General features: G+C 44.2%; 1 pseudogene; it reads right to left on the bottom strand.

Annotated features, from left to right (window-relative positions):
• Positions 1-28,650: 28,650 nt before the first annotated feature.
• LOC129540037 (thioredoxin-dependent peroxide reductase, mitochondrial pseudogene) lies at positions 28,651-32,057 on the bottom strand (annotated as a pseudogene).
• Between the last annotated feature and the right edge of the window lie 40,032 nt (positions 32,058-72,089).

Raw genomic sequence — 72,089 nt, 5'->3', positions numbered from 1 at the left:
GGGAAGGCAAAGTGAGGACAGAGGCCGAGATTGGAGTGATGCCACCACCAGCCAAGGGAATTGGGACTGCCAAGAACCACCAGAATCCTGAAGAGACAACGAATGATTTGTCCATAGAGTTTTTGGAGGGAGTATAGCTCTGCCACCATCTTGATTTCAGACTTCTGGTCCCCAGAGCTGTGAGAGAATAAAATTCTGTTGTTTGCAGCTTCCAAATTGAAGTGTTTTTCTGTAGCAACTCCAGAAAACTAGTCCAGTCACCATGTTATTTAATCAGAGCTGTGGTGACTGGAATAAGGACTGGTCTGGCAAACAGGATGGAGGTCTTTAAGAGAGTGGAGAGAGGAGAGGGGGAAAAAAGGACATTGATGGAGCCCTGCTCTGAGCCAAGCGCCAGTGGGTTCAATCTATCCCCTCATCAGTCTCACAGTGTAACTCCCAGTTACTGCTTTCTTCTTTCTTCTCCTCAGACAATCTCTCCTGAGCATGAACTGGGTGCCCAGCCCTCCTCTGAGGCACTTGGGATAAACCAGAGGGACATGGGTAACACCTCTGCCTTCATGGAGTCCATGTTCCAGTGGGGAGGAGGGAGAAGTTCACTGAAAGCAGAAAACTAGAATATGAAACAAAAACCAGAGTGTTTGTTGTTGTTGTTTCAAAAATAATTTTCAGATTTTTGAAAATTTATTTTATTCATTTATTTCTGACTGTGCTGGGTCTTTGTTTCTGCATGGGCTTTCATTAGTTACGGCAAGCAGGTGGCTACTGTCTAGTTGCAATGCATGGGTGTCTCATTACAGTGGCTTCTCTTGTTGCAGAGCATGGGCTCTAGAGTGTTTGGGCTTCAGTAGTTATGGCACATGGGCTCAGTGGTTGCAGCTCCTGGGCTCTAGAACACAGGCCCAATAGTTATGATGCACAGGCTTAGTTGCTCCGCAGCAAGTAGGATCATCCTGGACCAAGGATCAAACCCATGTCTTTTGCCTTGGCAGGTGGATTTTTACCACTGAGCCACCAAGGAAGCCCCTAGATATTTGTCTTTAATGCCCGGCTTGGATGAAGACATCAGTCACCACAAACAGTCATAGAAAAGGGTTTGACTTAAGCAAGCGTTAATGTCAAGGGTGAGTTAAGAGACCCTTACTCCACCTTAGAGGAAAACAAAAGTCAGAATTTGCTTCAATATTGGTTAATAGCAAAAAGAATTTGGAGAAAACTTCCAAATTTTACCTAGACTTACTTTTCTTACTAACCTCTTTGGGACTGTTGCCTAGTCATCACAATCAATGTTTTAGTTTTTACTAGCAAAGGCACATTTAAAGGAAAAATATGAGTTTTTTCCTGGAGCAAGGACCCTGCAAGAAACCTAGGTGGTTGAATCATGAAGCATGACTATCCTACTGGTAGTAATTTACTCTCAGTTCAGTTCAGTTCAGTTCAGTCACTCAGTCGTGTCCGACTCTTAGCGACCCCATGAACCACAGCACGCCAGGCCTCCCTGTCCATCACCAATCCCGGAGTTCACTCAAACTCATGTCCATCGAGTCGGTGATGCCATCCAGCCACCTCATTCTCTGTTGTCCTCGTCTCCTCCTACCCCCAATCGCTCCCAGCATCAGAGTCTTTTCCAGTGAGTCAACTCGTTGCATGAGGTGGCCAAAGTATTGCAGTTTCAGCTTTAGCATCAGTCCTTCCAATGAACACCCAGGATTGATCTCCTCTAGAATGGACTGGTTGGATTTCCTTGCAGTCCAAGGGACTCTCAAGAGTCTTCTCCAGCACCACAGTTCAAAAGCATCAATTCTTCGGCGATCAGCTTTCTTCACAGTCCAACTCTCACATCCATACATGACCACGGGAAAAACCATAGCCTTGACTAGACGGACCTTGGTTGGCAAAGTAATGGCTCTGCTTTTTAATATGCTATCTAGGCTGGTCATAACTTTCCTTCCAAGGAGTAAGCGTCTTTTAATTTCATGGCTGCAATCAGCATCCGCAGTGATTTTGGAGCCCAAAAAAATAAAGTCTGACACTGTTTCGACTGTTTCCCTATCTATTTCCCAAGAAGTGATGGGACCAGATGCCATGATCTTCGTTTTCTGAATGTTAAGCTTCAAGCCAACCTTTTCACTCTCCTCTTTCACTTTCATCAAGAGGCCTTTGAGTTCCTCTTCACTTTCTGCCATAAGGGTGGTGTCATCTGCATATCTGAGGTTATTGATATTTCTCCCAGCAATCTTGATTCCAGCTTGTGCTTCTTCCAACCCAGCGTTCCTCATGATGTACTCTGCATATAAGTTAAATAAGCAGGGTGACAATATACAACCTTGACGTACTCCTTTTCCAGTTTGGAACCAGTCTGTTGTTCCATGTCCAGTTCTAACTGTTGCTTCCTGACCTGCATACAGGTTTCTCAAGAGGCAGGTCAGGTGGTCTGGGATTCCCTACTCTTTTAGAATTTTCCAGTTTATTGTGATCCACACAGTCAAAGGCCTTGGCATAGTCAATGAAGCAGAAATAGATGTTTTTCTGGAACTCTCTTGCTTTCTCCGTGATCCAGCGGATGTTGGCAATTTGATCTCTGGTGCCTCTGCCTTTTCTAAAACCTGCTTGAACATCTGGAAGTTCACGATTCACATATTGCTGAAGCCTAGCTTGGAGAAGTTTGAGCATGACTTTACTAGCGTGTGAGATGAGTGCAATTGTGCGGTAGTTTGAGCATTCTTTGGCATTGCCTTTCTTTGGGATTGGAATGAAGACTGATCTTTTCCAGTCCTGTGGCCATTGCTGAGTTTTCCAAATTTGCTGGCATATTGAGTGCAGCACTTTCACAGCATCATCTTTCAGGATTTGAAATAGCTCAATTGGAATTCCAGGAACCTGGAATGTTAGGTCCATGAATCAAGGCAAATTGGAAGTGGTCAAACAGGAGATGGCAAGAGTGAATGTCGACATTCTAGGAATCAGTGAACTAAAATGGACTGGAATGGGTGAATTTAACTCAGATGACCATTATATCTACTACTGTGGGCAGGAATCCCTTAGAAGAAATGGAGTAGCCATCATGGTCAACAAAAAAGTCCGAAATGCAGTACTTGGATGCAATCTTAAAAATGACAGAATGATTTCTGTTCATTTCCAAGGCAAACCATTCAATATTACAGTAATCCAAGTCTATGCCCCAACCAGTAATGCTGAAGAAGCCGAAGTTGAACAGTTCTATGAAGACCTACAAGACCTTTTAGAACTAACACCCAAAAAAGATGTCCTTTTCATTATAGGGGACTGGAATGCAAAAGTAGGAAATTAAGAAAAACCTGGAGTAACAGGCAAATTTGGCCTTGGAGCATGAAATGAAGCAGGGCAAAGGCTAATAGAGTTTTGCCAAGAGAACACACTGGTCATAGCAAACACCCTCTTCCAACAACACAAGAGAAGACTCTACACATGGACATCACCAGATGGTCAATACCGAAATCAGATTGATTATATTCTTTGCAACCAAAGATGGAGAAGCTGTATACAGTTAGCAAAAACAAGACCAGGAGCTGACTGTGGCTCAGATCATGAACTCCTTTTTGCCAAATTCAGACTGAAATTGAAGAAAGTAGGGAAAACCACTAGACCATTCAGATATGACCTAAATCAAATCCCTTATGATTATACAGTGGAAGTGAGGAATAGATTTAAGGGACTAGATCTGATAGATAGAGTGCCTGATGAACTCTGGACGGAGGTTCGTGACATTGTACAGGAGACAGGGACCAAGACCATCCCCATGGAAAAGAAATGCAAAAAAGCAAAATGGCTGTCTGAGGAGGCCTTACAAATAGCTGTGAAAAGAAGAGAAGCGAAAAGTAAAGGAGAAAAGGAAAGATATAAGCATCTGAATGCAGAGTTCCAAAGAATAGCAAGGAGAGATAAGAAAGCCTTCCTCAGCGATCAATGCAAAGAAATAGAGGAAAACAACAGAATAGGAAAAACAAGAGATCTCTTCAAGAAGATTAGAGATTCCAAGGGAACATTTCATGCAAAGATGGGCTCGATAAAGGACAGAAATGGTATGGACCTAACAGAAGCAGAAGATATTAAGAAGAGGTGGCAAGAATACACAGAAGAACTGTACAAAAAAGATCTTCACGACGAAGATAATCACGATGGCGTGATCACTCACCTGGAACCAGACATCTTGGAATGTGAAGTCAAGTGGGCCTTAGAGAACATCACGACGAACAAAGCTAGTGGAGGTGATGGAATTCCAATTGAGCTGTTTCAAATCCTGAAAGAGGATGCTGTGAAAGTGCTGCACTCAATATGCCAGCAAATTTACTCTAATTGAGTACAAAATACCTAGAAGGAATTGAAATGTCTCTTGATTGCTACTTTGTAAGCCCAGAACTTTAATAGATGGTGAGAAGCAGAGAAATCATTTTCAGTTTTATGAAGGGAATTAACAGGAAGACAATAGGCTTCTCTTGAGACAGAATCCTTTGTGTGTTCATTTTGCTAGAATTCAGCTCTTCCTCAAAGGAAAAGATAGCACCAGTTACAAACCTACCGTTATTTATACTGAAGCCAGTAAATTCCAGTGATACATTTATTTATCAGGAACAGGGATATTTTGGTTGCATGGCTGAAGGTGTAGACAGTGTTGCAGCCCTTGGTGACGAAGAGTTCATTTGTTATTGCAGACTTTGCTTTTTATCCAATGAACTCTGTTATAAAGCGATGTCTTGAGAGATCTGTTATTTGAAGTTGTGCGGTATATAACAAGGTACAGAAAGCAAGCCCCATCTTTCTTCCTGGGAGAATCTGTTTAGGAGCAAAGCAAATAGACAGATTCGATTCAGAGCAATGGAGGCTTCTTCTTGTGATGGTTGGCCAAGAAGAACAATCCAGAAGCCACTGTGCAAAACCTCCTGTGTCTTAATGGCCTGAGATCTTGCATGGAAACCACATCCAGGGCCGTGGATTTACCCAAACAAATATTCGGAGGCCTTCCAAAGCTGTAGCCTAACTGCTGTTTACACTGTAAATAAGAAAGACATAAACAGCTCTCTGATGAGCTACTGTCACATCTGGGCTGCCTCATGGGAACAGAGGCGTGTTCAGGAGGCTTGGCTGGCAGCAGCTGCATTCCCCCAAGATCAGCCCTCCTGGTAAAACTTTGGAGATGCAGCCGATAAGAGATCTGGACAGGAGCCTTCTTGGCACTCTCCAGAAGGCTGTTCTTGAAAACAACACAGGGCTGAATTCCCTCATCAACTCTTTCCGCCAAACTAGCCATCTGGGAGTGTGTTGTTTAGTCACTAAGTCCTGTCCGACTCTTTGTGACGCCATGGACTGTAGCCTTCCAGGCTCTGTCCATGGGATTCTCCAGGCAAGAATACTGGAGTGGGTTGCATTTCCTTCTCCACAGGATTTTTCCAACCCAGGATTGAACACACATCTCCTGCACAGGCAGGCAGATTATTTACTGCTGAGCTACCTGGGAAGCCTCTGGGAGTGTGTAGCAGGAATGGACACTCTTACTCAGTCGCTGGCCTGGTGCTGAAATCCTGGACACTCCCTTTGTCACTTTGGTTGTGCCATTGGTCTGCAAAAGCCCAGAGATTAGCCTTCCAGCAAGGGGATGTGTCGATACGCCAATACTTAACAGAAAGAACATTCTGCAGAAAGCTCTGTGCTCCTTGGTATGGAAGATGAAAATAGAGACAGTCCCTGCCCTCAGAGCTGTCAATCTGGTTGAGAAGATAAATTGGTAAGAATTCATCCAGGGGAGGAAGATGAAGGATGGTCCCCAGCCAGGGAGGGTGAGCCAGGCCCTAACCCTTGGGCTGTGACTTGCAGTCTGTGAACCATTTTTGTGGGACATGTTCTGTTTCTCCTTTGAATTCTCATGGCATTTATTGTTCATAATTGGTGTTCCCAGGCAGCTTAGTGGTAAAGAATCCACCTGCCAATTCTGGAGATGTGGGTTCAGTCCCTGAGTTGGGAAGATCCTCTGGAGAAGGAAATGGCAACCCACTCCAGTATTCTTGTCTGGGAAATCTCATGGACAGAGGAGCCTGGAGGGCTATATTCCACGGGGTCACAAAGAGTGGGACACGACTGAGTGACTGAGCATGCAGGCATGTGGTCCCCAAACTGTGTGCCGAGGGACCCAGGGCACGGCAGCAAGTTCACAGGCTGCTGATGATATTTTAGATTTTCTCAGAGAACCATCTGTCCAAATGCATGAAAGATGCTAGCTCAAGGTAGTGCAGTGTCCATGTTAGATTGTGCTGCATTCCTTTGGATGATCTATTTTTACAGTTGCTGTGATTTTTCTTTTACAATGTTCCACATGACAATCAGTTCAGAACAGGAAATAAGGGTGGCAGTATTGTGTTCAACCAACCTGATTCCAAGGTTTGAAATGTTGTGCAGAGGATTGTAATTATTTAGTAATGAAATACAAATATTATTTTTTCTTTTTGTCTTTTGAGTGTTAATCTTGCAAGTGGCTACTAAGTTATTAAGCCATAAGTACTTATTAAGTTGTTTGGACCTAATTGCTTAATTACTTAATAAATGGAATTGTTGGTATTTCTTCTGGCTTAAGGGCACCTTGAAAAAAATGGCTGAGACATTGAGGGTTCTGTGAACAGAGAAAGTTATGGAAGCTCAGGTGTAGAACAGCATTTACTGTGTGAATTCTTTCTTTCTTTCTTTTTGGCCACACCACGTGGCATGCAAAACTTTCCTGACCAGGGATCTAACCTGAGCCCCCTGCAGTGGAAGCTGGAGTCTTAACCATTGGACCACCAGGGAAGTCCACTATGAATTCTTGTTTTATCTCATCATGTAACATCTTGGGAAACAAGATGGGTAGGATGAGTTTTGTTTGCTTGTTTAAGCAGTTTCTCCTGGGAGTGGGCTTGAGAAGAATAAGAGACTATTTTCTCTAGAAGATCCAAAGGAGCTTTGAGAAAGGAGAAAAACTGACCAGCAAGTGGATGGGAGAGGACTGGATGAGTTTAGACAGGAAGAGAACCCAAACAAGAGAAAGGCCAAGAAGAATTCATAAATAAAATTAAGTTTAATTAACACAGCAGTTAGAGGATGGTATCACTTTTATGCAAAGGCATGTCCCCACTTCTCTGCTAGGCTCTTGAACAGTGTATGTTTTTCCTTATTTCATAATGAGGGATACATTTTAAGTAAACTTGTTTTATTACTATTAATAGATGTTTTAAAGTCAGTGCTAATGAGGGAATGAAAAGTGACTTCCATTTGTTTATTTGTTTGTTGTGTTTTGTTTTGTTTTTGTGCTTCATATCTAGAGTTTTCCATGCCTAGAACATTCTTCTTTGCTATTTAAACAAAGCACCATTTTCCCCACTGTTGACAGCTGGATGTAAAGATGAACTTGAGGGGAGTCTTGCCTGGATGAATATGCCAGCTCCCAGTAAACAAGGATGCCATATGCTATGTTCCTTTTACTCCTTGCAGAGTCTCGAATGCTAAATCACTATAGATTCTTCATGGAATGGACTCATGAGGGCAATGATAGAGGAAAACTTGGGAAGTTATAACGATGGTTTAGAACTTAGATCATCTTTTGTTGACAGTGAGGAAGTCAAGTGACACACCAGCAGAACTAGTGGGTGTTAACTCGGTCTGTCAGAGCTCAGTGTCTTCATAACATTGTTGTGAGGTTTACCTGAAGTTGTGTGACAGGATGGTGCACAAAATAAACATTCAATAAAGTTCCATCTGAAATCAACAGGACAATCGAATATGTGTTTCCATTGCCCCTGACTTGTGTCTTCTTCTCCTCCAGACTTCTTGGTGGTTGACTGGCCATGTGAGCTTTGTATGTCCTTCCTTGCTCTGCTGTCCGATGACTCTATTCCTTTGATTTCTACTTGTCAACCTGCCCTCTGACCTTTCTGCCCTGGGTCTTGCATTTGTGTGTTTGATGCCTTCTGTGTGGGACCCTCCCCCAGCAAGTGTGGCAGCTGCCTTGGTAAGGATTTGCTGAGGATCAAGAAGGTTATGATTGTGACCACTTCTTCAGAGAACATTCAAACATGGGAATCTCCCTCAAAGCCAGATTGTCTTCTGAACTTGGAAATTCACAATCAAGTAGTGATTATATTGTTGTTTAGTTGCTAAATTGTGTCCAACTCTTTTGCTACCCCATGGACTGTCACCTGCCAGGTTCCTCTGTCCATGGGATTTCCCAGGCAGGAATACTGGAGTGGGTTGCATTTCCTCCTCCAGGGGATCTACCCAGCCCAGGGATAGAACCCACATTTCCTGTGTCTCCTGCATTGCAGGTGGATTTTTTACCATTGAGCTACCAGTGGTTATACAGGGGCATCCCAGGTGGCTCAGTGGTAAAGAACCCCCCTGCCAATGCAGAAGATGTGGGTTCAACCCCATGGACAGAGGAGCCTGGCAGGGTACAGTGCATGGGGTCTTAAAAGAGTTGGATGTGACTTAGTGACTGAACAACAAGTGGTCATATAACTGATTCTAGAGCCAGACTGCCCATGCCCAAAAAAATAGGTTCTGGTTCCACTATTAATGGCAATTCATTTATTGTTTCTGTGTTTCTCTTTCCTTTTCTATGAAATGAGAATAAAAATAACATCTATTTCATAGTGTTGCTGTGAGGATGAAATGCATAATACATGAATGTGTTAAGACGTGTTCCAGGCACAGAGGAGGTGCTCAGGCATTGGTGGCTGTCTCCATCAAGGGTCTGGTTTTGAGCCTGCACCACCATCTGCTGGCTGTGTGACCATAACTGAGTCCTTTCACCTCTCCTGGTCCCAGATTTCTTATCTGCAAAATGTTAGTGGCACCCTGTGTAATTGCTTTGCTAAGTTGTTGGGGTAGGCGACTGGAAAAGTTCTGCACACAAGTAAAATTTCAGTGTGTTCTTAGTGCCCCCTTCTTTTTCCATTATACTCAACAGAGAATATGGGGAAGTTTTCTCTTCCTGAGAGAGGATGCTGAATGCTGGACAGGGTTCTCAAGCCCAGCCTAGGCACCAATGGGTGCCTAGGCACCATAGTCCCACTATGTTGGACTCAATCCAAGTAGCTATCTCAAGGCTTCAGTGGTGGCTCAGCAGTAAAGAATCAGATGCAGAAGATGCAGGAGAAACAGGTTTGATCCATGGGTTGGGAAGATCCCCTGGAGGAGGGTATGGCAACCCACTCCAGTATTCTTGCCAAGAGACATGGACATAGGAGCCTGGACATAGGAGCCCATGAACATAGGAGCCTGGTGGGCTGCAGTCGCTGGGGTAGCAAAGAGTCGGACACTTGAAGTGACTGCGCATACATGCAGCCATCTCACCAGGGCGCCCAGGGAGACACATTACTGGCATCTTCCCTGGATTTCTGAACAAGTCCAGAGCCTGGTTTTCTGTCTCTCCTTTTCTCAATTAGGGAAACAGTCGAGCACTGTCAGTTCTTTTTTTCAGGTCTCAACAAGCCCTGTGCTGCCCTGAAGGGAGGAGGAGAAGAGAAGAGACAGAAGTAAACTCTCCCTGTAAAACTTGGCTTTGACTGAATAGCTTCCAGTTGCCTTGAAATCCAATCTTCTTTTGAACTTGAATTTGCTATCAGTCACATTCTTGGAAGGCAGTAAGCTCCAGCCCAGTCCTGACAGTCACAGGGGATAATTCCTTTCCAAGAACCTGGGGTGTAGAAGCGGGCTGACTGCTAATGTTTCCTTTCACCTGCTCAGGGAGACTGAAGTGTCAGGGGTTTCAGCCCTGAGGAACCCTAGAGACATCCTATTATCTGAGTTTAGGAGAAAAAGTGATCTCTCTCTACCTGCTATCTCTAGAACTGAGGGACACTTTGATATCTCTTTTATACACTGTTATCAAACTCTCAAATGCCTGCTTCTTCACCCCAACCAACAAAACCTGACTTGAGACTGTCTGATTAACTAATTAAACAAATGAATTAATTAATTCAACAAATGTGTATAAAGTACCTACCATGGGTTCTAGGCATTAGAAGAACAGTGAACAAAATATCTGCTCTCCATGAAGTGCACCCCTAACACTTAGCCAAACAACCAACCAAAGTCAAGATGGATATCTATCAGAGATAAATGCCTGGATCACAAGCCAAAACATATAGGTTTGAGAGAGAGAGCTCTACAATGTAAAAGACGTTCGACACTGGGTATACCACTTAGGTTCCCTGAAACTCGATCTCTTATCTATAATGGTCATCGTGTGGCCTGCTCATCCCCTGTCCATGTGATGATAAAATGAAGGGAAATAAGTGAAATTATTTTATGCTGCAATATTTCATGTCAATGGGTGGCATACAGATCTGCTGTACCAACTCAAACTTTTTGGTCAGTTATAGAGGGAACATTTATCGAGCATCTACTATATATATCACACATTTGGAATCCCAAGATGAATAAGATACAGCCCCTGCCTTCTGGTAGAGGAGACACACACAGAACAGTTGGTTATACAACTGTGTGATGAAAGCAGTGATGAAGCCATCCGAGAGAACCCATGGTTACCCAGGGTAACCATGGATAGCCCCATCCTCGGGAAAGGAAGATGATAGAACCTGAGTTAAGTCTTAAAAGACACATTAAAAGTAGCCAGATGAAGAGAGTGGCATGAGAGGGGGACATTCCTGCTCACAACATTCCTGTGAACAGAAGACTGGAAACCATGGCAGCTCAGTTTCATGATTCTTAGGCATTGAGTAACGGCAGGAAGCGATGAAAGAATAGTTGTTAACAGGAAGCAGCTTCTGGAGGGCTTTGTCTACCATGATGTGTTGGAGTTTTTTATCTAGACAACAGGGTAACATTGCAAGACTTTGAGCAAGAACAGAGCATCAGCTCTAGATTTTAGTTAATGGCAATTGTGGGACGGATTGACTGAAGGGACACTTGCAGGAGTAGTGAGATAAGAATATTGCTGTAATTTCATAGCACAAGGGACTATACTCAATATTTTTGTAATAGACTATAAGGGAAGAGAATCTAAAGTATGGATAATGTGTATAATTGAATCGCTGCACTGTTACACCTGAAACTAACATGATATTGTATGTCAACAATTCTTTTATAAAAAAGAGAATATCGCATACACTTACAGCAAGGTGGTGGCCTGAACTCAGGTGACAGAGAGGTTACGGTGGATTTGTGAAATATTTAGGAGGTGAAAATTACAGGACTTGGTAATAGCTTAAATGAAGTGAGTGGGATCCAGAGATGAAATGATGCCCAGGTACCTAGGCTGATTTCCTGGGTGGAGGGTGCAACAGGAATTAGGAAGGAGAGAAGGCGAGGCTACCCAGGTGGGTGGCTAATTCTCCGTGCTCCCAATGCAGGGGGCCTGGGTTCGATCCCTGGTCAGGGAACTAGCTCCCACATGCCATGACCAGGAGTTCACATGCCATAACTAAAGGCTTCTAAACATGGCAATGAAGATCGAAGATCTTGAGAGCTGCATCTAGAACCCGGCACAGTCAAATAAATAAACACATTTTTAAAAAATAATAAAAGAAGAGAAGGTGTTAAGGGAGAGAAGATAAGTTCTATTGGATTGGATTTCTGGGTGGAGCGAGCAGTCCAGCAGCTTGTTGCATACAGGCAGCCCTAATATGTTCTGTACATGTTAATGTCAGTTGCCACGTATAGTTAATACCTAGTCCTTCCCTGCACCTCTCAGCTGCCACAGCGTATTAACTATGAGTAATTGTACAAGGCAATTACTCTACTTCTCTGCCAGCTCTTGGGTCCACAAATCACTACAGAATAACAAACGTGCATCATGCTCCAGGATCAATCACATCATAAGATTAAAAAGTAGGTGAAAGTTCAAGCAATACAGACGTCAAGTGCAAAGCCCCCAGTCATGCCAACACACCCCTCTGACCCTCTGCTCCCATCCTCACACCTTCCCGTGAAAGAGTTTCCTGGGGAAAAAAAATGGGACTTCAAGCCAAGTCCTGAAACACATGCTGGACTGTGACATCTTCCACTATCTTCAGAGTGAAAGCTAGAAATCTGCCAGGCTTGCTTGGCAGAGATTTTCCTGTTTTGTGCAAATAATATGATTCTTGTCATACATGACCTGGAAACTACACCTGGCACCTCAGAAATACAAAGGAAAACAGAAAGGACAGAGGCATATGTCATACTTCCTCTTCTCTGTATCCAAAAGTGTTTGATGACTCTTTTTGGACTGAGGAAAGAACAGAGAAGAGAGAAAGTGGGGCTGTAATGCTATAAGAATAACACTAGCCTGGGAGCCTTAGTTTCTTCATCTGAAAAATGGGGCTATTGAGCCACCTCATGGGCTTTATTGCAAAGCCCAAATGAGATCCTGTGTGTGACAGAACTTTTACAACTGTGAAAGACTGCTCAAAGCTGGGAGGCAATAAGTATATCTGGATAAAAGAGAGAAGAGGTGGAGAACGCAGGATCTTGATAGACAAACAACACAGCGCAGGGAACTGTGTTCAACTATCTTGTAATAACCTATAATGGAAAAGAATCTGAAAGAGAATATATATATATACACACACACACACATGGATGAGGGGCTTCCCAGATGCCATTGTGGGAGATGTATGAGACGCAGGTTGGAATCCAGGATCAGAAAGATCCCCTGGAGAAGGAAATAGCAAACTCACTCCAGCACTCTTGCCTGGGGAATCCCATGGACAGTGGAGCCTGGCAGGCTATGGTTCATGGGGTTGCAAAGAGTCAGACATGACTGAAGTGACAGTGTGAACACACAAGTATGACTAAGTCATTCTGCTGTACACCCGAAACACTGTAAATCAGCTATACTTCAACTGAAAAAAATTAAAAAAAAATCTACAGGGCCCTGGTTTCCTACACAACCCAGAATCAGTTACAACAGCCTCAGAAACTTCTTTGATTCCTACTACATGCTGGGCTCTGTACTATGATTACTGTGTGTGTGTGTGTGCTCAGTCACTCAGGCATGTAACCCCATAGACTAAGCCCACAGGCTCCTCTGTCCGTGGGATACTCCAGGCAAGAATACCGAAGTGGGTTGCCATCCCCCTCGCCAGGAGATTTTCCTGACCTAGGGACTGAACCTGCATCTTTTACGTCTCCTGCATTGGCAGATGGATTATTAGCTTCCATCTGTTTCCTGCTTGAAGTAGGCCAGCAAAAGCACTACAGGGTTGTCTTATTCACTGCTCTGAGAGTAACAGCTCAGCTGTTAGCAGCAGCTGGCGCCTTTGTGGGAATGGATTGATCAGAAACCAGAGGACAGAGAATTTTACATTCAGCAGGGAAGAGGCAGAGGTTTGCAGGATGGGCTGCTTCCCAGGAGGCCATGTGAGAGCACCCTTGGGAGTGCTTCTCCCATGGGAGAAGCCTTGGGATCCATCAAATGTGGGTCAAAGCTGAGTCCCCCACCAACCATCTCTGTGACTTCGGACAGATGAGTCATCTGACCTCTACTGACCTTACTTTTCTGTAACACTGGGATATTAACAGCACTCTTCTCCCAGTGATGCTGTGAAGCTTACATTCAATAATGTATGGACCACCTTTCCAGGCCATGGAGGAGGCATCATCTGGTAGTGTCAGAAAAGCCTGCCCGCAGGGGGCTCCTGATCAGCTCAAGCCCAGTCCCCAGGGTCCTGCATGCCTCTGCTAGGGGATAATCTGAGCTGTCCTGAATGCAGAGTTATGTGCTGGGAACCATAAAAGATAGCCCAGGGCCAGCCAGACACCCCTGGGCTTGGACCACAGTCTGTATTTCTTTTCTTCCATCTCTCCTGCCCGCTCATCTTCTCTTCCTCTTCTTTTGCTTCTTCCTTCCCCTGTTCCTCCCCTCTTCCTTCCTTCTTTCAAAAAATATTTACTGAACCCCTGCTATACCACCAGGCTTGAGGGATCTTAGTTCCCCAACCAGGGATTGAACCAAAGCCCTGTGAGTGAAGGTGCTGAGTCCTAACAACTGGACCACCTAGGGAATTCCCCAGGCATTATTTTTAGAGCTGAGGATGTAGCAGTGAATAAAACAATGTCTCTATCCTCTGGGGCCTTAAATTCCAGCTGGGGGAGAGAGACAAAGAAGCAGAGTAGATACTAATTAGGACTGTGGGGAAACAGCTAAAGAAGGGAGATGGGCAGGGGCTCAGAAGGGGGGAGTAGGGAGCATTTTAAGGAGGTTTGTGGGGGACGAATTCGTTGAAAAGGTAATCCAGGTGGCTCAGATGGTAAAGAATCTGCCTGCCATGCCGGAGACACAGGAGACATGGATTCAGTCCCTGGGTCAGAAAGATCCCCTGGAGAAGGGAACGGCAACTCACTCCAGTATTCTTGCCTGGAGAATCCCCATGGACAGAGGAGCCTGTCAGGCTACAGTCCATGGGGTCACAAGGAGTCGGGCATGACTGAGCGACTAACGTTTAACATTTAAGCAGAAGCTTGTTGTGAGATTGATTTTCTTGCTGCCAGCAGCAACCTGGTAGTGGCAACATCAAAACCCGCTCATCCATTCTGTGTGTAGATACAGTTTGGGGTGCAAAGGACACACCCCCACATATGTAAATGCATATGCATACGAAGGTGTTGGGTAGATGGGGTCCCCGATAACCGCATTGTGGGTGCAGCCTGGACCGCATGACTGTCCATCCAGCTGACTGACAACACCGCCCCTCCCTGTCTCCTTCCCCACCAGCTTGGGCACGTCCCTCCCCTCCTGCTTGTAACTGCAGACCCACCACCATGGGGACCACCTCGTCTCTCTCCTCTTAGGTTGTCACTGCAGGGCTGGGGGCTGTGGGGGCCTCTGGTGACTGCATGGAAGAGAGAGGCAGGAACATAAACTTCAGGGTCATTCTCCTACCTTCTCTCATGGCCACGTCACTGCCAAGGGGCCTCCATGGATGACACCCACCACCCCTTCTTCCTTCCCACCTTCAGAGAGGCCCATTCTTGTTTGCACTCCCAGGCTCCCTTCCCAGCTCCTGGCCTAAAGATCTTGGGAGGTGCAAGTATCTGTTTTTTCTCTCCAGCGAATCTTCAGCCATCTCTCCATCATCACCACCAAGATACACCTCTGCCTTTCCTCACAGAGGCAGAGGCGGGAAGAGAAGGGGGGAAGGAGGGAAGGAAGGAGGAGAAGGAGAATGAGGAAAAGGAGAGCACGAGAGGGGAGAGGGAAAGAATGAAGGAGGGACGGGGAGAAGGAGGAGAGAGGAAGTGGAAGAACCGAGCCTTCACAGCCCACACGGTTGCCCGCTCTATAACTGGCCACCACCCGCCTCAGGAACTCTCAAAGGACTGGGGTTTTGCTTGGGGCCATGATGCTTGGAGCCTCTTCTAAGGCCCCCTGTCATCTGTTCTGTAGTAAAACGGGAAAAGAGAAAACCTATCAGAGGCAACAGGTGGCAGAGAAGAAGAAGGGGACCAGACAGGTCAGGGAACTAGTCGGGGGTGGAGATTGAAGGAGCAAAGCAAGATGGCCAGGGCCTTGGGGCGAGGGGTGGGGAGATTCAGAGGGTAGTCCCGGAAGGTCTCTTCTGTCAGAATCCTCTCCAGCTCTCTCCAGCTCTAGCTTTGCAAGGGGCCCTGCCAGGGGCCACAGGACCCCTCAGCAGATGCTTGGTGGGCGAGCAGGACAGCCAGCTCAGTGGGCTCAGTTCTCAGCCAAAGGGAGGCCCGCCAGCCCCGTACACCCACCAAAGGCGTTGAGTCTCCCACAGGGAGAGGGAAGAACTGCCAAACTCATTTCTTCTCTGAAGTCAAAGAAAAGTTAGTATAAACACGGTGGGCTCTTTGAATTATCCACATGAAATGTTTAATGTGTTTAGCCTGGAGCAGAGGAGATTTAATAAGAAGATGTTCCCACAGTGATTTTATTAAAAATTTTAATAATCAACTACCATTTATCGTATGGTATCCTATCAGCCACTAAGCTGCAGGCACCTTGCCATGTGCTCTTCTCCCTGAAAAACCAGGAAGGATGCCCCACCCAGACTCACACACACACCCACCCACCCACACACACACACACACACACCCACTGATACTACCAGTGTTCCAGGAAATTTCTCTGAGACTCAGAAACATTAAGGAACTTTCTTAAAGTCATAAAACTAGTAACAGAGTCAGAATTGGAAACCCAGATGGGCTAACTCCAAACCAGGGGCCTCCATCATTAAACTAATCCTGCTTCTACTTACACTTCAAAGATGAATCAGACAGGTAGATTCAGTCCATTCAGTATTGTTTTATAATAAGGCAGAATGGGCACCTTGAACCACCTATAGCTTAATTTCTTTTTCCTAAAAATCTAAGCAATTCTGTAAGAGTTAAAGCTTCTTCAAAGGTTGAGATATTCCATTCAGAAGTAAGCACCTCATGCCGTGCAATTACTTTAAAAATCAAGAGGATCTTTTGAAATACATTATGTGTTTTATTTCTAAATGATAACTTATTACCATCAAAGGTAATTTATTACCTTTGACAACAGAGGTACAGATTGAATGATAAAGAGGAAGTTATCCTCAATCTCACCTCCCAATTCATTCACTCCTGCTTTCATAGGGAAAGCACTAGAGACACATAGAATTTGTTCATAGAAAACAAAATGAAACTAAGTATTTGAAAGCTTCTAAATAGAACTTCTCAAAAGCAAAAAGTTTTGGGATGTGTATGTTTCAAACATTTTCAGAAAAAAGAAGAAACAGACCCCGAATCTTTACAAAAAGATTAGGACTTTCCTAAAGAGTTTCCCACATGGTTGCTTCAACTCTCCCCACTCCTCTCAACCCCAGTCATTTACCTCCATCCCTTTTCTGCTTCCAATGCAAGTCCTACTTTCATTTGCCCCAAACATTAGACAAGGACCTTTCTCCTGGATATTCTAATCACCTCCTACCCTTTCTCTGCTTCTGTTCTATTGCCCTTCTCTCCAATTACCCTCCAATCTTTCAAAAACACGAATCTGACTGTTTCTAGAAAAAGACCTCAATTCTTAACATGGTCTCTGAAGGATATTCTTAGTTGCTTAGCAATCCTCTACCTCACTCCTATGAAAAATGTTATCAGCTAGGCTGTGTTGAGGGTTTCCCCTATGGCTCAGCAGGTTAACAATCTGAATGCAATGCAGGAGACACAAGTTCAATTCCTGGGTCGGGAAGATAGCCTGGAGGAAGGCGTGACAACCCACTCCAGTATTCTTGCCTGGAGAATCCCATGGACAAAGGAGCCTGGCAGACTACAGTCCAAAGTGTCACAAAGAATCAGACATGACTGAGCAACTAGGCACACACACAGGCTATGTTGAGATGCAAGCAGTAGAGCACCTGACTCACAGTAGCCTAAGCAATAAAGACCTTTAATCAACCCATACATGTTCCTTGTTTAATGTAGTTGCTCCACAATGTTGTCAAAGACCCATAATCTTTCTGCTCTCATCTTCAGTATGTTGGCTGTTGGCCCTCCCATCTGTCACCTCATGAGCACAGGAAGGCTGCTATAGCACCAGATGTTACAACTATATTTAAAAGTAGGAAGCCTGGAGAAGTTGGTGAGTGGGGCATTGCTTCAAATGATAGTCTTCTTTAAAAAAAAATTATATTATTTTTGGCTGTGCTAGGTCTTCGTTGTTTTGTATGACTTTTTCTACTTGTGGCGATCAGGGGCTACTCTTTGTTGCTGTGTGCAGGCTTCTCTCGTTATGGAGCATGGGCTCTAGAGCATTAGGGCTTCAGTAGTGGTCCACAGGCTTAGTTGCCCCTTGGCATATGAAATTTTTCCAGACCAGGGATCAAATTCATGTCCCCTGCATTGGCAGGCAAATTCTCATCCATTGCGCCACCAGGGAAGTCTGATCGTCCCCTTTTATAAGCAAATAAATATCCCCCCAAAGCCTCCCGGCAGAGTTCTCTTACATGTCACACATCGGTACTGTGTCACTGGACCCTTTATAAGCACAGTAGAACCTGGGAATGTGAAAATATGGCAAAGGAAAATGGCATTTCCATGATTGACTTAAATCAGTCATGGTTCATCAAGTGAACCACTGGGACGTGGAGGGACGTTTGGAGGAGACTTCTAGGAAAGGGATTGTTTTCCAGGACAGCATCTGTGCGTGATCTTGTTCTCTTCCTTAGGATGCAGGTTTGCATGGACATAAAGCTCTTCAGTCATGTAGCCATCTTGTTTCCACCCTGATAAGCAGTGATGCAAAGAGGAGGGGCAGAACCAAAAGCATAGATGGAGCCTGTGGTGGGCAGGCCTCTGAGCTGCACCCCTTCCATGGTCCCTGCCTCCTGAATTCATGCCATTGGGTAATCTCCTCCCCTTGAGTATGGGCAGAACTTAGAGACTCTCTTCTAATGCACAGAATAGGGTGGAAGTGGTGGTGCATCATCTCTGATATTAGATGATAAAAAGACTGCAACTTCCACCTCAGATTTTCTCTCTCTGTCTTAGCTCACTTCCACCCAGTAAAGCAAGCTTTCCTGCTGCACACAAACCTCTTGGGCTCCAAAATCACTGCAGATGATGATTGCAGCCATGATATTAAAAGACTCTTGTTCCTTTGGCAAAACTAGACAGCATATTAAAAAGCAGAGATATTGCTTTGCTGACAAAGGTCCATATAGTCAAAGCTATGGTTTTTCCAGTAGTCATGTACAGATGTGACAGCTGGACCATGAAGAAGGCTGAGGGCTGAAGAACTGATGCTTTAGAACTGTGGTGTTGGATAAGACTCTTGAGTGTCCCTTGGACAGCAAGGAGATCAAACTAGTCCATCCTAAAGGAAAACATCCCTGAATATTCATTGGAAGAACTGATGCTGAAGCTCCAATACTTTGGCCACCTGATGTGAAGAGTTGACCAATTGGAAAAGACCCTGATATTGAGAAAAACTGAGGACAGGAGGAGAAGGGGATGACAGAGAATGAGATGGTTGGATGGCATCACCAACACAATGGACATGAGTTTGAGCAAACTTCAGGAGATGGTAAAGGACAGGGAAGCCTGGTATGCTGCAGTCCATGGGGTTGCAAGGAGTCAGACACAACTGAGCAATAACAACAAACCTATGGAGAGGCCCAGATGGTGAAGAACCAAGTTTCTCAGTCTAACTGCCTTGGAGAACTGAGTAACCACTGCCAAAGCCACTCAACTGATCTTGGAAGCAGATCTTTCAATCCTAGTCATGTCTTGGGATGACTGGAGCCCTGGTTGGTACCCTGGCTGCAGCCCCATGAGAGGGCAGAGGCATCCAACCAAGCCACTCTTAGATTCTTAACCTAGATAAACTGTGAGATAATAAATGTTGTTTTCAGCTGCCTAATTTCAGGGATAATTTGGTACACCGCAATTGATAACTAACACAGCCGTTAGATGAAGTCAATTCTCAAGCCTGTTTGTGCATATAGCTTCCAGTTACATAAGACAATACATTTTCTTATTTATTAATCCAATTTAAGATGTTTCTGTTACATGTAGCCATTCAAAATTTATCTAATTGATCAAAGCTGATCTAATTTATCAAAGCTGATGTAATTGATCAAAAGAAGACTGCATATTATCTTTCTGTAGCCTGTCTTTCTGGCAGCAAGTGAAAACTCTTTCCCATTTTTCTAAAATACTCCAGCTACCAGCCACCATGGACTTCTTTTAATTCCCTGAGTCCATCATGCTCCTTCCCATCTTCTGGGTTTTTACTTACTTTATTTCTGCTAGCCCAAACATTCTCCATTTAATCTTGTTAACTCTTTTTAATTTTTTCAGACTTTAGCTTGTAATTAATTTCTTAGTAAAGTCCCCTGAAGTGAAGCCGCTTAGTTGTGTCCGACTCTTTGCGACCCCATAGACTGTAGCCTACCAGGCTCCTCTGTCCATGGGATTTTCCAGGCAATAGTACTAGAGTGGCTTGCCATTTCCTTCTCCAGGGGATCTTCCCAACCCAGGGCTCGAACCCAGGTTTCCCGCATTGTAGACAGACGCTTTACCATCTGAGCCACCAGGGAATCAGCCAAAAAGTCCCCTAACCCCCTCCAAATAATATCATGCCTCTTATTTATCTACTTTGATTTTGGCTGCACTGGGTCTCCCTTGCTGTGTGAGGGCTTTCTCTAGCTGGGGTGAGCAGCGGCTACTCTCTAGTTGAGGACACAAGCTCCTCATTGCGGTGGCTCCTCTTCTTGTAGGGAGCACAGATTCAGTAGTTGTAGCATGTGGGCTCAGTAGTTGTGGCTCTCAGACTCTGGAGCACAGGCTCAGTAATTGTGGCATATGGGCCTAGTTGCCCCATAGCAATTGGAATCTTCCCAGAGCAAGGATCAAGCTCATGTCTCCTGCATTAACAGGCAGATTCTTAACCACTGGACCACCAGGACAGTCCAATATTATGTCCTCTTGATATGCACCTTCACAGTACCATGTACCTTTTTCCAGGCATTTATCACAGTGGTCATTATGTTTTGTGTCATCCTTTGGGTATCTCTTTTCTTCTTTCTTCCTGAGGACAAGGCTCATAGCTACTGTAGCTACTCACTGCTACATAGTTACATAGGGTAATGCTGGGCCAAGGTGTTTGATAAAGTCATAGAACAGGGCAAGTTCCTAATGAATAATTAATAAGTGAATATATAAAAGCTTTGGAAACGTACACTGGTTGCCCTAGAGAAGGACCAGGACTAAGTAGAATAGATTTTGGAGTCATCGGTATAAAATAAATATTTTCACTCTTGGAAGAAGGGAGTCTCCCAGGAAAACTATGTGAGAGTGAAGATGAAACCTGAGGATTTCTATCGTGTGGAGGTTGGGGAGGAAAGAAGCCGCAGTAGAGTAGGCCCACAGGTGGTGAGGGAGGAAGTCTAAAATGCCAAAGCCATTTAACCATCAGAAGGAACTCAAGTCCTTGAGAAGCAACAAGAGGTGGGACTCTCAGAGTGCCAACCAAGCTAAGGAGGCACGGTGAAAACCAAGCTGGGTTGTTGTTGCTGTTCAGTCACTAAGTCATGTCCAGCTCTTTGTGACCCCATGGACGCCAAAGCTTCCCTGTCCTTCACTATCTCTCGGAGTTTGCTCAAACTCATGTCCATTGAGTCAGTGATGCCATCCAACCATCATCATGCAGAAAAGCAGCTCAGAGTATTGGGCCCTGAGAAGGACATACGAGTGTCTCTTCTCCTGGAGTTAGTGGACAATAATGGTCTCCCACTCCTCACACCTGTCCCTGTACCCCTGCCTAGTGACAGGAATAAGACAGACAGTAGAACTGTAGCACACGGATGAGCTTCCCAGGTGGCGTAGTGGTAAAGAATCTGCCTACCTATGTAGGAGATTCAAGAGACACAGGTTTGATCCCTGGTTCAGAAAGATTCCCTGGAGGCGGAAATGGCAACCCACTCCAGTATTCTTGCCTGGAAAACTCTATGGACAGAGGAGCCACACTCTGATGGGCCACAGTCCATGGGGTTGCAAAGAGTCAGACAGGACTGAGCACACACAGGCACATATACACACACACAAAGCTGTAGTTCTTTGAAAGCAGTGACAATCACAGCACTTTGTAAATGAAAAGAGATTCTCTTCCAGCACAGATTCAAGTTGCAGCATCCATCAGTGACCCCAGAAGGTTCTGCCAACCCCAGAAGGGTCACAGAGTGATGATGTAATCCAACATCTCTGCAGATTATTCAGCCCTGCCTCTTCCTTCTCTCTTTCTCTTAAGATTTGAATCAGGACCTCAAATTATTTTGACAATTATTTTACCTTGACTTTTTTGTTCAGCCCTTGGCTCCAGCTGAGTCTGAAATCTCCATATTCATTACAACATCATCTATCTGGCATGACCATGTGAGGGATGAACGGGATCTGATGAACACAGTGTCTGTCTAAGCTAAGAGTTGTTTGAATTAGAAGATGAAATTTCCAGATGACTAAAATTTTCTGCTTGAGCAACAACAACAAAAAACCCCCAGAAATCAAGCATTATCAAGTTCAACACCCTCTCACTTTGAATTCAGTCTGCAGCTCCTTCCTTCTTTTTCTTTCCTAATGGTAAAGGGGATGGTAGGGAAGTAGAAAGATGAGCAAGATAGAGAGAGAAAGGGAATGGGGGACATGGTTAAGAACAGGAACTCTCTGAAGCAGGTGTCAGCAAACATTTTGCTGTAAAGGGCCGGATAGTGAATATTTCAGTCTCTGTAGAAACTTCTCACTTCTGACCTTGCAGTATAAAAGCAGCCACAGGCAATACACAACCAAATGTGCACAGCTGTGTTCCAATAAAACTTCATTTATGGACACTGACATTTGAATTTCACATGATTTTCGTGTGTCACAAAATCTTCTTCTTTTGATTTTTTAAAAGATTTTTTTTTTTTTGGTCTAGAGTAGTTTTAGGTTCACAGCAAAATGCAGAAAGTTCCCATATACCCCACTACCCACATATGCACAGCCTCCTCTGTCATCAAGATCCCCCACAAATGTGGTCCATGTGTTACAGCTGATGCACTTACACTGACACATCACTATCATACAGAGTCCGTAGCCGACATACAGTGTGGTTTACTCTTGGAGTTGTTTATTCAATGGTTGATTTTTTTTTCAGTAATTACAGCAACAATTTTTAGCTTATGTGTGTGCTAAGTCGCTTCAGTCGTGTCTGACTGTAGCCCACCAGGCTCCTCTGTCCATGGGATTCTCCAGGCAAGAATACTACAGTGGGTTGCCATGCCCTCCTCCAGGGGATCTTCCAAACCCAGGGATCGAACCCACCTCCCTTATGCCTCCAGCCTTGGCAGGCGTGTTGTTTACCACTCGTCCTACCTGGCGAGCCCTTCTTAGTTTATACACTAAACAAATACAAGTAGAGGATGGGATCTGGTCCACAGGCTGAAGTTTCCTGATGCCTAATCTAAAGTGTGAGTTGAAACTACCAAAAGAAGCAAGTCTCTAAGTTTCCCTTCCCTCCTGTCTTGGCCTTCTCTCTACACCCCTCCTCTCACCCCTACAAAGTTCAAATTTCACCCTGTAACCTTCATACTGCTCCTCTTAGTTTCTACCTTGGCAGTGGTTTAGTCACTAAATTGTGGCTAACTCTTGCTACTCCATGGACTGTAGCCTGCCAGGTTCCCCTATCTAGGGGATTTTCCTGGCAAAAATACTGGAGTGGGCTGCCATTTCCTTCTGTTCTCAAACAAATACTTACATTTGCATTTGCATTCTAGAAATTGGTCCTTAACCACATGTTCACATTTCTGTAACTGAAGGATTAAGGAACATTCAGAGCTTTCTCTAGAGTAAGATTCTTTAAAAAAAAAGAAAGCTAAGGCAGTAGGACTTATGGGAGAGTAAATGACTTCTAAAAGTCAGCTCTGTGGGGACTTACCTAGTGGTCCAGTGGTTAAGACTGCACTTCCAATAATGCAAAGGGCTCAGGTTCAATTCCAGACAAAGGAACTAAGGTCCCACATGTCATGTGGCCAAAAAGTATAAATAAAGTAAAATAAAATTGGGTATTAAAAATAAAATGTTTCTTACAAAATGAAGCTCCATAAAGTATGTGCCCTCCCACATTTTTCTCTATCACTGTATTACAAAGTAAAAATCATTTCTTGCTAACTGTAATGCTTAGATTTGATTTTTAATTTTTCTTACTTATGCAGAATGTTAAGTGATTTACTCTAAGGCCTAAAAATGTTCAGCCATCCCTACTTTTGGATGAAATAAATGGTCAGTACTGCCACTCACAATCAGGGGAAAGCCTTTGTAGGTGTACTTTTGGTGGACTGATGTCCTTGTCCTTATATTTGCACAATATAAAGGTCATGGGCATCAGGGAAGAATACACTGTCTGGAGTGAGACAGGCTTGCGTCCAAACCTAGTTCTGCCACTAACTGTAGGACGTACCATCTCCTTCTTCTTCTTTTTAAAATATATTTATTTATTTTTATTTATCTGGCTGCACTGGGTCTTAGTTGTGGCATGCAGGATTTTAATTCCCTGGCCAGGGATGGAACCCGGGTCCCCTGCATTGGGTGTGCAGAGTCTTAGCCACTGAAGCAACAGAGATGTCCAGGACTTATTGAAGCTTCAATCCCATCCCCTGGAAGCTGGAAATAATAAAAGTCAATTGTTCTGATATTTAAATGAGCTAACAAATATGAAATCCTAGTTCACATTAGTGTCCTTCGTCCCTTCCATTTCTGTAGGCTCTCCTAACTCACTGCTGGTCTACTAAGCCCCCTTGTTTAATAGTCAGCAACGACCTTCTATTTTTTACCTGAAGGCAGAGCAAGCAATAAAAAAACATTCAAAGTCAATCTCCTGCATTGAAGGTTTTTTTTTTTTTAGCTGTCTCAGAATATTCAAGTTGGATTCAATTACTTGCAGCAATAATTAATAGCACATTAGTCCATGAAGCCGGCTTTCTAGAAGTAATAAAGCCAAGCAGAACATGAGCTCACGGCTGCTCTTGGCTCTTAAGTCTCTGCTGAGAAGAGGAGTCTGCCAAGGAATGCTGGGGGGAATTATCAGGGGTGAGGGTTTGCCAAAGCAGAATTAGCCAGGCTCTGATGCGTGTGGTGGGCGCCGGGCAGATGGGGAGATGGCTGAGAGCAAGGCAGGAGTCAGGGAGTGGGTGGGGGCTACAGGGGAGGCTTGGAAGAACCGCAGCAAATAAGGGCTGGGGTCGTGATGGGGAGGGGAGGGGTGGTGAGCCCAGAAATGTTTACTTGAGTTACAGAGGGGCCTTGCTGTACAGCCCTGATTCAGTTGCTGAAGCTAGAAGAGCCTCACCATCAGGTGGTTCTGCCCTCTCACTGTACAGATGACAAAGGTGTGGCACAGCCATGTCCAGACCTGTCCATGTTCTGTGAAGGAAGAGCCTCCTTGAATATGGCTCTTCCTAGGGGTCATTCACGGCTTCCCTGGTGGCTCAGACGTAGTCCTCTTGCAATGTAAGAGACTCTGGTTTGATCCCTGGATTGGGATGATCCCTTGAAGAAGGGAATGGCTACCCACTCCAGTATTCTTGCGTGGGGAATAGCATGGACAGAGTAGCCTGGTGGGCTACAGTCCATGGGGTCACATAGAGTCGGACAAGACTGAGCAACCATTCATACATCATAGGGGTCATTCAGAGAGGGTAAGTCCAGTGTCTAGGCTTGGCCAGAGTAGAAACAGATGTCCAGAAACCGCTCAGTTCATATTGTAAATGTCCTAGGCAACATTACCTGCTTGTCCGTCACCCTTGGGCAGAGAGGGCCCCCCCAACACACCCACACTCACTTGCTATTGCTTTCTTTCAGGTTGTGAGAGCTAAAGTCAACTGTTAGAGTTTTTAAAAACAATTCATTGCTATTGCAACAAATATTTACAGTATTTATTATCATAAAATAGTAATACTAATAATGAGTGTGTTAGTCATTCAGTCGTGTCCGACTCTTCTTGACCCCATGGACGGTAGCCAGGTTCCTCTGTCCATGGGATTCTCCAGGCAAGAATACTGGCGTGGATTGCCATTACCTTCTCCAGGGACTAATAATGAACCAGACACCAATTTGTGGAAATGATCCTTCCACAAAAAGGGTAAGAATTAAATGCCTGTGATTAGCCTGGGGGGATGGAGGGTCCTTAAAAACCCACCTCCTGATTGCCTGTTGGAGAGTCTCCCAGTAAGAAGGACCCCTGCTCTGTTACCTGTGTATTCAGAGACATGGCCACCCAGCCAAAGCTTTGCCTACCCATCTCTCACCCCTTCCCTGGCTAAACTCCATCCCCCCACCCCACCTTTCTCCCCTCACCATGTATACCCCTCCACGCAAGGAGGGAACCTGGCAATGGGAGAAGGTGGTTGCTTGGTTTTTCAGGGGAAAGAAGTGCCAATTACAGCCTTTATTAGGCTCTCGCCGCCGTCTCCCTGCCTCTCGACTGCTGCAGACCACACACACACTCAGTTTTCTTGCTCTGGGACCAGAGGCCTGTGTGGTCCTGCCGACTCACTTATAATAAATCTGTGAGCTTAATAAAAGGCATCACTTCTATCTTTTGATCTCTCTTGAGTTACTCATTAGCTCTGGGTAACACACTTCTTGACTGACAAGCCCTTCTCAGGGAAAATCCAAGCTTGGTGGTTCTTCAAACAAAAAGTGGTGCGGAGAGGTGGTGTGTGTGTATGTGTGTGTGTGCACGCACATGTGTTCTTATGTTGGGGGTGACATACTGTGTGATTTGTAGGAAGGGAGAAGGGGAGGGAATAGCTTGGGTATCCTAGGAGACATCTGGGACAAAGTCTCCATAAGAGATGAACATCACCCAGGGCCAGTGCTGTCGGCAGAAGGTTCTAGAACCCTCAGCCGTTGAGCTCTATTGGCCCTACCTGTTCCAGTCTTCCCTCCTGCCTTCCTTCAATCCTTCTGAGGATTCCGTTTCTCCATGAACCCTCTCTATTGACTCCCTGTTAGCACCAAGTCTTAATTTTAATTTAATCTGAGTTTGTTTTTAATGCACTAAGGCCACTTTCTTGTCTGTAAATTCATTGAACAGATCAATACTCCTCTTTCTTTCCCATCTCCTGGCACAACCCAAAATCTGTCATACCAGCGACCATGTGTAGGCCTTGGCTACACTTCCTCTGGGTCAGGTTCTGGGCTGAGCTCTGAACGTGGATTATCCCCATGTGTCTTCTCCACTCTCTGAAGTAGAGACAGCTCAGACCTGCATTAACAGTTGAGGAAAGTCAGACCCAAAGGAAGTAAGTGAGTTGCCTGAGGTCACACAGCCCACAGGTATGGACCTCACTCTGGGGCCATCTAAACCCACAGGCCCTGCCCCAACCTCCCCTCCCCTTCATGCTGGGCCTCCCTGGGCTACTCAGCTGGGCCTACATTCTACACCCCCTCCAGCACCCAAGTCAGAAGTTGAGGTAAAGTTCCCAGGGTTCCAGTCTCCCTGGGACTCACGTCATGCTCACTCCCTCTGTGGGACTTCACCTCGGGCCATGGCTGCTCTGGGAAACCACAGCCACTCAGGGGACCAAGGGGTAGACGCCAGACTCAATATCGACTCACTCTCTGTGTGTTGGCGTTCTCAGCTGAGAAAACAAAATTACCAGGCCCGCCATGTTTGGTCCTCTTTACCTCACAGACACAGTCTTCTCTCCAGCCACCCCCACATGAAACCACAAGCTCAGGGACCACAGGGCCTCAGAAGACAGAGAGGTGAACTGGCCCGGTGGAGGAGGGTGTAGGGGCCCCAGCCCTGCCCCTCAACACCTATTTGACCTTGACCGTGTCTCTCAGCTTCTCTGCTTCTCATATAATAATAATGACTATTTCTTTTTTAAAATCTTTTTTTATAGTTAATTTACTGATTAATTTCTAGCTCAATGGGTCTTCATTGCTGCATATGGACTGTCTCTAGTTGTGGCAAGTGGGGGCTGCTCTTTGTTTGGGATATTTGGGCTTCTCACTGCGGTGGCTTCTCTTGTTTCAGAGCACAGGCTTTAGGTGCACAGGCTTCAGTAGCTTCAGCACAAGGGCCTAGTTGTCACATGGCACATGGAATCTTCCTGGACCAGGGATCAAACCCGTGTCCACTGCAATGGCAGGTGGATTCTTAACCACTGGACCACGAGAAAAGTTCTCTTTTTTTCTTTTTAGTAATTTTAAAAATTATTATATTTTTTCTATTGGGCAGTTCAGGAAAGGAAGTAATTGCAATGATTCAAGCGCATAAATGATTCAAATTTTAAAAAAGCCTTTGTAATTACATCTAATCAATAGTAGAAATGTACGTAGACACCAACTCAACTAACAAAATAAATAAAGTAACTCTATACAGTGTAAATCTCAGCAATGAGAAACATGAATGATCAGCTAAGTTGCTTTGCTACTTTTTTTTTTAAGAAACACGATTCACATTTGTTTCAACCACATACACATTCATTCAAGTGTTAAATTAGACCACTGATGCCAACAATTTAAACCTATGATCTTAAAAGAAAATCTAGTTTAATACAAAGAAATTTAAGAAGAAAATGTCAAGACCCTGATCAGAAGTATTCCACACCGCTCTAGTATACACAAAGGTTCAAGTAAGGTTGAGAAGAAAGACTTGATTCTTTTTCCCAAGGAAGGCATGATCCAAGAAATAGGTGAATTACACATTCTATGGGAACCAGCCAGAAATCTATACATTGCCAATAAGGCACTCTTTGCCTTAATAAATAACCACATTTTAAAAACCTATATGCATGCACACTAAGTCACTTCAGTTGTGTCCAACTCTTTGCAACCCTATGGACGGCAGCCCACCAGGCTCCTCGGTCCATGGGATTCTCCAGGCAAGAATACTGGAGTGGGTTGTCATACGCTCCTCCAAAGGATCTTCCCGACCCAAGGATGGAACCCAAATCTCTTATGTCTTCTGCATTGGCAGATGTATTCTTTACCACTAGCACCACCTGGGAAGCCCCCTCAAAAAAACCCTAGGTCATGTTATCAAAGCAGAACATATAGAGTAATATTTGTGACTATATATGTGATTCGATTTTTGCCTTCTATAAACAATATTCTTTGAAATGCTTAAAGTTCTTTTCTGGTGTGACAAGCTACAGGCGTACATGGGATGGCCTACTGATTAACCTTCTCAAAGTATTTCTTGGAAGCACTCAGATGGAGTCGGATTATAGGAGAATCCAGTGTCCAGCTGGCTAGGCAGACTTCTCAGTGGGATTCCACAAACTGGAATGCCTTCACCAAGCTGAGGGTCTCTCCCACGCTTGGGCCCACTGGGAGATCGTTGACACTCAAAAGCTTGATGACTCCATTGGGGTCAATTATGAAGAGACCTCTTAGTGCAAGGACAGGACCTTCTAACTAATAGCACACCCTAGTCTCGGGAAGTTTGTTTAGTCATATCTGACAAGAGCATGATGTTCATGTGGCCTAAACCACCATTCTTCCTCAGTATATTTATCTGGGTCAGGTGGCTGAAGTGGGAATCTATCTGACATTGTAATGATTCTACATTATGAAATTCATTGGCTTTGCCACTAAAAGCAGTAATTTCTATAGGACACACAAAGGTGAAATCCAAAGGATAGAAGAAGAGCACCAAATATTTCCCCTTAAAGTCATCAAGGCTTGGACTTCCCTTGTGGTCCAGTGGTTAGGAATCTGCCTGCAAATGTAGGGGACATGGGTTCAATCCCTGCTCTGGAAAGATTCCACCTGCTGCTGGTCAACTAAGCTCATGCACTGAAATGAAGAGTAGGCCCTGCTGCTACAACTAGAGAAAGCTCACGAGCAGCAATGAAGACCCAGCACAGCCAAAAATTGATTAATTAATTTATTAAAAAAATTTAAAGTCATCAAGGCTTAGTTCTTTGAATGCTCCATTGATAACAGCTGTACCCTTATAATAGGATGCATGCTGGGTGACAGCAGGAGCATGGTATAAGGTATGCAGAAGCAGAAATGTCCCAAAGAATGGCACCCACATGTCTGACAATCGAAACCCAGAGCTACCTTCCCACATGGCCACCATCTTCAGTGTCAATAATGCCTATTTTATATTAAGTGAGATAAACTGTGTGGACAAGCCTGACAAAAGGGAAAGTCTTTTTTTCAAGGTGAGCTATTATTAGTGTCATGGGTTGAACTGAGTCCCCTCAAAGTTATGCTGGAGTCCTAACTCCCAGTACCCATGAATGTGACATTATTTGGAAATAGGGTCTTTGTAGATGCAATCAATCTAAGATGAGCGCATTTGGATGGACCCTAATTCAATATGGCAGGAGTCCTTATGAGAAGGAGAAATTTGAACACGGATGTACACAGGGTGGAGAACCCCGTGTGAAGACACAAACCTAGAGGGAAGGTGGCCATATGAAGACAGAGAGAGTAATTGAAGTGATGCTGCTGCTGCTGCTAAGTCGCTTCAGACGTGTCTGACTCTGTGCGACCCCATAGATGGCAGCCCACCCCAGGCTCCCCCGTCCCTGGGATTCTCCAGGCAAGAACACTGGAGTGGGTTGCCATTTGGCACAAGCCAATGAAACCCTGGAGCTACCGGAAGCTGGAAGAGGCAAGAAGGACCTTTGTCTTGAGGTTGAAGAAGGAGCATGGCCCTGCTAACATCTTGATATCAAACTTCTAGCCTTTAGAACTATGAGAAGATAACTTTCTCTCATTTTAAGCCATCCATTTTGCGACTTTTTTACAGCAGCCCTAAACAAAGCCCAGGCAGCTCAGTGGTAAAGAATCCACCTACCAATGCAGGAGACATGGGTTTGATTCCTGGATCAGGAAGATCTTTCAGAGAAGGATATGGCAACCCACTCCAGTATTCTTGCCTGGAAAATCACACGGACAGAAGAGCCTGGCAGGCTACAATCCACAGGGTCACAAAAAGAGTCAGACATGACTTAAAAAGATTGCTGGTCTAGGAGGCCCAAGACTTCTTTCCTAGTTTTGACTTTGCTTCTAAATAGTTTTGTAAACTTGGGCAAATTATAAAAGCATCGATTGTTAGAGCTGGAAAAGACCTTAGGACCAGGGAAGAAACCGAGGTCCGCAAAGGGGAGGGACAGGCACATAACCCCAGAGAACCTCAGTGACTTCATCTGTCAACATGAGATAATTATCCCCACCTCGGCCCAGCTGTGGTTGACATGTCAATAAGATCATGTGGGTAGACCAGTTGCCACCACAATCTCAGCAACACACACATACATACACACATGCATACTACTGTCTGCCTTCAGAGGAGCACCCTTGTCAGTTTCCCAGGATTCTGGTTGATTCGGAGAAAGGAGCCAAGCCAACGATGAGCTATTTGAAGCAGATGGAATCAGTAAGGGTGTCTGGGCACCCATGTGACCATGAACCCACTGGTTAGGTAAGGAGGGAGGAGCTGGGTAAATGTGAGTCAGTGTGTCCTTTGGGAGGCAGTACAGACAGCATCTGTTGACATCAGTGAAGGAGGGTTTAGTCTCTTAGGGAAGAAAGTGATGAATCAGGACACCTGGATTCTGCACCAGGTGTTGCTGCCTGACTCACTATGCATCCTTGGGCAAGTCTCTTACCCTCTCTGGGCCTTTCCATATCTGTCTATATAATACGAAGCTGGGACCTGCTTCCAGACCACTATGACTCCAGAATCTCTGATCCTAACCATCATCTTATACTGCCAAAAGAGATGAAAGCAACTGGTCAGTCCAGGGAGTACAGAGTGTCAGTAGGGCATTATGTACATATGCATACATCTATGCTCTAAAGTCACAGAGCTGACAGCATCAGAAGGTGATCTGGCTCAACCTGCCAGGTGATAGCCCTCCTAAGTGGATGTTGGAATAGCTTCTGGATACTCCAATGATGTTTTCCGTATTCCTCTTGCGTATACTCATTCTGCCAGCATGAAAAACAGTCTTCCTTATATGAGGAAGTGATGAATATAGAGATCATGCTCAGTTGCTCAGTCATGTCTGACTCTTTGCGACTCCATGGACTGTAGCCCACCAGGCTCCTCTGTCCATGGAATTTCCCAGGCAAGAATACTGGAGTGGGTTGTTATTTTCTCCTTCAGGGGATCTTCCTGACCCAAGGATCAAACCTCTTCCTCTTTTGTCTCCTGTATTAGTAGGTGGATTTTTTTTTTTTTAATCACTACTGCTACCTGGGAAGCCCAAATATAAAAATTAAGAGTTTACAAAACCAATTTGAAGTCAAGCTGGGTTCTGCCATGTTTTTAGCCTGTATGACTTTGGGCAAATCACTTTGCCTTTCTAAGACTGATGTGGAGACTTTACAGAGTCACTGTGAGGGTGAAGCAAGGGAAGATTGTGACAGTTTTTGGCAACCCTGGAACACAGCAAGTGCTCAAGAAATGCAGGCTTTCCCTCCCTTGTGTTCATCTAGAGTCAAACAGATTTACCTATTCTTTGTACTTCTGAAAGTTCTTCAACTGTCTGAAAACGACTCTCAAGTGGTTCCCCAAACCTTAGCGTCTTCACCTTTCTCTCCATCATCATCTTCATCATTGCCATCAACATCATTACCTTTTATTATTATCATCACCAACAGCTTCCTCACCATCATCTTTAGTCATCAATTCTTTTTTTTTTTCCCATTCGGCTTGTCAGATCTTACCTCCCCAAAATGAAAATGAAAGTCACACAGTCAGGTCCGACTCTTTGCGATTCCATCTACTATACAGTCCATGGAACTCTCCAGTCCAGAATACTGGAGTGGGTATCCTTTCCCTTCTCCAGGGAATCTTCCCAACAGGGATCGAACCCAGATCTCCTGCATTGCAGGTGGATTCTTTACCAGCTGAGCCACAGTTCAGTTCAGTTCAGTTCAGTCGCTCAGTCGTGTCCGACTCTTAGCGACCCCATGAACCACAACACGAAAGGCCTCCCTGTCCATCACCAACTCCCGGAGTTCACTCAAACTCATGTCCATCAAGTCGGTGATGCCATCCAGCCACCTCATTCTTTGTCGTCCCCGTCTCCTCCTACCCCCAGTCGCTCCTAGCATCAGAGTCTTTTCCAGTGAGTCAACTCATCGCATGAGGTGGCCAAAGTATTAGAGTTTCAGCTTTAGCATCAGTCCTTCCAATGAACACCCAGGATTGATCTCCTCTAGAATGGACTGGTTGGATCTCCTTGCAGTCCAAGGGACTCTCAAGAGTCTTCTCCAGCACCACAGTTCAAAAGCATCAATTCTTCGGCAATCAGCTTTCTTCACAGTCCAACTCTCACATCCATACATGACCACAGGAAAAACCATAGCCTTGACTAGATGGACCTTTGTTGGCAAAGTAATGTCTCTGCTTTTCAATAGGCTATCTAGGCTGGTCATAACTTTCCTTCCAAGGAGTAAGCGTCTTTTAATTTCATGGCTGCAATCAGCATCCGCAGTGATTTTGGAGCCCAAAAAAATAAAGTCTGACACGGTTTCCACTGTTTCCCCATCGATTTCCCAAGAAGTGATGGGACCAGATGCCATGATCTTCGTTTTCTGAATGTTGAGCTTTAAGCCAACCTTTTCACTCTCCTCTTTTACTTTCATCAAGAGGACTTTGAGTTCCTCTTCACTTTCTGCCATAAGGGTGGTGTCATCTGCATATCTGGGGTTATTGATATTTCTCCCAGCAATCTTGATTCCAGCTTGTGCTTCTTCCAGCCCAGCGTTCCTCATGATGTACTCTGCATATAAGTTAAATAAGCAGGGTGACAATATACAACCTTGACGTACTCCTTTTCCTATTTGGAACCAGTCTGTTGTTCCATGTCCAGTTCTAACTGTTGCTTCCTGACCTGCATACAGGTTTCTCAAGAGGCAGGTCAGGTGGTCTGGGATTCCCATCTCTTTCAGAATGTTCCACAGTTTATTGTGATCCACACAGTCAAAGACCTTGGCATAGTCTATGAAGCAGAAATAGATGTTTTTCTGGAACTCTCTTGCTTTCTCCATGATTCAGCGGATGTTGGCAATTTGATCTCTGGTGCCTCTGCCTTTTCTAAAACCTGCTTGAACATCTGGAAGTTCACGATTCACATATTGCTGAAGCCTAGCTTGGAGAATTTTGAGCATGACTTTACTAGTGTGTGAGATGAGTGCAATTGTGCGGTAGTTTGAGCATTCTTTGGCATTGCCTTTCTTTGGGATTGGAATGAAGACTGACCTTTTCCAGTCCTGTTGCCATTGCTGAGTTTTCCAAATTTGCTGGCATATTGAGTGCAGCACTTTCACAGCATCATCTTTCAGGATTTGAAGTAGCTCAATTGGAATTCCATCACCTCCACTAGCTTTGTTCATCTTGATGCTGAGCCACAGGGAATCCCAAGAATACTGGAGTGGATAGCCTATCCCTTCTCCAGAGGATCTTCCCAACCCAGGAATTAAACCAGAGTCTCCTGCATTGCAGATGGATTCTTTACCAACTCAGCTATGAGGGAAGTCCAGCTCCCCAAACAGGGATTGAACCTGAGCCCTCAGCAGTGAAAGCTGCGAGTTCTAATCACCAGACCACCAGGGAATACCCCATCATTATCATCTTTTATCATTATCATCGTCATCATCATGTCACACACATGAGTTAATACTAGAATTTATCATGTGTTCTTACAGGTGTGGCCAGTGGATCCTCCAACAATCGGTGGACTAAATGTCTTTCTTGTTTTATAAATGATGAAACTGCATCTCAGAGAACTCAGCTGACTTTCTCAGACTGACGCAGATAAAGGCATCAAAGACAGAAACCTAACCTAGTTTTCATGATGCCATATCTTAGGACGGTTCCTTTGATGGCACTACTGTTTTGGGTTTTTTGTTTTTTTAATTATTTGTTAATGTGGCTGCATCCAGCCTTAGTTGCGGCCCATGGCTCTTCATTGTGGTGCAGGCTTCTCTAGTCGTACCACACAGGCTCTCTAGTTTGGGCACCTGGGATCCAGAGAACAGACTTAGATGCCCGGCAGCCTATGGGATCTTAATTCCCCAGGCCAGGGACAGAACCCACATCCACTGCATTGGAAGGTGGATTCTTAATCATTGGACCACCCCGGAAGTCCTGGAATTACTGTTTTTAGCAAACATATCACCCAGACAGCTCAGGTTATACAAGGAATAAAGTGGGAACCTCCTTGTGTTTTCCAATGAGGTTTGATATTCTCCATTATGTTCTTGTGCAATTGACTTCTCAAACTTAAAGGGGAAATTTTGTGCTTGAGTGTGTGACTGTGTAAGTGTGTGTGCATGTGTGTGTGTGTGAGAGAGAGGATGTAGGTATCCCTGGAAACCTCTGGAGCTCTGCTCCTGCCAAGCAGACTTGGGATTCAGCCCACACCTGTGAGATTTGGATGTCTTTTGTCCCCTGAGAGTCTCACTCCGCCTGGCTAATCCAGGCAGAGCTTCCTGCTGCCTCCTTTCAGGACGCAGTTCAGACCAGAATATTAATGGAGATTACAGCAGGGAGAAGAAGCGATCTGAGTGAGGGAGGGGGCTGCCGGGCAGGAAGCTTGGCATCCTGGTGGGATCTTTCCATACGTGATCTCGAACCACTTGTTTGGAAGCAGTATGTGATGCAGGCAGGCCCTTCCCTGGGGTGTCTAGAGCTAGTCTATATCCTCTCCCCAGGTTGTTCCTAGGACAAATTGTCTCATACCATTTTTAGGTACCTGACATGCACACATCTTTTTTTTCCCCCATGCATATCAAACTCTGCTTACTACAGAGTGACCCTACAGCTCAGTTTGACTCAGACAGTCAGGTTTACATCTACTGTCCTGACATTTTACTACCTGTCACCATCAAAAGTGAAAGTGAAAGTCGCTCAGTCATGTCCAACTCTTTGCAACCCCATGGACTGTACAGTCCATGAAATTCTCTAGGCCAGAATACTGGAGTGGGTAGCCATTCCCTTCTTCAAGGGATCTCCCCAACCCAGGGATCAAACCCAGATCTCCTGCATTGCAGGTGGATTCTTTACCAGCTGAGCCATCAAGGAAGCCCTGGTCACCATCAAAAGTGTCCCTATTTGGATTTTCTTTCAAGAATAAGTATCAAAGAAGACAGGGAACAAGGGCTACCACATGTGGGGGTTGCCATGTAGATTACTGGGAAGAGCATTAGACTTGGAAGCAAAGGAGGGTTAGACCACTTTCTAAGTAGGACTCAGATGTGTCATCTGTAAAATGGGCATAATCATACCCTCTTCCCAGGGTTTTTGATGGTGAATGGCCTTAGTGGGCTCTGTTCTCTACAGTCATCACCTTGAACAATCTGTTTTACCTTCATTTTTCAGTTACAGTTGAGCCTGTTTTTCTTCAGGATTTTTGAACGTCTGGTCACATGAAATCAGTGGGGACTTTGGGCCAGCCAGGGTCAGGGCCTGGTCACCTATAGGATCTGCTCAGAGCTGTAAATGATCCCTGGAAAAAAAAGTTCAACCCACATTTCAGTGCTGCGCCAGCTGGGACAACCACACCCTAGGAACTGCTAATTTGGTGGATGGATTTGGAAAATCTGGAAAATGAGAAAAATCATTTACTTGTTGGAAGTTTAGAATATGAGAGGCAATAAGCAGAAAGTGGTATTAGGAGGTAGATTAACTAAACTAAAGACCGAATGTCTGTCGGGGAGGAAGATACTGGAGTCAACCCTGTGAAGTCATTCCCCTGGAGATTCTGGCTTTGAAGATTCTCTCCAGCCTGTTTCCTGAGCCCAGCACTACTCCCCAAGCCCTACATTACTGAGTTCCAAAGGGGCCCCCAGGTTCCACTCTACCCTTCCCTTCCACTGCTGGTGGTTGACAGGGACACCCGTCAGTCACGATCTGGCCTGCCAACTATGCTGCATCTTTTCCGACCACATAGCAACTGAGCACCTTAGGCCATGACTACAGACACACCTCTGAGACCACCACAATAAAACGGATATTGTAATCAAGCAAGTCCCACGGGTTTTTTGGTTTCCCAGTGCATTTCAAAGTTATGTTGGGTTTCTGCTTCCCTGGTGGCTCAGATGTAAAGAATCTGCCTGTAATGCAGGAGATGCAGGTTGGATCCCTGTGTCAGGAAGATCTCCTGGAGAAGAGAATAGCTCCAGTATTCTTGCCTAGAGAATTCCATGCAAACAGGAGCCTGGTGGGCCACAGTCCATGGGGTCGCAAAGAGGATACTACTGAGTGACTAACACACTTTCCCTGTTCTTCAGTGGTAAAGAATCCACCTGCCAATGCAAGAGACACAGCTTTGATCCCTGATCCAGGAAGACCCCACATGCCTTGGAGCAGCAAAGCCCATGCACCACAACTACTGAGCCTGAGCTCTAGAGCCCGGGAACCACAAGTACTGAGCCCACGTGCCAGAACAAGTGCAGCCCGTGTACCCTGGAGCTCATTCTGTGCAACAACAGAAGCCACCACAATGAGAAGCCCTAGCACTGCAACTAGAGAGTAGCCTCCACTCGCTGAAACTAGAGAAAAGCCCGCGCAGCAGTGAAGACTCAGCACAGCCAAAAATAAAGTTATTTTTAAAAGTTCTATTACTAGACTGTTGTATGATGAGTAAAAAGCATTATGTCTGAAAACTAAGGTGAAAAATGAAAGTGAAGTCGCTCAGTCGTGTCTGACTCTTTGCGACCCTGTGGACTGTAGCCCACCAGGCTCCTCCGTCCATGGGATTCTCCAGGCAAGAATACTGGAGTGGGTTGCCATTTCCTTCTCTAGGGGATCTTTCCAACCCAGGGATCGAACCCAGGTCTCCTGCATTGCAGGCAGACACGTTAACCTCTGAGCCACCAGGGAAGCATACCTTAATTGAAAAAGTCTTTATTGCTAAAAAATGTTAACCATCATCTGAGCCTTCAACAAATCATAATTTTTTTTCTGGTGGAGGGTCTTGTCTTGATGTTGGTGGCTGCTGACTGATCAGGATGGTGGCTGCTGAAGGCTGGGGTGGCTGTGACATCTTCTTGATATAAGACAATGAATTTGCCACATCAATTGACTCTTATTTTCATGAATGATTTCTCTGTAGCATGCATTGCTTTCCAATAGTGTTTTATCCACAGGAGAGCTTCTCTCAAAGTTGAAGTCAGTCCTCATAACCCAGCCACTTCTTCATGAATAAGTTCATGTAATATTCCAAATCCTTTGTTATCATTTCAACAGTCTTCACAGCATCACTGTGATGCTGTGATGGGAGTAGATTCCATCTCAAGAAACCACTTTCTTTTCTCATTTCCTAGAAGCAGTTCCTCATCTGTTCAAATGTTACTATGAGATTGCAAAAATTTAGTCACATCTTCAGTTTCCACTTTTAATTCTCTTAGTATTTCCATCACAGCTGCAGTTACTTCCTCTACTGAAGTCTTGAATCCCTCAGTCATCCGTAAGGATTGGAATCAACTTCTTCGTGTTGATATTTTGACCTCTTCCCACGAATCACAAATGTTCTTAATAGAGTCAAGAACAGTTCATCCTTTCCAGTAGGCTTTTTTTTTTTTGCTCTTAAACATATTAATATATATTCAACTCATGCATAATAAGATAAAGATTAAAATATTCATGATAAGAGAAAAAGCACCAAGATGTATTTTTCTCTATCAAAATGCCAAAAATAAACAACTTCAAATGGAGAATAAATTTTATAATATCTACCAAAATAACCAGTACATAGGCTCCTTAACCCATCAACTCTGGTTTTAAGAACTTATTCCACATGAAGAAAATAATATATGTTGCTATTTTTGTTTAGTGGTTAAGTTATGTCCAACTCTTTGTGACCCAATGGATTGTAGCCCACCAGGCTCCTCTGTCTGTGGGAATTCCCAGGCAAGAATACTGGAGTGGGTTGCCAGTACCTTCTCTAGGTCCAGTAGGTTTTCCAATGATTCTGCCCAGATCCATCACTATCTCTGGCATCCACAGATTTTTGAAATGTATTTCCTAACTAATAAGACTCAGAAGTAGAAATAACTCCTTGCAGAATGGATGTTGTATTAGCGGGTAGGAAAACAAAATTTAACTCATTATGCATTTCCATAAGAGCACTTGGCTGATCAGTTGCATTGTCAATGAGCCGGAATATTTTGAGAGGAATCTTTTTTTTTTTCTGAGCAGTAGATCTCAACAGTGGGCTTACAATATTCAATAAACCATGTTTCAAACAGATGTACTGTCTGAGTTTTGTTCTATTTATAAAGCACAAGCAGAGCAGATTTAGTATAATTATTAAGGGCCCTAGGATTTTGGGAAATCAATAAAAATGAGTGTTAGCCTCAAGTCACCACCTGCATTATTCCCTAATAAGAGAGTCAGCCTCTTTGAAGCATTGAAGCCAGGCATTGACTCTCTAGCTCATTGACTGCTCTCTAGCTATGAAAGTCTTAGATGGCATCTTCTTCCAACAGAAGGCTGTTTCATCTATGCAGAATATCTGTTGTTCAGCATAGCCACCTTCATTAATAATCTGAACTAGATCTTATGGATAACTTGCTGCAGCTTCTACATCAGCACTGGTTGCTTCACTTTGTACTTTTACACTTCAGAGATGTCATCTCTCCTTAAATCTCATGGACCAACCTCTGCTAGTTTCACACTTTCTTCTGCAGCTTCCTCACCACTCTCAGCCTTCACAGAACTGAAGAACAATAGGGCCTTGCTCTGGATTAGGCCTTGACTTACGGGAATGTTAGAGCTGGTTTGATCTTCTATCCAGACCACTAAAACTTCTTCCACATCAGCAATAAGGCTGTTTTACTTTCTTATCATTTGTGTGTTCACTGGAGCAATGCTTTTCATTTCCTTCAATAACTTTTCCTTTGGCCCATGAGGCCTAGCTTTTGGACTATCATGGCTTTCAACATACCTTCCTCACTAAACTTAGTCATTGTTAGCTTTTGCTTTGAAGTGAGAGATGTATGACTCTTCCTTTCACTTGAAAACTTAAAGGCCTTTAAAGGGTTATGAATTGGCCTAATTTCAATACTGTTGTGTCTCAGGGAACAGAAAGGCCCAGTGAGAGGGAGAGAAAGGGACAATGACCAGCCAATGGAACAGTCAGAACACACACACACACACACACAACATCCATCCATTAAGTTCACTCCTTATATGGGCGTGGTTCATGGCTTCAAAACAATTACAATTGTCACATCAAAGATTAATATCACAGATCACCCTCCCAAGTGTAATAACAATGAAAAAGTTTGAAAGTGAAAGAGTTAATTGCCCAGTCTTATCCAATTCTTCGCAACCCCAGGGACTGCGCCACCCCCAGTCTCTTCTCTGTCCATGAAATTCTCCAGGCAAGAATACTGGAGTGGGTAGCCATTCCCTTCCCAGGATATCTTCTAAACCCAGGGATTGAATCCAGGTCTCTCACATTGCAGGCAGATTCTTTACTATCTGAGCCACCAGGGAAACCCTAAAAAAGTGTTAGAAATACTATGAGAATTACCAAAACATGATATAGATCCAAAGTGACAAAATGCTGTTATAAAGATGGTACCAAAAGACTTGCTCAACACAGGGTCACCACAAGCCTTCCATTAAAAAAAAAAAAAATGATATCTACAAAGTGCAATAAAACAAGGTACCCCTGTACTCAGAGCCACAGGTGTTTCCAAATGCAGAAGGTATTGCCAGGCCTTGTTTAGGCTGTTTTCTCTTTTGAACAAGTCCTGGTTTTCCCCACCATGTGAATGCAGTCACTTTTTTTAAAAAATATTTTTTTTAATTTGTTTGGCTGTGCTGGGTCTTACTTGGTGGCACATGGGATCTATAGTCATGGCTTGTGAATTTGTAGTTGCAGCATATGAGATCTAGTTCCCTGACTAGGGATCGAACCCAGGCCCCCCTGCACTGGGAACTCGGAATCTTAGCCACTGGACCACCAGGGAAGTCACTGCAGCCACCTTTCAACACCAAAAATAAAGATCATTGATCCTCAAACCTTTTCTTGACTTCAACTCTCCAGGCCATGTGAATCATTCCTCCCCTACTACTTCACTGTAAGTTTAGTTTTCTTTGCAAACATGGCCATACTTTAGGGGTGTTAGGTAGTTAGAATAGAAAAGGAGTCCAAATTGGCAGCAGCTAAAAGACAAAGAACGACATAAAGCATGAGAAAAGGGAACAAAGGAAAAATCCGTGGACCTGAGTGGGAACCTCATGCACCCTTCTGGATTGATGATGGGGCCTAGCCCTAATTTGCACAGGGCAAGCTGAGGTCGGGGGAGGAGACAAAAAGTATAAAAAGAAGGAGTCAAGATGAGCTGAGGTCTCTCCTCCAGGGTCAGCCTGCCCTCATGCTTTGGGGGTATACTATCTTCTATTTACCAAATAAAACTCCGAGCTATAACTGAGCTGTAACATTGATCTGTCATTTCAAATCTTTGCTGCAGTGAGACTGAACTGAGGAAACTGCACACTCTTCCAACAGAGGAAACTCTCTGTGTGTGTCCCCTCCATCCTGTGAGCTCTGGGAGGGGAGGTGCTGTCCCCACCCAGCTTTGCATTTCCAGTGACTCACACAGTGGGAGTCAAGTTAACCCCTTTAAGACTCTTCTCGGACACAAGGTGCTTTGACTCTTCTATTAGTTAGGGTTCTGCAGAGAAACAGAACAAATATATTCATTATGTATAGAGATGTAGAGCTTCCCTGTGGCTCATCGATAAAGAATCTGCCTGCAATGCAGGAGATGTGGGCTCAGTCTTGGAGTCAGGAAGATACCCTGGAGAAGGAAATGGCAACCCACTACAGTATTCTTGCCTGGGAAATCCCGTGGACAGAGGAACCTGGCAGGTTACAGTCCATGGGCTTGCAAGAAAAGTTGGACATGACCTAGCAACCAAAAACAACCGAATATAAAGACAAGGGTGACACACGACCCAGAGAAGCTGACAAATGAAATGAACCATCACAACTCCCCTGCAAAGCTGGATGATGTTTAAAGGTAATCAGCATCCATTCCCTCCCACTTCTAGACTCTTAAGTACACTGCAGACTCAAATCCGAGAGCTGTGTTTCCCAGACTCCTTTGCCAGCAAGGATATTATTAAGGTTCAGGTTCTGCCAATGGCTCAAACTGCAAGAGATTTGGAAGCAAGGCAGAGACATCCTCCATCCAACACCAGGGACAGAAGAATAAACTCTGCAGCTGCGAGTTTTACAGTGGCTGCTAGATTCCCATCCTCTTATGTCAGCTGTGCTGGCAGCACTGTTAAGCAGATAGGGGTAAGGTCCTTGTGAAAGAGAACCAGGCATGGCTTTCTTGACAGAAGAAAAGCCATTTTTGGCCTAAGGCATTTCATGATCCAATCCTGGCCTCTCACTGTTTTCATTGTTTCCCCATCTATTTGCCATGTAGTGATGGGATTGGATGCCACAGTCTTAGTTTTCTGAATGTTGAGTTTTAAGCCAACTTTTTCACTCTCCTCTTTCACTTTCATCAAGATGCTCTTTAGTTCTTTGCTTTCTGTCATAAGTGTGGTATTATCTGCATATCTGAGGTTATTGATGTTTCTCCCTGCAATCTTGATTCCAGCTTGTGCTTCATCCAGCCCAGTTTTTCACATGATGTACTCTGCGTATAAGTTAAATAATCAGGGTGACAATATACAGCCTTGATGTATTCCTTTCCCAATTTGGAACCAGTCTGTTGTTCCATGTCCTGTTCTAACTGTTGCTTCTCTGCAATGGCAACAATGGAAACAGTGGCTGACTTTTTATTTTGGGGGGCTCCAAAATCACTTCAGATGGTACCTGCAGCCATGAAATTAAGACACTTGCTCCTTGGAAGAAAAGCTATGACCAAGCTAGACAGCATATTAAAAAGCAGAGACATTGCTTTGCCAAAAAAGGTTCGTCTAGTCAAAGCTATGGTTTTTCCAGTAGTCATGTATGGATGTGACAGTTGGACTATAAAGAAAGCTGAGCGCAGAAGAATTGATGCTTTTGAACTATGGTGTTGGAGAAGACTCTTGAGAGTCCCTTGGATTGCAAGGAGATCCAACCCATCCATCCTAAAGGAAATCAGTCCTAAATATTATTTAGAAGGACTGATGCTGAAGCCTGAAACTCCAATACTTTGGCCACGTGATGTGAAGAATTGACTCATAGGAAAAGACCCTGATGCTGGGAAAGATTGAAGGCAGGAAGAGAAGGGGACGACAGAGGATGAAATGGTTGAATGGCATCACCGACTCGATGGACATGAGTTTGAGTAAGCTCTGGGAGTTGGTGATGGACAGGGAAGCCTGGCGTGCTGCAGTCATGGGGTCACAAAGAGTTGGACATGACTGAGCAACTGAATTGAACTAAACTGAATCCTTGCCTTAATGCTTGTCCTTGAACAAGTCTCGGTGATTAACTATTTTAAGGAAACAAAAGAATGCAGGAGCAAAGGAAAAGCAGTCAAGAAACATTAGTTGAGTGATAAAACAGAGCCCTAGTTCCTCCTGAAGGAACATACATCACAGTCTGATATTTACCTTTGAGTTCTGTAGGCAATTCCACCCAAATGGAGGATGGAATCATGATCTTGACTTTTTCTGATACTTGTGACTTCAGTCAACTACAGCTTGAACTCTGTCAACCTTTGTCCCAATTCTATCCTGAAATCTCCTCTCCTCAAGCACCTTCATGAATATGCACGTACCCTTAGCTTAAAAATTCCCCAATTTAGATATTCTTGGAGACATTGCTTTGGGAAAGATCCCACAGCAAGTTCTCCTTCCTTGCTATGAATAATAAATCTTTCCTGCTCACCAGCTTTGGCTTGGTTGTGTCTTGGCCTGACACCTACAAAGAGGCGAACCCAGTTTTCAGGTAAAGAACCCACTTGCCAAAGCAGGAGACAGAGGAAATGCAGGTTCAATCCCTGGGTCAGGAAGATGCCCTGGAGAAGGAAATGGCAACCCATTCCAATATTCTTGCCTGAAGAATTCCATGGACAGAGGAGCCTGATGGTCTACTGTCCATGGGGCCACATAGAGTGGGACATGACTGAGCAACCAACACTAACAGCATTGTATATAAAATCCATCTAGAAAATTGATTCATTAACTTAGCTTAATGAAATTTGCTCCTGAAAATGCTCTTGAGGTGTATTAATGTTGGTATGATTCTGCTTTTTAAATTTTGTATGTCTAGATCCAGAGTCCAAATAACTTCAGGTCAATGCAACGATATTTCATCTGGGGTTCAGTGCAAAAAGGAAAATAAAAACACTAGAGATTTCAAGAAAAATTGGTTTATTGCAGAGAATGAGGTACTTGAAGCGAGGAGTAAAGCCTGGGGTCAGCATCTACATTTTGGTTGGGCTGCCTCTGCAGGTCACAATCCAGAGGTCACCTGAAAACTGGGCTCACCTCTTTCTAAGTGTCAGTCCAAGACACAACCAAGCCAAAGATCAGAGGAAAGGATTTATTACTCTTTGGCTCTTTCCCAAAGCAGTGTCTCCCAGAATATCTAAACTGGAGAAGTTTTAAGCTAAGGGTACGTGCATATTCATGAAGGGGTTTGAGCAGAGGAGAATTCAGCATAGAATTGGGGCAAAGGTTGCCAGAATTCAAACTGTAGTTGACTGAAGTCATAAGGATCAGAAAAGATCAACGTCATCATTCCATTCTCCACCTGTGTGGAGTTTCCCTGGAGAACTCAAAGATAAGTATCAGATTGTGATGTGTGTCCCTTGAGGAGGAACTAGGACTCTTTTATCACTGAACTATTGTTTCTTCAAGGCTTTTCCTTTGTTCCTGCATTGTCTCTCTTCCCCTAAGATCCCTAATTACTGAGACCTGTTCAAGGGCAAACACTGTGGTGTGGTGACAGGCTTAGGTCACAAAATGCCTTAGGTCAAAAATGGCTACTCTTGTGTCAAGGAGAAGAAGGTGACAGAGGGTGAGATGGTTTGGATGGCATCACTGACTCAGTCGACACGAGTTCAGCAAATTCGGGGAAATAGTGAAGGGCAGAGAAGCCTGGCATGCTGCAGTCCATGGGGTCACAAAGAGTCAGACACGACTTAGTGACTGCACAACAAATGTCAAGAAAGCCATGCTTTTGACTTCCCTGGTGGTCCAGTGGTTAAGAGTCTGCCGCCAGTGAGGGGACATGGATTCAATCCCTGGTCCAGGAAGATCCCACATGCCACAGGGCAACTAAGCCCATGTGCCATGACAACTGAGTCCTTGCACCCTAGGGCCTGTGATCTGCAGGAAGAGAAGCCTCCACAGTAAGAAGCCTGTACACCACAACTAGAGAAAACCTGCACACAGTGAAAAAGACCCAGCACAGTCAAAAATAAGTAAATAAATAAATAAAATTAAAATAAAGAAAGTGTACCTGGTTCTCTTTCTGCAGGGACCCCCTACCCTATCTGCTTACAACACAGGTATATGGTTTTCCTTCTTATTTCCATTTTTATTTTATTGAAAAATTAATCAGGATCATGTTTTTTCTATTTATACTATAAAATTTAACAATGAAAGATGACTAGCTTATCAATCAGGAATTTATTTTTGTCAAATTGAATCATACTGACCGTATCTTCTAATATTATCTTTATATACCTTCAGTATTATCTTTATTTATAATAAAGATATTATAATCTTTATTTATTTATCTTTATTTTCATATCTTTATTGATCTTCTATATTATCTTTGTTTTGTGATTTTATTTTTACCAAATCGAATTTTCCTAGTGAGAGTCTATATTTTTCAGTTTTGCCAGGAAAGTTTAATTCTCCTATCAGTTTTTAATCCATAATAAATTTCACCATATATGGCTTTATCTGTTGACAGTTTAAGCACATGTTGAACATTCTTACATAGACTAATTTTTCTTGGATCAATTTTTGCCATTCTGATGTTTACCCACAAGATGTGTGTGACTTTATGATATAATAAGCAACATAAGCATTAAGACTAAAATAAATTTAGTCATCGTACCCTTGTAATTTCCTGTTATTAGGGTGATTAAGAGCGTCTTTTGTTTTAATACTTGGGTTTTGTCCTTAGTTCCTAAAATAGCTTCAGAGAGCTAAAGATAAATAGATGTCTTTTATTTGTGATAACAAGCACCCTTCAACCACACCTGAGTTTATGTTAATAAGATAATTTTTAGAAAGCCCCTATATAACCGCAGATGGGGGCTGGTTGCCAGAGGAGCCAGTCGAGTGATTACAGGGTTGCAAGTTCAGCCTTTCCTTCTATCTCTGGGAGAGCAAAGAGGCCAGTTGTTGAATTAATCATCAATGGCCAGTGATTTAAGCAACCATGCCTATATAATAAAGCCTTTATAGAAACGTCCCACGTGGTCTAATGGTTAAGAGTCTGCCTACCAGTGCTGGGGACATGGGTTTGATTCCTGGTCCAGGAAGATTCCACATGCCACAGGACAAGTAAGCCTGTGTGCCCCAGCTAGTGAGCCCACTCCCTAGAGCCTGTTCCCTGCAATAAGGGAAGACACAAGCCTCAGCACTGCAACTAGAGAGTAGCCCCTGCTTGTTGCAACTAGAGAAAGCCTACATGCAACAATGAACACCCAGCACAGCCAAAAATAAATACACATTTTTTTTTTAATCCTCTATAAAAACTCCAAAGGATAGAGTTTGGCAGACTTCTGGGTTGGTGAACAAAAAACATCCATGTGACATGAGAGGGGTGAACCTTGACTCCATGGAGACAGATGCCCCTGTGCTCAGAATCCTTCTGGACCTTGTCTTGCAAGTTATGGGAGACATGGGGACCCACCACTTGTGACTAGTGTTTGAAGTTGGAAGGAGGCAGACTTGTGGGACTGAGCCCTTAACCTGGGGAGTCTGCACTAATTCCAGTTAGCATCAATATTAAATTGAACTGTAGAACACTGAGTTGTAGGTGCAATAGCAGATCCCTGTTCTGTAGGGGTTACAGAATTGCTTGGTGGAAAATCCACTTATTTGGTGCCCAGAAATGAAGAGTGAAGAGTGAACAGTATTCTGAGAAGCAACATTCTGTGAAGAGTGTTGCAGTAGAAGAAAACAGTTTTTTTTTTTCAGTGTCATGGTTCAGTTTTTAGAGTTCACTGTTTTGGGGCTTGCCAGGTGGCACTAGTGGTAAAGAATCCACCTGCTGATGCAGGAAACTAGGGTTCGATTCCTGAATCAGGAATATCCCCTGGAGGAGGAAACGGCAACCCACTCCAGTTTTCTTGCACAGAGAATCCTACGGACAGAGGAGCCTGGTGGACTACAGTCCATGGGGTCGCAAAGAATTGGACATAGCTGGGCACACACGTGTTCTATTTTAGTCAATGTCAGATTTATTTCTTGGTTATAACTTCTACAGGTAAATTCTACCAGTAATCAATTCACTATAAGTGAATTAATTGTACACAGATCAGTTCTTTGGATGGTTTCTTAATTGAAGCAAAGTACATCAGAACAAAAAGGCAGAGGATGCATGGGCATAGTCAGCTCATAGTATTCCTATCTTCAGAAAATTTCCTGCTTGTCTGATTTCCTTAACTATATAACATACTTGTCCTGAGGATTAAGTTAAACAATAGGTCAAATGGTTAGCACTATATCTGGAGCATTAAGTGCTCAATAATAATTAATCACTGTTGTACTAACTCTAAGTGTTTGTGAGTTAAAAATAAACTTGGAATCCTGTGAGATGGATGCTATAATAATCATCCCCATTTTACCATGAGGGAGCATAATGGATAGGTGTTTGGGTCACGTGATTCTAGAACTTGAGACCAGGTCTCCTGACACAGGTTACCAAATCTTTTCTCCCGCCCTACACAACTCTGTGGGGGAAAGAATGGTTCTGTCCCAAGAGGAGGCAGACAGCTCTGTGTTGTGCCAAGTGGACACTATGGTGGTATACATGTCAGATCATTGCGGGAATTCAAATGGAACACTGCCAAGGACTTCCTTGCTGGCTCAGATGGTAAAGTATCTGCCTGCAATGCAGGAGACCCAGGTTCAATCCCTGGATGGGGAAGAAGGAAATGACAACCCACTTCAGTATTCTTGCCTGGAGAATCCCATGGAAAGAGGAGCCTAGCAGGTTACAGTCTATGGGGTCCCAAAGAGTTAGGCACAACTGAATGACTAACACTTTGGATAATGCAGGATAATCTCTCTATTTTAGGGCTTCCCTGGGGGCTCAGATGGTGAAGGATCTGCCTGCAACGTGGGAGACCTGGATTCGATCCCTGAGTTGGGAAGATCCCCTGGAGGAGGGCATGGCAACCCGTTCCAGCATTCTTGCCTGGAGAATCCCCATGGGCAGAGAAGCCTAGTGGGCTACAGTCCATGGGGTTGCAAAGAGGCAGACATGACTGAGTGACTAAGCACAGCACAATCTCCTTATTTTAAGGTCAGTTGATTAGCAACCTTAATTCCATCTGCACCTTAATTCTGCTTTGTCATCTAACCTAACATATTCACAGGTTCTGGGGGATTAGCACATGGGCATCTTTGGGACCCAATATTCTGCCCACCACAAGCCTGTAGAAGTCTGCTTGGGGAAAAGTAAGGCATAAGAGGGCCCATCATTATGGAAAATTGGTCAGTTCCTGCATTTCATTCTAGCTGTTGGGCACATTCCTGGGAGATGGTGTGATGTGGCTTTGGTGTCAAGCAGATCTGAATTAGAAGTGTGGGTTTAACACTTACTGATTAGTTACTCAGACACTGAGTTATCTTCTCATCTTCAGGATGACAACGGTAATACTTGAGGCATATATTTTTAGCAAAAGTTCAATAAGACAACACCTGTGACTCTGCCTAACACATTCCAAGTGTTCGATATCCTTCTACTGTCACCCACTTTACGATAGGTAGGATCTCTTATCACCTCTTGACACTTATTTACTTAGCAAATATCTATGGAGCGTGAACTATGTGTCGAGTATTGTATTAGGTGCTGAAGGGTAACAAGCACCTGGATCTGCCTTATCTGACCTTCAAAACCACAGCGGGGACAGTGCTGGATGATGGATCATGCAAGGAGCAGCAACAAAGAAAACAGAGGGTGGAGACGCTTCCTCTGAGATCTACGTGTGTCACCTTTTACTAAGCAAGGCCCAAGAGACCCCTGAATTACAGGGCAAGGCTGCCAGGAATGGGAGAGAGTAGGTGTCAAGAAAAACTGTGTTGTTTGACTCCACAGCCACTAAGCACATGTGGCTATGGAGCACTTGAAACATGACTTGTCGGAAATGAGATGTTCTGTAAGTATAAAATAGCCACCAATTTCAAAGAATTAGTTTTTAAAAAACACAAAATATCTCATTAATAATTTTTTATATTAGCCACGTTTGGTATGGTGGAGCAAACCGTATTACTATAACTAATAACACATTTCATTCCTTTTTATTTTTAAAACAATTTTATTTATTTATTTACTTTTGACTGTGCTGGGTCTTTGTTGTCGCGCAGACTCTTCTCTAGTTTTGGCGAGCAGGTGCTACTCTTCATTGCGGTGCACAGGATTCTATTGTGGTGGCTTCTCTGCTACAGAACACGGGCTCTGGTGCGTGTGAGCTTCAGTAGTTTCACAGGGTCTCAGTAGTTGCGATTCCTTGGCTCTAGAGCACAGGTTTAATAGTTGTGGTATATGGGCTTAGTTGCTCCAAGGCCTATGGGGTCTTCCTTGATCAGGGATCTTACCTGTGTCTCCTGTACTGGCAGGTGGATTCCTTATCACTGAGCCACCAGAGATGCCTCATTCCTTTCTTTTTTTTCACCTAAATATTTATTTGGCTGTATGAGGTCTTCCTTGGAAGGAAAGTTATAACCAACCTAGATAGCATATTAAAAAGCAGAGACATTACTTTGCCAACAAAGGTCCGTCTAGTCAAGGCTATGGTTTTTCCCATGGTCATGTATGGATGTGAGAGTTGGACTGTGAAGAAAGCTGATCGCCGAAGAATTGATGCTTTTGAACTGTGGTGCTGGAGAAGACTCTTGAGAGTCCCTTGGACTGCAAGGAGATCCAACCAGTCCATTCTAGAGGAGATCAATCCTGGGTGTTCATTGGAAGGACTGATGCTAAAGCTGAAACTCCAATACTTTGGCCAACTCATGCGACAAGTTGACTCACTGGAAAAGACTCTGATGCTGGGAGGGATTGGGGGCAGGTGGAGAAGGGGACGACAGAGAATGAGATGGCTGGATGGCATCACCGACTCAATGGACATGAGTTTGAGTGAACTCCGTGAGTTGGTGATGGACAGGGAGGCCTGACGTGCTGTGATTCATGGGGTTGCAAGGAGTCAGACACGACTGAACGACTGAACTGAACTGAACTGATGAGGTCTTAGTTGCAGCATGCAGATGCTTAGTTGTGGCATGCGGGATCTCCTTCCCTGACCAGAGATTGAACCTGAGCCCCTGCACTGCGAGCACAGAGTCTTAGCCACTGAACCACAGCAAAAGTCCTAACTCCATCCCTTTTTAAATGTAGCTAAAATATTTTAAATTATGTATATGGCTCACCTTAAATTTCTATTGAGTCAAGCTGATGTAGAATAAATCCCAATTTTGAATGAATCATTCAACTTCAACAATTATCAATTTCTGAACACTACTGTTTCATCTATATCCCTACCAACCTCCACCCCACTGAATTATTCTGCAATAAGTTCCAAATATTATTCATATGTGTATATTTCAGAATGTACCTCTAAAATGACTATTTTTAAAAATAGTCTCATTATTACACTTAATAAAAACTAACCTATATCAATTATATCTTACTAAAGCTGGAAAAAACTGACAGTAATTCTTTAAGGTTATGATATAGAGATTTTTAGTTTCAGTAAAGATGGAATAGACTGATTTCTTCCTCTTTCTAGTATAGCTAAGAACCCTGGACTTAATTATACAAATTGGGCTTCCCTGGTGGCTCAGCGGTAAAGAATCTGCCTGCCAATGCAGGAGATGCAGGAGATGTAGGTTTAATCACTGGGTAGGGGAAGATCCCCTGGAGGAAGAAATGGCAACCCACTTCAATATTCTTGCCTGGAAAATTCTGTGGACAGAGGAGCCTGGCCAGCTACAGTCCCCGGAGTCACAAAGAGTCGGACATGACTGAGCCCACATGTGTTTGTTTGTGTTAACATGCAGTTGGAAGCATACTTGAAGCAAATGAAAAACACCTCAGCAAAGAAATAGAAGATGTATATAATGAAGAACCAAATGGAAATTTAAAAGCAAAATAAAATAACTAAAAGAAAAAAAAATCACTAGATGGACTCAATAGCATAATGCTGTGACAAAGGGGAAAAAAATCAGTAAACTTCGAGATAAAATAAATTATCCAATATAAACAACACAGAGAAAACAGACTGAAAAAGAACAGAATTTGAGGAATCCCAAAGACAATAATAAGAAAGATTTAGCGTTTAATGTCGTGGGTATACCACAAGACGAGAAAGAGTAGGGGGCTGAAAAACATTCTACAAAATCATGTCTGAAGTTGCCCCAAATTTGGAAAAAGACGTAACACATTCAAGAAACTGATTAAACCCCAAACAGTACAAACCCAAAGAAGTTGACGCCAAGACTCATCATAGTTAAATTTTTGAAAACTAAAAGCAAAGAAAAATATTGAAGGTATCAAGTGAGAAATGGCACCTTCAACAACAGATTTCTCATCTACAATAATGAAAGAAAACTCAGAATTCTATGTCCACAGAAATATTATTCAATAATAAAAGGGATATTAAGACATTCTCAGATGAAGAAAAACTAAGAGGATTTGTAACCAGCAGACCTGCTTTTGGAGATAGCTTAACTATGTTCTCTACAAAGAAAGGACTCGCAGAACATCAAGAAAGATGAAAGAATATGGGAAAAGTAAAATGTGAGTAAATACAGAAGATTTTCTTCTCCCCTGGAGTTTTCTGAATTATTTCATGGTTGAAACAAAATTATAACGTTGTGTGATGTTTCTCAAAGTATGTATAGTAAATATCTAAAACAATTATAAATGCAAAAAGGTAAAGGGACCTAAATGGACAAAAGATTTCTACATTTCACACAAACAAAGCAATAAAATGCTTACACTAGTAGACTGCGGAGAAGGAAACGGCAACCCACTCCAGTGTTCTTGCCTGGAGAATCCCAGGGATGGGGAGCCCGGTAGGAGGCCGTCTATGGGGTCGCACAGAGTCGGACATGACTGAAGCGACTTAGCAGCAGTAGCAGCAGTAGACTGCAATATTACATATATATGTATATATGTGTGTGTGTAATATGAAGAGCAACTACTAAGAAAACTATACATAAAGATACATCCAAAAACACTGGTGATATATGAAAATGAAATTCAAAAAATATATACACATAATCCATAGAGGGGCAGGAAAAAGGACACAGAAGAATGGAAAACAGAGGAAATAAGAAAAAAACAAAAAATGATTCATAAGCCCTAATACATCAATAATTACAATAAATGTAAGTGGTCTGAATACATCAGTTAAAAAAGAGATTGATCCAGGAGATTAAAAGAATATGTGACCCAACTATATGCTGTCTACAAGAAACTCACTCAAATATAATGATACAGGTATGTCGAATATAGAACAATACCCTGGGAATTCTTTGGCAGTCCAGTGGTTAGGACCCTGTGCTTTTACTGCTAAGGATGCAGGTTTGATCCCTGGTTACCAGTCCATTCTAAAGGAGATCATTGGAAGGACTGATGCTAAAGCTGAAACTGCAATACTTTGGCCACCTCATGAGACGAGTTGACTCACTGGAAAAGACTCTGATGCTGGGAAGGGTTGGGGGCGGGAGGAGAAGGGGACGACAGAGAATGAGATGGCTGGATGGCATCACCGACTCTGTGGACATGAGTTTGAGTGAACTCCTGGAGTTGGTGATGGACAGGGAGGCCTGGCGTGCTGTGATTCATGGGGTCGCGGAGAGTCGGACGAGACTGAGCGACTGAACTGAACTGAACTGAACTGGGGAACTAAGATCCTACAACCACTTGCTATGGTCAAAACAAAAACAAAAACAAAAATGGGATACCTCCAAAATACCATGCAAACATTAATCAAAAGCAGGGCCATGCTGAAATCTTGACTTCAGGCTTCTAGTCTCCAGAATATAAGGGAATGTAGTTCTCTTGAGCAGCCCAGTTTGTAGTATTTGGTTATAGCAACCACTGGAAACTGATACACTCCTCCTTCAGAGCTCAGCATACAACTCCCCCTGGGGAGCCTTCCCCTGCGCCACCTTGCCAACCAAACCCCAACTGTGCTTGCCTCCTCCCGTCATTCACTTATCCACCTCCTCCACTAATCAAGGGGGTCAGTTCCACAGGGGACACAGCAGAGGCTTTGTGAGGGCAGGGAACATGCCTCCCTTTCTTCTGCCATTCATTCCTTCCCAAACTAGCTTTTGATCACCTGTTTCTGGCCAAGTATTGTTTTCAGCCCAAAGGATACATCATTGAATAGGACAAACGCTACTCCTACTTTCAGGGAGCTTGGGTTCCAGTGGCTCGAGGGAGACAAAAGCATGTTAATCAAATAAAAAATGTCACTTCAGATAATGATAAGTTTATGAAGGAAGTGATGGGCGAGAGAAAAAGATGACTCTGGAGAAGGGAGAGGTGGGGACTTATGGAGAAGGCTTGCAGCGCCCTTACAAAGGCAGCAAGAGAGACCTGAATGGAGCCAGCCATGCTGTGTTAAGCCCATCTTCCTCATTAAGGTCTGCATTCCTTGGGACTTGGGATGGTGTCTGTAGAGCTTGTCATTTTGTTTCTAGCATCTGGGATGTATTTGAACTGTCACTGACCCCCACCTGGAGCAGGTGCCCAACAAAATCATGTCTTGTTGAAGGAATGTCTGAATGGGGGATGTTATGAGAAAAATGTTAGAAACCACAGAAAGGTCCTGGTATACCTTGGGTGTTCCGTAAATACCCCTGCCCCAGCCCTTTTCTCTCATTGTTAGCAGCACACATGAACTTGGAGCCCATTGGCCCCATACAACTTGACCATCACATCACCAAAGATGCCCCTTTTCAAGAGACTGCCAACCAACATGACTCCATTCTGCAAACCCCACATGCAGGTCAGAGCAGACTTACTGGCTCTTCACAACACAAGCATTTCTTGCTGGCAATAAGCAGTCATACTGATACATGAGTTATAAATTTATAAAATCCTCTCACATCCACCATATCCCTTCAGTTTTTCCAAATCCCTTTAATGCAGACGGCACCATCTCTGCCATTTTTATGGACAAATATCCACTCTCAGAGAAGCAAAGGGATTCCCCAAAGTTCACCCACAGGAAGTTGGGGGAGACTCTGACTTCAAATTTCTCACTCCTCTGACTACACTGCAAGGCCAGGCCAGGAAGAAAATCTAGTTCATGACTCACCAGCTGAGAGAGGTGTCAGGAAAAGGAGACACCTGGTTGTACAAAATCAGACTATGCAATCCAGGGACTTCCCTGGTGGTTCAGTGGTTAAGAATCTGTCTTCCAAGGCAAGAGAAGAAGGTTCGGTCTCTGGGTAAATAAGATCCCACGTGCTGCACAGCAACTAAGGCTGCGCATCAAACAAAGACCCAACACAGCCAAAGAAAATGAGAGAGAGAGAGACTATGGGGTTCTGAGCCACATATTGTCAGCAAATGTTATTATCGTTATTGATGGCAAAAGTTCCAGAAGCAGTGAAGTCCTTTGTTGTCTAGAAAGATACTGCCGAGTTACGGGTCAGAAGCCCTGCAAGCAAGGCACCGCTCCCCCGTCCCCCGCACAGCCACACCCCTGCTGCCCCCCAGCTGGCTAGGTAACTTCAGGTACATCAGTGAACCTATTGCTTGATTGGGCTTCCCAGGTGGCACTAGAGGTAAAGAACCCGCCTGCCAATGCAGGAGATGTAAGCAACAAGAGCAATCTTTTGTTTATAAAACAAAGTAACAAATTAAAAAAATAAGACAAAAAGAAAAACACAAAATAAACAACAACAAAAAACAAAAATAAATAAAATAAAAGAACTGAGTTTCCTTCCTTTCCTCCATCACAGGATGACCATGGGGGTAAACTAAGGAAGGGAAGTGGTTCTCAGGTGTGAGGGGAGGCCTATGAGCCCCTGGAGTTTTGCTCAATATTTGAGTAAAGATTTCCATCCAGAGAGAGGGAGAGACAGACAGACAGGAGAGAGATCTCCCTGCCAGATAGCCCAGAGATGAAAGGCAGATGACGGGCTGGTTCTCAAACCCTGTAGCTGTGGCAAAAATTACACTGCAGTCCTCCAGGATCCTCAGGCAGGGGACCACGGGGCAGGGGATGGGAGTGGCTCCTCTCATTGTCAACTCTGCTGATCCACAGCCACCTGGATTCCCACCTCCACGTCTCTGGGCCTTGCTGGTGAAGAGGTGTCAGTCCCCGAGGGGAGATGTCCCACAGGAGACATGGCACAGGGGCCACTGAAGAGGAAGCCAGGATGGCCACCTGGCCACGTTGCCTCCTCCCTCCAGTGAATCAACAGGAAAAGAGGTCACTGTATTGTCTGGAGTGATTGATCCTGACTCTCAAGAGATAATCAAGCTGCAGCCACATAGTGGAGGTCAGGGGGAATATGTCTGGAATGCAGGGGTTTCCCTGGGGTCCTCTTAGGATAAAATTCAGCAGAAAACAACAACAGCCCAGTGCAGGCAGATTTGCTATCTTCCCAGGCCTTTCAGGAAGAAAAAGGATCAGGTCACCCTCCCAGGGTTTTCCCAGGTGTTTCAGTGGTAAAGAATCCTCCTGCCAATGCAGGAGACACAAAAGACCCAGGTTCATTCCCTGGGTCGGGAAGATCCCCTAGAGTAGGAAATGGAAACCCACTCCAGGATTCCTGGCTGGAGAATCCCATGCACAGAGGAGCCTGGCGGGCTACAGTCCATAGGGTCGCACAGAGTCAAACACGACTGAGCAACTGAGCAACAACAGCAACAATATCCTCCTAAGCAAGGAACCTCGACCACCCAAGGTATTTGCCCAGGGAGGATGGAGAATGGAACGGACAGTGGAAGAAGAGAATCTTGAATACCAGCTATTACAAAACCAGTTTCAGAACCAGCACTTTAATATTTGCACACCTTACCTGCCTCCTGAGAAACCTGTATGCAGGTCAAGCAGCAGCAGTTAGAACCAGACGTGGAACAATGGACTGGTTCAAAATTGGAGAGGTTCTTGCACAGGTCTATGGGGTGGCCCCTGAAAGAGTGAAACTCCAAGCCAAGTTAAAGGACATACAGTGGCTAAAGCTGTGGGCACACTGGGACACTCCCATGAGTCTCTCTCTGGAGTTTGGGCAGGAAGGGGCCAGCCTGCCATTAGGGACCCTCTGGCAGCCCCCTGGAGAGAGGGAACATAGGCGGAGGTCAGGTGAGCAGATTGAAACAGGCATGTACCCAGTCTATTGAACAGATGCTGGCGGCCCCATCAGCAAGCTGCCAGGCTCCATGCAAGATCAAACCCCAGCCCCAGCACCTGTATGCCAGGCAGCTGGCCCTGCTGCGACAAGTAGGGACCCCGGAGCCAGATGTTTCCTCCCACGTGACAGAGCCCAGAGCCTACAGCTGTCAGGGATTAGGGTGCACTGCTGTGGAGCATTAAGGGGTTAAACTCCAGGCACTTTCCTTCTTCTGCACCCAGCTGTCTCCTCTGCCTTCCTGCTTTCCCTGACTGGGTGTTCCATTGGAGGCTCTAGGATTGCCACTGTCTCTTCATCAGGCTGGTAATACCTTTAGGATTCATTTCTAATGAACACAGCCAGCCTCCAGGGTTTTGAGCATCCTGACCCAGGAGGCCAGAGGCCTGATGGAGAAGCAGAAACAAAAAAGAAACTCCTGTGTGCCAGACTCAGTGTAACTGTTATTAGCTGAGCTCCTGCTATGTGCCAAATGGGTTGATGGTTACAGTCTCAGCAACTCTATGAAGCTGGTCCCCATTTTCTGGGGACTTCTCAGAGGCTCAGAGGAGTTAGGTAACTTAACAAAGTTCACAGAGGGACTAAAAAGCCAACAGGAAAATCAAAACCCAGTTAGTGTGACTTTAAAGTCTTTTCTCATCTCAATCCTAGAGGTTGCTGTTGGTTAAATCTCCCTCTTTTAGCCCAGATGGGGCTGGGGTGGGGGGCTGAGGGGGAGAAGCATGATGTATCACAGTCGTTCTCAAAGTGTAGTCTGAAATTGGCAGCCTCAGCATCACCTGGGACCTGGCTAGAAATGCAGAGTCTCAGACAGCCCCCACCCCCGACCTCCTGAATCAGACACCTGGGATGGGACTTAAAAGTGGACATTTAATTTCCAAATAAATGGTTTTTTTTTTAAGTACCTTTGATATTAGTTTCTCATTTAAATGTTTTTTTCTCTGCAATCACTTCTATGTTTTTTCAGTCTTTTTAACTTTATAGAGGCTTTCAATGGCTTAGTCAAAGATCTCTCTTGGTAAATGTCACACTGCACTTGAAAATATGTGGGTTATTTTTCAAATACCTTTTGATATTGATTTCTAACATAATTCCACAGTGATAGGAGAACAAACTCTGTATGATTTCAACATCTTTAGACCGTGAAATGTTTGCACCTTGTTTTGCATCCCTGGATATGTTCCAGTGTCTCCTGGTTTATACTCTATGGGAACTTGAGTAGAATCTATATCCTGCTGTTGTATGAAAACTGTATAAATCTTAATTATGTTGAATTGTTTCATAGGACTTTTCAGATCTACTATATCCTACTTTTCTGTTCTAGTAATTTTTGAGAGCTTGATATTGAAATTCCAACTAAAAAAGCTTAATTTATCTACTTAAAAAATAATTGCAATCTATAGTGGAACTATATGTAACTTTGTTCTGTATTTTCCAAGTCTCCTGTAAACATGTTTCCAGACTTTCGTAACTTAAAAAATAAAAAAGAAAGAAGAAAAAAAAGAAACCTGGGGTGGGGCCCAGGCATCGCTGTGTTAATGAGTCCTGCAGGTGGTTCTGATGTGTGCTGGAGTTGGAGAACGAGGGTCTAAGGCTTGTGGCCCTTTAAGCCTGGGCTGGGGTGTCCCGGCTGAGTGGGGGCTCCCAGGCTGGGAGGGCTGAGTGTAGGTCCAGTGGCAGGACACTAACCAGGATGAGTGATCCAAACCACCTCATGGCGGTTCATTCACAAACCACCTCTCCTGACCTCAGCTATTTTAGCCTCAGACCAACCACAAGGATGCATATCCTCTCCCTCTTGCTTTTTTTTTCTTTTAAACTTTTTATTTTGTATTGGAGTATAGCCAATTAACAATATTGTGATAGTTTCAAGGGGCCAGTGAAGGGACTCAGCCATACATGTACATGTATCCATTCTCCCCCAAACTCCCCTCCCATCCAGGCTGCCACGTAACATTGAGCAGAGGTCCATGCGCTATAGAATAGGACCTTGTTGCCTATCCATTTTAAATATAAGAGTTGTACACGTCCATCCCAAACTCCCTAACTATCTCTTCTCCCTATCCTTCCCCCCAGTTGCCCTCTTGTTTTTGATGACATTTTGGATAAGCACTGGCTGCAAATCCCAACTTCACCACTTCCTGGCTCTGTGACCTTGGCCAAGCCACATCCCTGAATTGAGCCTTACACTCCTTCTCTGTAAAATGAGATGATTGTGTCTCTGCCTCTGAGAGTTGAGTGCCAGGAGCTTAGCGCCGTGCCTGGCGTGTTGTTGGCAGATAATACCGCTGTGGCTGCTCAGGGTTCTGATGACTAGGCCAGGTCTCCTCTCCAACTGCTTGAGGTCTGACCCCCTAAGAAGGCTGAAAGGAGCAGAGTCCCACAGCCCTACCTCTGCTCCCAGGGACAAGAGCATCAGTCCCTCGGGAATCCCGGAGAGGATTTGGGTCTGGGGGGCCCTGCTCATGCCTGCTCCAGTGGCATGATGCTGGACTCATTACTCACCTGCTCTGGGCCTCGGTTTCCCATAAAGAGAAGATATGCTCAGAGTTTTGTTTTCTTTAACTTTTTATTTTGTATTTGGTTATTGCTGATTAACAACATTATAATAGCTTGAGGTGAATGGCAAAAGGACTCAGCCACACATAGACATGTATCCCTTCTCCTCCAAGCTCCCCTCCCATCCAGGCTGCCACATAACATTGAGCAGAGTCCCCTGTGCTGTACAGGGGGTCCTCGTTGGTCACCCATTTTAAATATTGTGCTCAGAGTTTATCCACTTGATTTCAGGACTCCATGGGCTCTGTGTGGAGAGGGGCTGCCAGGGCCATCTGGGCACTGATGGAGACTGATCAATCATTCCACAGAAAGTACAGTGTAGAAGACAGACCACACCAAATGCCCTCATAGACTGCAACATTTCAGAAACATTCAAGTGTGAATTTCCAAAGTGAGGCAGTACAGCAGTGCTGAGCAGGTTGTTGGCAGAGCCCTTGGCCACCTTCTGAGTAAGACTGATAGCTTCTCAGAGAAGAAGTTCCATCACAGACTCCTGGTGGCAATTTTCCCACTGGAAACGTCTCCTGTGATCCCTATGGGGATTCATCTGCCTCTCTTTGAATATAGTAACTCCCCTATATACAAACTTTAAGTTGTGAACTTTCAAAGATGTGAACATGCGTTCCATCAGCATCAGGCATAAGTGAAATTGCAGCTTGCCCTCCATCTCTTGTTGCTGATGACCCTCCAGCTCTACTGGCTTCCACCTCCTCTCGCTTCTCCATCAGTAACTCTTCTTGCCTCTTCACGCGATGCCAGCCCCTGTGTGCCAGCTGTTGTACTAGACTACTGTACTTTTCAAGGTACTGTAAGACTAAAAACGTTTTCTTGTGTTTGTATTATTTGTGTGAAAAGTATTATAAACCTATTACAATACAGTACTATATAGTTGATTGTGTTGGTTGTGTTGGTCGTTAGGCTAACTTTGCTGGACTTACAAATGTGCTCTCAAACAGAACACATTCACATGTAGGGGACTTATTGTACTTCCAGTGATGGGAGCTCCCCTCTTAGGATAAACTCTTGTCTTTGGTCTCTCATGGCCTCCAAGGCCCCAGGATAAGTCTAGGCCAGGAGCCCTCTGGGTATTTGAAGACAAGTTCCAGAGTCTCCACCAGCAAAGTCTCATGTTTGTCTTGAGTCCTCAGCCCTGGCACCTATAACCATCTTATTCCCAGAATATTCTAGCATAGTCTAAAAAATAAAGTTAATTAAAATCACCTAGGGAATTTCATAACCCCTCCCAGGCTTACACACATAAGGGGCAATAGTAATAACATCCCCACCCATTCCTACATGTTTAGTGCTTTTCCTTCAAAGCAACTCCTCACTATTTACAAACTTATAGGAGTCAAGAAGTGACAGTAGAGGTGGCAAATGGATTTCACTTGCACACTGAAGCGTGATGGCCTGGATTTTGGGGTGCCCCTGATTTGGGGGTTGCTTTGGAAGTTATGTGCTTAGCAAGTCTATTTTGGTTCATCGAGGACTCCAAGAGTCTGTCCCAGAGAATTTTGTCCCTAAATTCTAACGGGTAGATCGTACAGAGATAATAGATGGATGGATTCTTTGATTCATTCACTCAATATCTGAGAATATGAAGATGAACAGGGTCTGTACTGTCAAGAAGCTGCTGGTCTATGGAGGGGAAAAACACCAATAATAACATGTGTGCATATTCATGCTTGTCTGATTCTTTGCAACACCATGGACTATAGCCCACCACGCTCTTCTGTCCATGAGATTTTCTAGGCAAGAATACTGGAGTGGGTTGCTCCAGGGGATCTTCCTCTTCCAGGGGATCTTCCCAACTCAGGGATCAAACCCAAGTATCCTGCTGCTCCTGCATTAGCAGGCAGATTCTTTACCACTGAGCACCTGGGAAGCCCATACATATATACACATTCTTTAAAAATTTCTTTTCCATTATGGTTTATCACAGGATATTGGATATAGCTAGTTCCCTGTGCTGTGCAGTAGCACCTTGTTGCTTATCCATTCTATAAATACTAGTTTGCATCTGCTAATCCCAAACTCCCAATCCATCACTCCCTACCCCTATTCCCCTTTGGCAACCACAAGTCTGTTTTCTGTGTCTGTCTACACAGCTTCTAAAACAGAGTAGGTGATTCATGTATATTCATAAGAGTCATGTGTATCCTGTTTGGCTGAGTCATGTAGTGTTGAGTTGGAGTGAAATAACATTTTTTTAAAAGGTAGATATAATTTTCTATTTTAATTTCAGAAATATACATGTGTGTGTGTATTTTAGATGTGCGAAAAAGTTATCAACGAGGTGGTCTTTTATTTGTGTGTGGTTAGTAGGGAAGGTCAAGGGTTATGAGTGAAAGGAAGGTTTACTCTCTGCACTTCCCTGATTTTTTTTTTTCTCACAATGCAGAAAGTTAGAAAGATTGTAGGAGTCTTTCACTTTTACATTACAGATTTTTATTTTGTCATAAAGAAATATTTTGCTTGAAAAAATATATATACACCAAAGCATTACCAGAAAATGGTATTGATTTCAAAGCCCAAACATTTCAGAGTTCCAGTTAAGTGCATGCTAACTTGGTCTTCACTGAAGTAACTATCTCATCCTCAGGGACTGTACATTACAGTTTATAGAGATGCCTCTCTTAGATCCACAAGCAGTCTCAATACATGGCTCGTGGGGGCTCGTGAGGCCTGATGGTTAATTGTGTTAATGGGGAACTCTAACAGGTATTTGAATTTTAAGAAGAGAACAGAAAAGACAGTTATTGAAGACCTACACTACTAGTCATAATGAAGGTAACACTCCTAGTAACAAAAGCTATTATTCCTGCTGTTGTGTGATTTGAAACTCCCTGAGGCTGCCTCACCTGGTGAGGAAGCAAGTCCATTCTGTCTGCTTCTGTCCCTCCAGCATTTAAGGGTGCCTGGAGCTCAGAAGAGGCTCGATGAACTTTTTTGGAAATGTCATTTGAAGAAATGAATGAAAATTCCGTTTAGAGTCTAAGCCACACTCACCATAAACACAGTTTGCCCTGGTGACGCTGGCTCAGGAGTTCTAAAGCAAAAGGACACAGTGTGCCGAAAATGACCGTTTATGACTTCCTGTAGATGTCCTGGCGATTGGTCCTGACTCCACGTCCATGGTGCTGTTCACTAAGCCAAGCGTTAAGGAAGGCTTAGAACTTTTCCTTTAAAAAATGTCTACCTCATCTTTCATTTCATTGTTCTGAATTTCATAATCAAATCATTCTCTGCATCCTGATATTTGGATGATGTCCTTTAACTTCTAAGTAGAGGCTGGAGCTCCCTATGTCTTGCCCTCAATGTCTCTGGGCTCTGCCTTCTTTCTTTTTTTAAAATTTTTACTGGAGTAGAGTTGCTTTACAGTGCTGTGTTAGCTTCTACTGTACAGCAAAGGGCCTCAGCTAAACACACACATCTACCCCCTCTTTCATGGACTGTCTCCCATTTAGGTCATCGTGGTTTCTGTTCTCTTGCCTTAGATGATTCTGAGGCATTGGCTGTCTGGTTGAGGGTGGAGTTGGAAAGGGTTTCCTCCCGATTAAGGGGTGACCACTGGGAACGGATGTGAGCAGCCATGGTGTAGACAGCATGATTCCTACTCCAGCCTAAGACCTAAAGTAACAGGCCACATGGGGTCCTCAGGTCTCAACCCAGCTCACGATTCCAAGCCAAGCGGCCAGGGTGCCTCTGGGCCACAGAACCCCAGGATCCTAAACACATCTAAGGGTTTCACGTTGTTCCATTTAGTGACAGACTTTTTGGTGATTCATTTAAATGGGGGCATCTTTGGGATCTCTGGCTGTCCTACGGTCTTTGGTGAAGCATCTTCAACTACCTGGTCCTCCAACAACTCCAAGGCTGCCATAGCCTGGCTTCACTCCTTTGCTTTGCTCCTGAGGAGCTTTGTAGAAATCTTGTCTGTGTGGAGGAAATCCCACAGGACCATCCATATTTGAGGAAGTCTGAATCCCAGTTTTGTAATCATTGAGGGTTGCAAAATGATAGTACCACAGACTTAGCAATTAAAACAACACACATTTGAGGGACATCCCTGGTGGTTCATTGGCTAAGACTCTGAGCTCCCAATGCAGGGGGGCTTGGTTCAATCACTGGTTGAGGAACTAGATCCCACATGCTTCAACTAAGAGTTCTCATGCTGCAGCTAAAGATCCCACTTGCCACAACCAAAAAGATCTCACATGCTCACATACTACAACCGAAAAACAAAACAAACAAACAAGCAAAACTCGCACGCCGTAACAAAGACCTCACATGTCTCAACTAAGAACTGGGGCAGCCAAATTAAAAAAAGAAAAAAGCTCACACATTTCTTACCTCACAATTTCTGTGGGTCAGGAGATGGGACATGGCTTAGCTGGGCTCTGTACTGTGGGGTCTCTCATGAGGCTGCAAATGACATAAGCATCTGCCAGGGCCGGGTCTTGGAGGCTCCAGGTGGAAAAGATCCACTTCCAAGTTCATGTGGTTGTTGGCAGGATTTAGTTCCTCACAGGTTGCCAGACTAAGGGCTTCAGTTTCCTCTTGGCAGTGATCCAGATAGCCCCAGTTTCTTATCTCATGGGTCTCTTCATAGTGCAGCTTATAACACAAGCAGCTGGCTTTGCCAAAGGAGAAAAGGGAGAGTCTGCTAGAAAGATGCAAGTCACAGTGCCATATCACTCATGGGAGCGACAGCCTTCAATGTATTTGTTGGTTAGAAGGAAGGCTTACCCTCCCTCAAAGGGAGGGATCCACAGAAGCATGAATACCAGGCAGTGGCCAACAAGGTGGGGGGTGCCTAGGGGAGGGAGTCTGTTCACCACAGGAGTGACCAAAGCTGTATAAACCCTAGAGAGTACATATTTCTATCACAACCGCTTATCTCTGCCATCATAATGCAAAATCAGCCACACATGCAAGCATGCTTAGTCCCTCAGTCGTGTCCGACTCATTGAGACCCCATGGACTGCAACCTGCCAGGCTCCTCTGTCCATGGAGATTCTCCGGGCAAGAATACTGGAGTGGGTTGCCATGCTTTCCTCCAGGAGATCTTCCCAACCCAGCCATAGACAGGATGTCAACAAATGAACACGTTCAAATAGAACTTTATGAACACTGAAATTTGAGCTTCTGGTAACTTTTGCATGTCATAAAATACTAGTCATCTTTTGATTCCCCGCCTCCTCACTCCCGAATTATTTAAAACTGACCATATCAAGTTTTATTAATCTGCGTTGCTCCAGCATCAGATGCTATAACCTCTCTTATTGTTGGATTTTAGAGACTGGTTTAAATCTCTTCCCCTCCACTTCTTTTTTTTTCAGGCCACCTCACAGCTTGTGGGATCTTAGTTCACTGACCAGGAATTGAACCAGGACCCTAGCAATGGAAGTGCAGAATCTTAACCACTGGACCACCAGGGAAGTCCTTTCCCCAGACTGTTTTAAAGGAGGTAAATAGTCCCTAAATTTGTTGAACCTAAAAATTCCCTCCTCAATTTTACTCCGGGAAGTCAGGCTTACAGAAATATTTCTTTGTCCTGAACAGATTTGTCCTGGGACTGGAAAGCATCCTTTGACCAGAATATACAGGCCACTGATGAGGACCCTAGGTTCAGAGGAACAAAGTGACTGCTCCCCACTTCTGAGGCTGCAATTGGGCACTACTTGTCCTATCTCCCAGTCCAAGGAACTCTCAAGAGTCTTCTACAGCACCACAATCGGCAAGTATTGATTCTTTGGTGCTCAGCCTTCTTTAGGTCCAACTCTCACATCTGTTCATGACTACTGGAAAAACCATAGCTTTGACTATATAGACCTTTGTCAGCAAAGTGATATCTCTGCTGTCTAAACTCTAGAGTGCTCTTTTTAAATGTTAATGGGATTATGCCTCCCCTTGCCTGAAAGCCTGAGATTAAAACCCCAATTCTTCCCTGCAGCCCACAGGCCCTGCCTGCTTCTCCCACCATTCCTCCCTCAACCTCCACGTTTGCTGCAGCTTCTCTGGTTTCCTCTTTGTTCCTCTAGCAACCAGGCCTGTGCCCACCTCAGGGTGTACCTCCTGTTCCCACTGCCTGCTGTCTTATAGGCTTTTTACTGGGGCTTTTGAATTATTGGTTCCTCCCATTTAGGTCTCGACTTAAATGTTGCCTCCTCCAAGGGGCCTCTGCCAGCTTCCTTTCTAAAGGAGTCACATGCACTCTGGCTGCTAGTCTGTTTATTCCTTTTGCATCCTTTATCACCCCTGCAATCATCCTCTATATTTACAGGTTGATCGTCTTTCTCTAATTTACTGCTGCATCACCAATACTTACCATAGAAGCTGGCACATAGTGCAACTCCTCTAACATTTATTGAATGAACCAATAAATGGGTCTCCCAGGTGGCTCAGTGGTAAAGAATCCGCCAGCCAATGCAGGAGACATCGGTTCGATCCCTGGGTTGGGAAGATCCCCTGGAGAAGGAAATGGAAATCCACTCCAGTGTTCTTGCCTGGAAAATACCACGGACAGAGGAGCCTGGTGGGCTACAGCCCATGGGGTATCGAAGAGTCCTACAGGACTGAACGACTTCACTTTCACTTTTCGCTTTCATGCATTGGAGAAGAAAATGGCCTACTCCATTGCTCTTGCCTAGAGAATCCCAGGGACGGGGGAGCCTGGTGGGCTGTTGTCTATGGGTTCACACAGAGTTGGACACGACTGAAGGGACTTAGCAGAAGCATTCAACTATAAGCTTTTAAAAAATAATTCATCAATGTCTTGTGCCTTTAATATCAATGAACAATTCTTTTCTTTGGGGACTGTTATTTCTCCCTGACATGGATGATGCTTTACTTATCACACAGACTTCCACAAGCATCATTTCCCTGGAGACCTTCAGTCCTTTGATCGGAATCTGTTTTATGGATGAGAAAACCTAGGCTCAGACTTTAAAATCATGCATCTTCACTAAGAGGTGGAGCATGAGTGATTCAGGGCCCAGTTCTCCTGATTCCAAATTTCCCCTCTTCCCCCTTTGCACCAATGACATACATTTGAATAACTGTTTGGAAATCCTTTGTTGTTGTTCAGTTGCTAAGTCCTGTCTGACTCTTTGCAACTACACGGACTGAAGCATGCCAGGCTTCCTTGTCCTTCACTATCTCCCAGAGTTTGCTCAAATTCATGTCCACTGAGCCGGTGATACTATCTAACCTTCTCATCCTTTGCCACTCCCTTCTCCTCCTGCCTTCAATCTTTGCCAGCCTCAGGGTCTTTTCCAGTGAGTCAGCTCTTCGAATCAGGTGGCCAAAGTATTGGCGCTTCAGGTTCAGCATCAGTCCTTCCAATGAATATTCAGGGGTGATTTCCTTTAGGATTGACTGATTTGATCTCCTTGCAGTCCAAGGGACTCTCAAGAGTCTTCTCCAGCACCACAGTTCGAAGGCATCAGTTCTTCAGTTCTCAGCCTTCTTTATGATCCAGCTCTCACATCTGTACATGATATCCTAAATTAATCTACATTTCTGCTGATATTCAGACTCTGAGACCTGTATCCATTCTCTCCGAAACAGGGCTGTGGCCTCCCAGCTTCCACCAGCTCCAAGAAGCTAATTAGTATTGCTTTTGAAAAACTCAATGTGGACTAACAGAGAAAAGAAAAAATGTGTTGGTTATTGCTCATCTGCGGATGTTTCCCTTGCAAAACCACATCAAAGCAGGGAAGCCCACCGTGGACTTGGCCAGAAACCAAAGCTCGCTGGCCAATCTGAGAAGCAGCAAGTTCAGTCAGGCAGAAAACCATTTTATCTTCTGGGCCCAGATTCCTCACTGAAAACTGATGGAGGTGGAACATCCCCCCAGCAGCAAAGCCCTCTCTAAGCCCCGAGTCGGCTTAGGGAGCCCCCCACTTAGGCTTGCCCCACACAGGCCTCATTGCGTTGGAAGATGAGGCTGCAAACAAACCCCGCAGGGTATCACTGGGTGCCTACTGGACGTGGAGCACATGTTGAAGGTAACCTTGGGAACAGCCCCATCACACTTTGAGTGTTAAAAAATGAAAATGTTCCATCTTCCTGAGAGGCATTACCTAACCTGTGTTCATTTGGGGAGGAAGAGAGAAATCAGAGGGGTCATCCTATTAGCCACTGAGGGTGTGTTCTGCAGGACATTGCAGGAAACTCACAGTAAAGATGCCCCCTCTCCATATAGCTCTCTAGGGGATTCCAGCATTCAAAACATGTCAAACCATCTAACATCTCCCAAGGAGGAACCTAGATTTGATTTGTTTTTTTAGGGTTCACTTTTTAAAATTAATCTTTATTGGAATAGAGTTGCTTTATAATATTGCATTAGTTTCTCCCGCGCAGTAAAATGAATCAGCCGTACATATACCTATATCCCGACCTTTTTGGATTTCCTTCCCATTTAGGTCACCACAGAGCATTAAGCAGAGTTCCCTGGCTATAGAGTCGGTTCTCATTAGTAAATTTGATTTGAAGGAAGTACGAGATTCACAAGGTATAAGTATGGGGGTGGATGGGGGCCAGGAGCTGCAGTCTTGGGGAGGGCATTTCAGCAAGGGGCATCAAGGACACTCAGCCCTGGGTGTTCCATCTCTCCAAGTGTGATTGTGTTCCTATCTGTCTCCTTGGCTACACTCTGAGATTCTTGGTGGCTGGACCCATGGCTTTCATCTTTATAGTCCAAATGTCTAGTCTGGTAGGCTACAGGGCTCTCAAAGAGTTGGACGTGACTGAGCAGACTAATACTTTCACTTTTCTAGCACTGTACCTGGCACATAATAAGTACCCATACACTTTGAGTGAATGAATGGATTAGCAGCTGAGTAATGGAATTCTTTTTTTTTTTAAGAAAGCACAATTTTTAATTAATTGATTAATTTTTGGCTGTGAAGGGTCTTAATTGTTGTGTGCAAACTCAACAGTTGCGTCAGGCAGGCTTAGTTGCCTCATAGCATGTGGGATTTTAGTTCCCTGACCAGGATTCAAACCCATGTCCCCTGCATTGGAAGGCGGATTCTTAACCACTGGACCACCAGGGAAGTCTCTGAGTAAGGGAGATTAATCAAGGATTTCCAAGCTGTGGAGGTGACACAATTTTACCTGTGTTTTAGGACTATCACCTTGACAGCCCTGTGTAAGCCCTGGCTATAGAGTAAGAGTCTGGGGATTTTAGCTGGGCATTCTAAATCTGAGAAGATATGGCAAATCACATCAATCTTTCTTCACCCCCACCCCCCAATTTTTTTTTAATCCACTGTTGCCATGCTCCTTGTCATGCAGGGTCCTGGTTCCCCAACCAGAGATCAAACCCACACACCTACAAAGGGAGCACAGTTTTAACCACTGGACTGCCAAGGAAGTCCCCTCACCTCCCAGTCTGACCTCTGGTCATGTAAATGAAGAACCCAGTTAAGACATACAGGAAATGAAAGGTCTTGAGCTCTTTGGAGATCTGAAGTTTCAACTAAACGTGGCAGTCACCTTCCCATTCACTGTGTCTTACAGAGAACTTGGACTTGATAAATATATGTTGATTCATTAAACAAAAAGACCGGGGGAAATAGCATACCTATGGAGGTATGGGCATTTTCAGTTCATCGCATCTGTTCTCTCTTCCTATGTTGGAAGAGTTCTCATCCTTATAAATTTTGATGAGAGAAGCCCACATCACAATAAGGAAGCAGAAACTCATGAAATTGCTTGCCCAGCTTTCCTTATAAGCCAGAGCACTGGCATGGGACCCAAAAAAGCCAACTAGAAGCCCCCACCTTCCTTGGTTTTAATGAGGTGCTAATGACACTATCTAATACTCAGCGATGAACTTCCTACAGGGTACATATCCCCCGGGTGGACAGGACATCACCAAAGATATCAGCGATGATCCAGAGGGCCGACAACAGATTCAGTCCTGCCGCCAAAAGGCCATCATAAGTGACAGCCCTACCCCCACATCTAAGAGAGGCCTCCATAAGTGAGGAGTGGAACAGACCCATCACAGCCATTCAACCCAGGGGCATGGCCTTCGAATGACAAGTGAAGACTCCTTGATTCCATATTTCAGACTCTAGACAATGCCTCACTGTCAAAAGCTGAAGGACACTTGAAAGTTTTTTCTTATACCAATGGTTTCTGAATGTTCTGAAGAGATAAAACTTTGAGCTTATTTCATATTAGATGGGAGGTTAAAAGCATAATATAGAGGCCAGAAACATAGACCCCAGAATCAAACAAACTAGCATTTGGTTCTAAAATCCTGCAGTCCAATAAATAACAAATAAATGTTTAAAAAGAAAAGAAAACCTAAATAAAATAAAATCCTCCAGTCCAGCAGTGAAAGAAATTATACAAATGAATTCACTTGCAAAATAGAAACAGACTCACTAGAAAACAAATTCATGGTTACCAAGGGGGAAGGGATAGTTATGGAGTTTGGGATCAACACATACACACTGCTATATTTAAGATGGATAATCAACAAGAACCTACTATATAGCACAGGGAACTCTGCTCAGTGTTATGTGGCAGCTTGAATGGGAGGGGGTTTAGGGGAAAATGGATTCGTGTCTTTCATTGGCTGAGTCCCTTTGCTGTTCACCTGAAACTATCACAACGTTGTTAATTGGCTCTGGTGAAGGAGTTAGTCACTCAGTCATGTTCCACTCTTTGCGACTCCATGGACTGTAGCCCACCAGGCTCTTCTGTCCATGGAATTCTCCAGGTAAGAACCCTGGAGTGTGTAGCCATTCGCTTCTCCAGAGAATCTTCCCCACCCAGGGATTGAACCCAGGTCTTCCGAATTGCAGGCAGATTCTTTACTATCTGAGCCACTAGGGAAGCCCGTAGTAGGTTACACTGCAACATAAAATAAAAGTCTAAAAAAATAAAAATAATAAATAAAGCAGAAATAAAATAAAATCCTTCAGCTGTGTGACTCTGGTGAGTTCAGCTAATTGTGGCTATTATTGTTACTGTCATCATCACTTCTATTACTGTCTGCGGAGACTATTTGAGGAGTCAGGGTTGGGGAGACAGAGGGAAACAAGTTAACTCCAAGAACTCCGCCTGAGCACCTGGCTAAGCAGAGCAGATGGGTGCAGAAAGGATTAAATTTGCTCAGTGTAGCCCTGGGGGCAGAAGACCAACCAATGGTGGAAGCTTCAAGATGACACGTTTGGCCTCAACACGAGACTTTCTAATAATAATCTGAAGATGTGCCAGGGTCATTTAGTGGATAGTAAATCTTCAGGATGGGAGGTGTTAAAGCCAAAGTTGGAGGAATACTTGGTGAGCTGTTGGAGAGAGGATTTAAATGGATATTAGATTTGATCAAAAGTTTTAGCAGTGAAACTTCCCTTTTAAATGAAATGTACTGTGAAACCCCAGTCAATGCTATGGGCATACTAAGCATAGGCTCAGAGCAGCAGTAAAGTAGCAAAAGGGAGAGGGAAAAGTTCCACTCATGTAAACACAGTGAAAATGTTTCCATCAGCAAAACTAGAAATGGGCTACTTTAATGTCAGTGACTAAAAACAAGTTCTATGTAGGCATGGAGGCATAGTAGTTTCTCAGTATTTGGGGCCTTTAAAGTCTTAATCTGGTCCTGAGCTGATGATAACAAACAGATTAAAGCCGAACTGCTTTAGAGACGGCAGGAGTAAGAGCCAGGAGCCTTCTCCCGACAGGCCTCCCACTGAGGCCCCTACAGGGACTCTGAGGACCCCTAGGGAGTCCTGGAGCCCAGCCTGAAAAATCCCAGAGCATCCTTCTAGTCCTGGGATCAGGGGCAGTTCTTCCCATCTGCACACACTGGCTCAAGTCAAGCCCCTCTCAGAGTTTCATCTACCATATTGTTACCAAAAGAGCTGGGGGGACAGTGGAGTTGGGGTCCGGCTGCTCATCACTCAAAAGCCAATAAACAGGCCATGTTGGTAGAAAGGAAAGTTTGCTTTCTTTCCAATGCCTTCAACTGGGATGGGGGTGGTGGATGTCTGTCCAAAGACCAACCCCGACCCCCACCCATCCCAACAAGCAGGCAGTGAGAGCTTTTTATAGACAGAGTGTGTGTATGTGTGTGTGTGTGTGTGTGTGTTGGGGGGGCAGTTACATGTAGAAACAGCACAGTCATCTTCAAATTGGTCATCAGTGGTCTGACTAGCATCATCTTGGTTGTTTTGGGTACAGTTAATCTTCAATTCCGGGGTCCATCTGTTCCCATTTCTTTGCAGTCAGTTCTCAGAATTGTGGCAGCTCATGTCCTGGGTACAGTCTGGCCATCATGTAGTTAATTTCTCGACCTGGTGTTCTAGTGTCTATTAGACAGCTCACAGGATGTGGCTCAGAATATTATCCATAGCCCTTGAGAAAGAGCTAAAGGTCCTTGATTATGCTTAATGACTACATTATTATTATTTATTCTCCTTTGATGATTTTCCTTTGTTTCCACATTTCTCACTTCTCTGTTAAACTTATTCTTTGACTAAAGTTTTCCACAGACAAAAAGCAGGCAGAGGTCATGGTGGGGGAGCAAGGACCATAGGGTCTTGCTCCTTTTCAATATTATTTCATTTTAATTTGCTTAGTCGTTTTAACTTTACAAATTCCCTCCCCCCCATATCTATTATCTTAGTTTACTCACCCAGGGTTTCTTGATAAAGGCTGGAGGATGTCTCTTTTACCTTTATTTTATAGGTAAGGAAACACATTTTGATCACACAACTGATTTTTAAGTGGAGAATTTCTAATGTACAAAAAGTAAGGGACCTCCTTGGCATCCAGTGGTTAAGACACTGTGTTTCCACTGCAGGGACATTGTGTTCGATTCCTAGTCAGGGAACTAAGATGCCACATGCCGCAAGGCATGACCAAAGACAACAAACAAAAAAGGAAAACCCAAAAAGGGAACAGAAGTGTATAATGAACCCCCAAGTAACCATTGTCCAGCTCCAATAAACATCAAGCCACATAGTTCAACCTTGTCTATACCTCATCCATGTTCTCATTCTGATTTGATCTGAAACAAACTCCGGTCATCATAACATTTCATCCATAAATATTTCATTAAAAGGTTAGGATTCTTCTCTTGCTCTTTAAAACATAACCACCATACCATTATCATATTTTAAAAGTTAAATATAATTCTTTAGTATCAAAAAATATCTATTACGTTTTCACATTTCCAATTATTTGATAAATGTCAGAATTATTTCCATTAAAAAAATCATAATCCAAGCAACGACCTGACTTTACAATTTGTTAAGGTTTTAAATAATCTTTTAATATATGCTCTCTCGGGCACTTAATCCTCAGTCGTGTCCACCTCTGGACTGTAGCCCACAAGTCTCTTCTGTCCATAGGATTTCCCAGGGAAGAATACTGAAGTGAGTTGCCGTTTCCTCCTCCAGGTGATCTTCTCAGCCCAAGGATCAAACCTGAGTCTCCTGCATTGGCAAGTGTATTCTTTACCACTGAGCCATTGAGGAAGCCCCCATACTGTTTCTAATCTTGCAGTTTATTTGTTGAAGAAATTCAG

The sequence above is a fragment of the Moschus berezovskii genome, chromosome 11 (assembly GCF_049115385.1).
Source record: "Moschus berezovskii isolate FMDL1 chromosome 11, NW_MosBer_1.0, whole genome shotgun sequence".
NCBI lineage: Eukaryota > Metazoa > Chordata > Mammalia > Artiodactyla > Moschidae > Moschus > Moschus berezovskii.
The sequence above is the reverse complement of the archived record's forward strand: the minus strand, read 5'-3'. Positions and strand labels throughout refer to the sequence as shown.